The 72,089-nt window shown below is 39.5% G+C and overlaps 3 long non-coding RNA genes across 3 annotated transcripts in view; all 3 read left to right on the top strand.

Annotated features, from left to right (window-relative positions):
* The window catches only part of LOC147758948 (uncharacterized), a 3,752-nt gene extending 2,814 nt beyond the window's left edge, over nt 1-938 (top strand). The window contains exon 3 of the long non-coding RNA XR_015319081.1: nt 46-938. This is a non-coding gene — a long non-coding RNA (uncharacterized LOC147758948). The remainder of the gene's footprint in view (nt 1-45) is intronic.
* Nucleotides 939-46,722: 45,784 nt separating this feature from the next.
* On the top strand, nt 46,723-62,733 carry LOC147758947 (uncharacterized). The gene is made up of 3 exons (XR_015318496.1): nt 46,723-47,841; nt 56,877-56,951; nt 58,482-62,733. It is a non-coding gene; the product is annotated as an uncharacterized LOC147758947 (long non-coding RNA).
* Nucleotides 62,734-63,619: 886 nt separating this feature from the next.
* LOC147758946 (uncharacterized) lies at nt 63,620-70,974 on the top strand. Its single transcript, XR_015318497.1, has 3 exons — nt 63,620-63,842; nt 63,976-64,013; nt 69,769-70,974. It is a non-coding gene; the product is annotated as an uncharacterized LOC147758946 (long non-coding RNA).
* Nucleotides 70,975-72,089: the final 1,115 nt, after the last annotated feature.

Below are 72,089 nucleotides of genomic sequence, written 5' to 3'. Positions count from 1 at the left end.
GATATCCTTGTCTTGTTTTACCTTTTTCCTACAAATCTTCGACAGCATGGAAACCAAGGGCACGCAGTTATTGCGAAGACTAAATGATGCGTTGGCTAACTAAACTAGACGGATTAGGGCAAAAAGCTGCTGTGAGAAAGAAGACAGACTAATAAGGCAAAGGCAGGAAAGAGGATGTGGTACCTAGTTGAACGGGAAAATGCTATAAACACTGAACTACAAATGCGACCACTTGGAACATTTCATCTCGAAACAGAATAGGCAGATAAACTGGGCGCGCACAGCCAGGCTTTGTAGAAGAAAACGGGAGAAAGATGAAGGAGCGAAGGGAACACCGATCCAACTGCAAAACCTGCGCCAACAAAACGTGGCCAGGAGCACATTTCGAAGGACGGCCAACAGGCTCCCGCTTGCTCCTTTGGGAAATCACCGCACAACAACCTCATAACACGAATAGGGGCGCTGGGGTATCAGCAGCTACATCGACCAGCTGCCGGACGACATGCATGATCTACACATGCAGTAGAACAAGACGTTCCACGAGGCCAGTTGAGACGTGCACTAACGCTGCAACAACTAGCGACTGAAGAGAATAGTCAGTGAAGATAGACAGATAAAGAAGACTCCAAATTCGACAGCGATATCAAACAAAACTGACCTTATAGTTGTGGAATCGACGAAAGTATTTGCCAAGATACCGGTGGTTAAATAATTACGGTAGCTTTTGCACAGATTCCATCATGACGCAGGCCGATCAAGCCATTTTTATCATGCATATATTCTGAGCGGACGTAACCGCCGTTTCAGCTCCTAGAACCGCCCTTTAAAAATTTTGTTTTAATAACATTTTGAACGTAATTTGTACGTAAAAGCGTCTGGTGTACTCGCGTCATTGACCCACGAAGGTGGAAGACAACTTTTCGGAAAGATTCAGTAAAATGGAACGCAAATTCTGTTCATTATTTGGCCGTCTTCTTAAGTGTCTCACATTTAATTTTTATTTTATGTATTCAGTTACAATCAATCCATGCAGATTTATCGATGAAACACAAAATCTGCTAATTTGTAGCATTGATATCTACAGATATTTAGACACATATGAGCATATACTAAGCTAACTTATAATTAACATTATTATACTTACTGAGCTGGGAATACTTACATTAATAGTCGACAGACTATTAATGTAAGAAGTGAGGTTAAACGACTTAAAACTCAGGGATCGCAAAGATGGGAGATGTTCGCCTAACGCTATTTGCGGCAGTACGTGGCTGATTAGCACCGATATTGCGTACGTAGAGATCTCAAACGAAATCCATGTGCTATTACCTCAAAGCAAGTTTGTACACTTTTGCTTTAATGTATGGATGTTCTATGACATAATTTTTACAAAGGGTAAGCAATAATTGTTGCCCGATTGAAGCGCTCCTTGTTTATCTGCTTTCGAAACGGTCTCTGACTTTTTTTTTATAGAGTTGATAGGGAATGGACATTTAGAATCGAATGTGTAGTAGAATGAGACTGAAAAATTGCTACCTTAATGGGATTTTAATACTAGCTTTTAAAAAAATAACATAGCTACGCACAGTGTTGATGTGTTCCCCAGGTTTCATGGACAGCTACAACAGCTCCCCACAGACACCACACATAAAGATGCAGATCTGTCTAGGCTCGAAAAAACCTATCAAACCCCTGTTAGTGTTCAAATACGGTTTACGTATATTTTCGTATTTCGTTTCTGATGCATACCCTTGAACTTAAATCACAACTAACCTTACCAGTTATAAGCGCAAAAACTGTTCCCACTGACTAGCCTATTTTGTTGAGGTCCTCAAGATGTTATTTATGTCTCGATTTGGGTAGTTGTCGTAAGATTCGAACAATTCCAAATATAAAATTGAAAGGATGGTGTTACACAAATTTTAAAATTTGGTAGCTAACTCGTCGCAACGGTCACCCTTCGCTATAGACAAGGCAAAGCCAAATTTCCGTGTCAACTGGCCATAAAACAAGTTAAATGTTATCAATTATATAAGGAACTAAGTTCCGAGTAGTAACTGTTGTTTTTGCTTTATAGCTTTCACCTGATCTCATTTAAACGATCAATTTTCTTTGATCGTCTCGACAGAATCCTATTGAATATATTCTGCCATTAAAAATACATTACGTTATCGTATATTTTTCATTGCTCGTGATGTATGATGCAACTCTCCGGTTGCGAAGTGGGTTTCAAACAAAAATTAGCAGCGCAATTTTCAGCTGTCAATTCAAGTCAAAAAGATAGAAACTACGGTAATTTCATGTACGTTGATCTTTTTTGTTTCAATAGTATATACTTCGGTGCAAGTATTTGGTATAGGTTCTATTTGATATCATGTACCATTTATTATTACGTTCACAACGTTTCTTTCGAAATTATTTTATCAAGGCGTTATTTTAGGACACCACATTAAAAAATACCAATGTATAAGGTATTTCTAAAAATACTCACATTGGACATAACACCTTGGATAGCCCTGCACATAGTTGGCACGACCTTTTGCTAGAAAATTGGGAGATCGCATGCGTACTCAGAAACGCATGTTATTTAGATGTAAATCCCTAACTAGTTACAAATTCTGAAATGTTCTGTCGCTGACGCGAAAAGTGAAGGCACGTTCACAAAGATGAAGAGTGCTTTTTGAAAGAGTTGAGCATGGTACGGTACGTAAATTGTGACCTAGGTTATGGAACGGGAAAAGGACGAAGGACAGGATCAGGTCAAACCACTGCTTTCGACCCGACGGGCTGACATTGTGGCCTAGTTTAGTGTTGAGGAAAACTCTCGATGGCCGCTTTTTTAGATCGCACTACCTGCGTATGATATTATCCTCTCTACTGGCTCAATGTTTTGCTTTCGGTCGGAATATACAGTGCTTCTCGCCTTCCTATACGCACTCGAGTTCCTGCCTCTCAAACTAGGGTTGGGATTGCAGGTCCTGCTACCAGGAAGCAACGTCTCTGACGAACGATTCCTGCCATTGAGATTTAAATGGGTGGGATGCCCCTGATCATCGTCCTCTTTTTCGAACCCCTTTTTTTTTGAGGAATCCTTTCTTCTGATTCACCTCTCTTGCTCCCAGCCCTGTCCGCCATCCCGTATGAGCGAGTGGCACTACGTAGGACGCGAGTTGTCTGTCCGTACAACGTGATGCACACTGTTGAGTCACGCCTTCTTTATCCCACGCTACCACCGCTGTAACCTTACACGTAGATAGAAGGATATCGAAAAAAAGAACGCGAAGGATAAAAGATTTCTGCATTTTCGTGTTTCGTTTCCATATACAGTGAGCAGCCGCACACCGTGATACCATGTGTGCCTTCGTCTGTTCGCAATAAGGCTATGGCTAACCTTGCTTTCGACTTTACGCTCTGCTTATTTATGCTCATCCAATTGCATTGACGGTGTCACTCACGCCGAATTCAGCACCCCGTTCTGGTTCGATGAATCCTGCATTGGGTCCATCGAACGAACCAGACCATTCTTCCAACCCTGATACCAGTACGACTGCCTTTTCTGTTCGAACTCACAAAATCATAGCCAAGCCGCTGCTTCTACACAGAGAACCATTAACAGTATTTCTTGTCCGATAGAGAGCAGAAAACTGCAGTATTCTGCTAGTTGTTGGCTGCAGGCCACTCAGCGCATAACAGCAGAAGCTAAAGTAGGGTCTACATTCTGAGCTTTCTTGCCATATTCTAAGTAGACCGCCAAACACTGAGGTGCGACATATGATTCAGCTGTATAAATGCAACAACGAAATTACATATTGGACCTAAGTTGACTAAAGGCCACTGCTGGCCTCAGTACGGCCGTTGACTACAGTTTCGCGTATCGCGCCTCTTCGCCGCCTACTTAAAAAAAAAATTGACTGCCTAATAGCATGTCCTAAACTGACATAGATGCTTCATTGTTACTCAGGCGACTATACGTATTTTACTCGAAAAGATATCCTCAAGTATAGTCATATATAGAGGCTCAACAGATCTAATGAGCATAATATGACAAAAAGTTACTACCCGATGCGGACGAAGAGATAGATCTTAAGTTAAGAAATGTACTTATATTTCGCATTTATGAAACTATGACTAATGTTGTTGGCTGTTTGGCTTCGTTGCTGGGCATCAATAAAACGTAGTATCATCAATGACAATTATTTAAATAAGGTCTTGCCTATCGAAAAAAACCGCAAAGAGCTTAAGTTTCTCACATTAACAATGGAGACCTATGACAAGTTAGCAGTGTCGCGTTGTATTGCAATACTTCACATGCTATCCTAAATCACTCTTCAGATTAAACTGAAAATCCTATTTTGGAAAGAGTAGAATTTAACCTAAAAACGTTACTAGAATAGAATTTCCCATTTTTGTCGAAGGTACTGTGGCGTAATGCTTGCTCTAACGACTAGTAAAAGGAAGGCAATGACCAGACCAAATGGGCACCACAGTATTCCATTATATTTCCGCTACGCTTCCATCGGCTTGCTTGAGTACGTTTTTTTCCATTTTTTTAGAATGCCAATCAAATGTCAGATTGTTTCTGTTGTTCAATCAATATCAGACGCCTACGGCTGTTTATACAGCACAGCTAAATAGTTAGCTACTCTAATTAATTGAAACATTTTCCAATTTTCCCAATAAGGAATGTATTAACTTTTCACCTTAAGATACAAAATAAGTCAAGAGGGAAGCTGCTCAAAGAATGATATTGTAACATAGAATTACATAGCCGCCTACTGATGCAAATCGATTCAACCTTCCTCATTTCGTGCTTGCATCCTTGGATCCGAAGAGTGTATTCGTGGGCCGTCCGCGGATCTGTGAGCCTGTGTAGATGTACGCCTAACATTTCCTTGGTGCAGGGCGACTGGCTGTTGACACCGCCGTTTGTTGGTTGGTCCGACAAATTCTAGCCCTGAACCGAGCTACGTACCTTGATCTTGAAGGATTGATTCGCCTCAATCTGGTCGAGAGCTCACAGGTGAAAAAGAAACAAACTCACATAGGAAATCTGACAGCGAGAAGCAAGCTCTTATTTTGATGGCGCTAGCTATCCTCTCTCAAAGCCAATGTTTCAAGATGTCAGTGGCTTCCAGATCTACGAAGTTTCTTTTGTGTTTCTTAATTCGAGTCTGATTCGAAGATGAATAATCTTATATTTTCCCAAACACAGCCATGAGAGGACAACCGTCGATTACTTAGTAGGCAGTCGAATATACTGAAATATCGTAGATTGCTGTGCGCCACAGGTTGCGGACCTATAGATGTCGTATAGTTCCATATCTCGATTAGCTTGCTTTGATTGATTTCTAAACGAAATATACGAGACCCTCGCAACCCTTCAATGTAAGCAAAATACCCTGTTACCAAATCCACAGAGGGGTTGTGAGGAAGCGAGTATGCTAGGTAGAGCCGTCGGATACGGATTATAGCCATGAATCGACTCACTGCCGCCAAGACTGATCGAATTGGACTGTGGGATGTGTAGGAGACAGGGCAATTTCCGAGGGTTTTCATAACATTAGAGTCTTTAACGCAATCGCACATATTGCTTAAATTGAAGTTGTAGCGTCCCCGGCCAGCCAGCGCTAACTAAATATAGATCGCCTACTCTCTAAGCTCCTCTGCGGTATAGCTTTTTCCACGTGATTGGATAAATACACACCAGAACTACTCAGTACGACACTGACATCATACTTGACATGACGGGTTGAAGCCAGAAGCGTGTTCTCGCTGGAACGAAGTGTATTTGTGGTCTAAGATATGAGGTTGACGCCATTCATTTATAGCGTCGCTACCATGACGTGATCAAACATGCAAGTAGCTCAAGCAATTCTTTGACCAGAACAGAAGTACTGATAAGACAAAATCGAACGCTTCCCAAACGTATGTATTATACGCGAACAACCGAGGAAACGCTCCTCTTAATCACTGCATCAATACTGCAATGTGCTCAATAGTTACTTACATAAGCAGACGTGCGTTACGGCCGTAAAAATCTGCATCCCATCAGCCCCTATGGCGGAATCTGCTGGATTTACTAGTGGCAGTTGGAAGTTTGCGTCGCGGAGTAAACTGGTTTGCTTATAATCGAAATAGTATCGGTTAGTAGTAAAACAGCAAGGGACTGCTGTGTGCTTTTGGATCAGAAAAAAACGTAATAGCTGTGGGGGTACTCATTTGTAAGCACGAGAGATATTACTTAACAATTACATCTGGATGCCATTCACGTAGACTCTCGGCCCTTACGAATCGTGATCAACTATGCCCTATAACGGAATAATTCGGCGAAATGTGAGATCATCAGTATAAGAATGATATCGGACAGTATCAGAGGCCTATACACAGAGAAAATACGCTTACTTATACTTTCTAATTTATCTAGTTTTGTAATTTACAGTATATTTTTTTGGCTGTCTATTGCACAACGGTTTTCGATTCTCTTTTTATATAATGGTACGTAATATCTCATCGAAAGTTCACTTCATAAGTTGTAACACCTTATGATATTTGCAATAAAATCTTATGCAGATCCGCTTTTGGTAGCATCGTAAACAGTGAGGACGCATGAAGCGCCTATCTGAGGCTCAGCACGTGTAACGCACTTGAGCGAATCTCACACTGTTTTCATACAGTTCGAGTATTTTTGTAAAATGGGATCCGAGGACTGGGTTTAAAGACCTAATCGGCGAGCATGTTGAGAAATATCAGTGGACTTAATTGGCTCGATCCGCGATCAGAGTTCTTTGAACTTAGAGTACATGAGGTGGATGCTAACTGAAGAATATTTTATTAGATCATCGAAATGGAGATGCGGTAAATCATAAATGCTTTTGCTTAAATCACCGTAGCTGATTTCGTCTTTCTTCTAATTTCATCTTTTTTCATCCAGTATCTTTAGGCTCGTTCAAGGAATAACTAATGCTTTATCACCATCTAGGACCAATCCAGGATATATATGCGCACGGCATTTTCGTGTTTGTTTATGGACTGCACATTCTTCGAGAGTAACTTCATTTCATGCTGTCCTGGATTGCCTTCAAGTTGGTAACTCTATTCCGCTTAGGTAGTTTCAAAACTTGGCTTTATCCGTATTAAAAGCCGTGATGCGATTCCGGTACCAATGCACATCGAATAACTGCAGTAGTTCCTCAAATAGGATTCGAATGAATTTGTGTACTTCAACAAGCGGGAACTGGTAACTGCGAAAAAGCCATTATAGCGTACGGGAAATTACTCTATTTCCGTATAAACAATTATCGCTTTTCTTTTAGCTCTAGTTTTGATAAAGGAGGTATCGATTAAGCCAAACACCTTTTTCAATCGTATTCTAGAAGGACCAGGTGAAATTAAAGGAAGCGTTGCAATAAACGGTAAACTCTACCAAGCGAGTTTATTTCAAGAAAGTGCTAAGCAGAGTTAATTATTCTTCTTTTCCTATATATTTCAAGACTAGTAACTCTTCGAACTCATAGACGTCACATATGCATCTAAAGCTGCCAAACTGTTCCACCAGTTTCAAATGTTACCTTCCCTCATACTAAGGACTCCGAAGTGATCGATCAACAGCAACTGGTAAGAAGTATTTCTGTGACGAGAGCTTTGCTTGATGTCGAAAGCAATAGCTGAACTTGCTAGCGTTGGCTCGCACTTGCAGTCAGATAAAGCGGAATAATATGGCCTAAGTACACAGGCCCATGGGCTACTACAGAGCTGCCCTTCCGACAGCTCAAGGACTGCGCCTTGTATCAGTCGATCGGTAGTCTTGCAAAACGCACGTGGCTTTATTGGTAACCGGAAATTGGAGAACAAGTTGGCTATTGTTGAAACTATCCCCTCAAGTATTCTAGGCGATATACTAGTCATTCAGAGTTAATTTTGTAATTGTATCTGCTCAGGCCACAAGTATTTATCCTGTGTATATTCCGTTAGCGATGGCCATTGCTTCAAACACAGCTTAATGTTGAATTTCTTTAGTACGCTAGATTGATGACATCAAAAAATCACATACATTATATTGTAGTTCCACCTGACGCGTCTTAAACTTCGTACGAAAGGAAACATGTGTGCTTTGTTCAGTTAGCCACATCGTGCATCGGAAGTATATGTGTCACTCGGCATTTTCAGAATGAAAAATACTGATTGTAAACTTAGAAAATGCAACTTCCATTCAAGTTTGTACTTGAAACGAAAGCTGTCGCTATGTTCTGTACAGTCGCTCCAAATAACGCCTCGACGGGTGTTATTGCCCTATCAGGACTAACGACTTGTATTATAGTTAATTGAAACCTTTTCCACCTTTCTTTGAAGCGAACTTTTGAGACAATGCGTCTTTTTTTATGGCGAACCTAGGAACGAACACGACCATAGGCCAGACTGCATAATGCTTGAGATCGCCTATATATGTCTTCCGAGAAAGACGATACAAATCATTAGTTCAGATATTATTTCTGCTCTCATATTTAGATAATTAAATTTTCTGATATTGTAGTTCCTATTGACATTGTGGGATGTTTCACTGTAAGTAATTAGCCAACTTAAATGCTCAATAATATAAAACACTACATTGCATTCCACATATGAACGTTACTGCCTATAAACCTATAAATCACCATTTCGATAAAGCTTTTTGAAAAGAACTCAAGCTAAATATGTCAAACATTTATTTTTTTCGATCCTTACCTTTCTTAGTTCTCTATGTCTATGAGGGAAACCCTGTAATGTTTACGAAATTCTAAAGGTCACTCGATCTATAAAGAAGTTCATAGTGCCTTGCTAACTTCACCATGTTGGTTTTAATTTTATATGAAGTAGAACTATCCACCAGTTTCCTCGGTGGCGGTAGATAAGTGCTTCGTTTGTAGAGGCTGAAACATCATGGGAGCGCTATACTTGCAATGGGTAATGTAGTTGATAAACGTTTTTTCCAATCGTAATTTTCTTTATTTGAACATCAACTAACGGTAAATTATTGTGAAGTACCGTAACTCTGGACAGTCACCAATTATTAAACATTTTGAACCGCAGGTAGTTAAGGTCATGTGGGAAGGCCGTAGCTACAACCTTAGAGAGACAATATTAATTCTATATAACCCCTATCGGTGATACTGTGGTGCCAATACTGTAAAAGAACGTATCAGTTCTGATATCATTACTTGACTTGATTACACAGGTAACTAACGTTAGGTATTTATCGGAGTAAGACTATTGCAGAAAAAAGGATCGGAACTGCCTTCCACTTACCTCAGTCCTAGTTTAGATTGCACTTCTTTTAGCACGATGAACCTTGCGGCTATACTTCGGCGTTTATAATTCATACTCCGTGTAGTTTTCGATCGATACGGAGAAAGTTTAGATTCAAAGTCTGGGTGCATTGTAATCAGGACTGATATTTTTCCCAGCTTTGAAAAAACAGTAGACTGCTGCCCCCTCCACTAATTTATCGAATAGTGCTTCTCAGCGTTACCCACCGATCGTGCTCAGTTTCGGAATAGAGCTCTTAGTTATTTATTGCATATAGTTACTATTATTACATTAATATAAACAAATTATTATATTATATTATACATTATAGAACAGCGAGAAAAGGCGACTAGGACAGGCAGTGCAGAAGGAAACAAGTATTCTCTTAACTCGAAACGAAATAGCTCACTTCAAGACGAATCAGGCGTTAAAAATGTAGAACGAAAATGCTAGCGTACTCTAGGCAGCTTATCTGAATATGTGGTTCTAGCTTGCCAACGAGGTATGAGTTTGCGAAAATATAACAAAATTAGAATTATAGTTCTTGGACTGGCGTTCAAGTGAACGTTTCCGTGTTTAACCTTAGTTCTAAAAAATCTTCAGTTTTTTTAAAAACCAGGAAACGTTTCCATGTTGATTTCGTTTCTACCCGTTTGACCAGAATTTTCATTGGCCTTTGATTTGTGTCCTATTTCTTCTATGCAGTTGAAATCTCTACAAGAAGGTCTAATATTTTAACAGAATTTATTTAGACGATGCTAGTAATTAGACATCGAAGGCCTTAGCTTACAAACAGCTCGAGGCGAGTCTTGGGGTTCCAAGATTTCAGCACTCGCCTGCTAAGGTCGATTCATATTCAAATTGTATGTACTGCCTCGAAACAGCACCTACGGAGTTTTGTCGTACACTTCAAAGAGAGTAACCCTCTAACTTCTAGGACAAGCAGATATAGACCAAATATCAATGCGCATTGACAGGAGATCTTTAGTACAAATAATACGTTTGCGGTGGTTTACCTAATTCAAACGTTCACATATAGCATTGGCTCCAAGTACACGTATTTGTCCGCGCTGGTCGTGTGCCACGCATAGCTCGTGTTGTTCGTTAGAAAGTTAATCGACAGGTCACTTGATCTCAAGCGACTCGTGGGAAATCTGTCCTTAGATATGAATAGGCGAAGGTCACGCAAAGCGACCACCTGTATCACCGTTGTTTCAATGCATTATTTAGTTAAGAACCTTTGAATAGCGCTAACGATCATGGTACATAATATATAAAGGAATAAAGATTGTAGCTTGTCAGTCTATAATTTTTATTTACTTTTAGCTTGATAATCATCGTTGACTATCATTTTGACATCATAATCAATGACTACTTTTCTACTATTGCAGTTTCCTATCGAGTCCTTATATTGTCGGCTCAAGCGTCTATTGCCAACTTACGCTATTTCCTATAGCCATGCAACGATTTTATGTGTAACGTTAAGACGTAGGCGGAACACCGGTATCTCTTTGCCTCCGTTCCTAGCGATCACACATATGCTTAAACAACACTTCATCATTCCATTGATTTATAGGCCGCAATTGCTCGCGCGGACTAAACAGGACACACTATTAACCGTACAACAAAATATAGAGATTTTCAATGTAGTTAGTACATGCCGTAGTAAGATTAGAGCCTCGACCTATACATATAGTTTTTTTTTGCTTCGCTCAGAAAAAGTACTATAATTTGAATAACGAAATTATCAGCAGACATTTATTTGGTTGGAACTCTTCTTGTTTATAATGCAGTAACGTTACATTGAACATTAATATTATACTGAAGACGGTGCTATCCTTCAGACGAAGTGCTGTTTTTTTTTTCTGCTGCCTCCCTAATCCTCATTGATATTGAAATCCAGCATCTAGACGTGTTCAAGCCTGTCTAACTACAGTGAAGTTAATATACCGCCTCGAGCGTAAGGCATCTAGTGCTTTCCTATATCTCGGAAGTTCACCTTTGACAGTCTCTTTCGAAAAATTACTTTGTATATATATAGTTCAGCTTTTACTTTGAATTGTAAAAAAATGTTCCTTTTTTTCAAAAAAACCTTTTTTTCACACTGCAGATGTTTAAAATGATTTCTGTTCTGGTCTATACTTCGCTGATAATGGTAGTAATGGGGTAGTAATTCACAGACTTCAACATTAGTTATATGGCGTGCTCTTGCTCTCTTGCGATTTCCGGTGGTCGGTTTCCTAATGCAAATTCTATCTTTAAGTTAACCCTATATTGGGGAAGTAGAAGGATATTCTATAGGAACTTTTCGTCTGATCCATCTATTTAAGAACTTCCTATTAACACGGGCGCTTACATCACGATGGTAGTGTTCAAGTGCTCCGTCCTGTTGAAAATAAAGTTTGTTACCTTCACTGAGGTCATTCCGAATATGTAGTAAAACAGATTCTGGCATTAAATTCGGTAAACATCAGTATATTTGTTTTATAAACATTTATATACGTGTGTGTCTTATTATTGTGTGTTCCCACTTAAACTTCGGAATAGTCGGATGTTAGCCATTTTTCTTATTTTATTATACTACACCTAAGTATTATTTGTAGTGACTACTATGAGGGACGGCGAAGGAAATCGTTTGATTGTCTGCTGAAACAACTTGAAGTCATTTTGTACCCAGTAGAAACCTTAAAGTCGATCTTATTCTGTCCAACTTTATGCATTTTCTAATTTTCTTCATATCTTTTTGTCACATGTGTATATATTTTTATCGCGTCTCGCTATATCTATCCCAACGCGGGAATGTTTTGAATAGCGGTCAGCTTTATGCGTGCTTTTTGGCGAGCTTATTCTATCAATGCAGCCTTTTCAGTGCTTTATAGAATTAGTTATGACAAGATGACCCTTAACTAACGTTCCCTACACATGGAGTTCCATTTCACCTAGAATTTACTTGTCCATTGAATCGTATTAAGCTTATTAAACAAATTCGATAAACTTAAATTAGAATTAACTTTAGACTAGCACTGGCAGACTGAATTCTAGAAATTTCTGAATGAAGACCGATTAATTTACTCTAAGATAAATGACTTCAGAAAGAAAAATATCCAATTTCAAACATTTTTGTCCTACGAAAACTACAGCGCTGTGGAAATCCATCAAAGATAGGTGAGAACATCAGGCCTTAAACAAACCTTGAACAAAAGCAAAATGCATGAACAATACAAACGTTTCAAACACGAAGATTAAAGTGTTGAAGACCAACGAAAAATTTAGCAGATACCAGGACCTGGCGAACAAGAATGCATTGCCACAATCAAAGAAGCTTTTTGGGAAGGCAGGGCCTAAAGTCTCAAGACTCGATGAGTCAAAACTGGAATTTCACATGTAACGTTTCATAGATGTATAACTTAAATATTAAAAATGCGGAAACTAGGTCAATATAGGTTTCCATGAATTGATTTTAGGCTATTTGGATATTGTGGGATAGTGGAATTTGTAAAACTTCAACCAATAAAAGCCGCCTAGAGTACACGGTCGTTATAGACGAGGCAATCGACGTCAGGGGCATCTAATACAATGAGATACCATCAGAAAATTAAATGATGAGTCCAGCCCGGTGTTTTGAGTTCTTCCAGAGACTCATGGACCGTCGGCACGGCGATTGAAAGTACACAGTCTGGTCACCTGATAACAGTGGCAAACCTCATTGCCGTGTCTCAGTTACCTCTTGGATTGAGCAAAGGAATATTTTTTAACCTGCTCATTTTTGTGAATTAAGGCCGTTTGATTGCTGGCTGTTTAAAAAGGGCAACTGGTAAGCAACCATATCCCACCATCGAATTACCTCAAGAAGCCGTAGATAGAGAATTTATATATAGGAACTCGAATAGTAGGGTTATGGCTATCACGAAGCTGCCAGAGCGTTCAATCAAGCGCGTAAAAAATGGAATCTCATTCAAGAGAAAATCATCATTCTAGCTCAATATGGTCAAAAATTGTTTAATTTCAAAGTTCTCCGGTTTTGTTTGTAACATCCTAATACCTTTAAGCTTTGATTTTGCTTTCAATTTCAAACTAAGGAAACATTATTGTTTATATAATGGTATGTTTTAAAATGTTTTTTTTTTTAATAGAAATGTATTTTCTTTTTTATAAAATCACGGATCATCTTGTGGAATGTCTCGAATCACTGACACAGTTTTAACTTTCGTAGATCTGTAAAGCCTTCTTCTGGTTTATAAACCTTGCATAGGTTTGAATGAATAATTATCTGAAAGAAACCAGTTAGTGCCTCTTTAATGCCTAATGTGAAACGGTATGGCAAACGTCAATAGATTAGATATACTATTTTCACAGAATACTGCGATATTCGCATTACTTAAATATCTCACTATACGCTATAGCACATGGATACACTTTGGTCCTACACTCAAAGACTCTGATTAGTTTTTTGCTTGCTCGTCCTCGATAGATTCTAAAAGCAATTCTAAGCTGTGGACGGGAAGGTTGAGAGTGGGCTACGGAGTGTTTTTTTTTTTGTTTTTTTTTTTTATTACTCGTTAAATACAACTGCGCAGTGAGCCGATATGGAGAACTTCTTTAATTTTGAAACATCAGCGAAGTTGTAACAAAGTTGTACCTTATTGAAAGTTTGTCTTCTGCGAAGCAGTCGCTCTATTAGTAATTGATCCTGATTCTAACACAAGGCGCAATGTGTCATCTTTTCGTAAATTATCGATCAAGAGTTTGAATAAAAGAGCGCCTCCAGGCCGAACGATCCAGGCTTACCTTTATCATTCGTGAAACAATATCTTTTATAACGACCAAACGTGCAAATTCGTAGTGTGATCTGTATACGCACGTTGAATATCTTCGTTCGGCGCTCCTATTCTTGTATCGAATGGAATAAACGATGGTCCACAGCCCTCCGGACCCTTCGTCAGATGACATATATTTTATGAGGCATATATGCAAGTGTTCGGGTAGAGAGATCTTTTACAATGGACAACAATGAACTAGTTTACTCCGCGCCTTTACTGGCAGCCCGCGGAAACCTGCTATTCTTCCTTGAGGATCGTCCCTTTCTCTTAAGTCTTCTTCAGTCATGTATGTACACACGAACAAACACAGACAGAGATTCACATACGAAACCAGTCCAACGTCGACAAAACGCCACTGCCGAGAATTTCGTGACTTCTGAATCTGACAACCTATTTTCTCTTGATCCTTTTTGCGGCTGTTCCCTTTAGATTCATGGAAATGCTTCCTGCTAGTCTATTAGCAGGAGATCCGAGTCAACCGAAAAAGTGTGTGATTGTGTAAAGCACGAATGGTAACCTATTTCAATTTGTGCGTGTTGTGGGTACGAAGGCCCTAACAAGAGCAGCTTCTCTTGTTCTGGATAATATTACTTCAGTTCTAGCTTACATTTGAGTAGCGATTGGTGACGGTTACAAAAAGCTGAAAATAACTTAACCTACATCGTTGAGATAATTAGCATCTAGATAATATTTTTATCAAGGATGTGCGAAGAAAAAAGACAAGTTAAAATTTTTAACCATTTTCACACCGAGTTTATGTAAATGACTGAACACGATATGCGAGGAAGATACGCAAGAGGACGTTATCTGGAAACTACAAAACACTGCTGTATTATTTCTGGGTTTCCCTATCCGCTTTTGTAAGCTTAGCAAAGCTGGTCGCGTTTCATATTTTGTCATTATTCTACTCACAGTCCAAAAGTGTTTTTGTAACAAGGACTATTTAAAATAGATTTTCCATAATGTGTATCCACCATTACGGCAAGAATGTATCATAATTAATTGACACTGTCTCTTTGGTAATAATAATTGGTAGAAATGGAAAGTATGCTTTACGATCAAAGGCAGCATCATGTATATGACTATTATGGTACCACTGAAACATTGCTCATGGCTGCATAACCATAGTCAGTGGTTTGTGCTTGAGCTGACATAGCCTGGACTTGCTCCTACTGCCATCGTTCGATCTATAACCTGTGAGATTCAATCAACAAATCAATAAGTAAAAGGCCGTATCACAGTCAGTGCAGCAAAAAAAAAAAACGTATTTTTTCTTATTATGTCACTTCTTTTACACTAGAGTAGAGAACAGCACGTAACGAGTGTAACCTACCCCATTGACCGAAAATCATGGGTGCCTGCAGAATGCATTGCAAGGAGATCCGTCTATACTATTTCGCAGTCGAGATACAGCATGTGAAAGAAACGCTAATTCACATACCTAGTGGTCTCCCAGATATAAGCACACATTTACCACCATATAGCCTGGACGCTCGCCGTAAACTTTTATAGGCCTATTTTAAATTTACCCTATAAGCCATCTGGTCCCGTTTTTCGTTAATTTGTAGTATCATTTTTTAATCAATTTTACGTCTTGCTTGGAGATCAGAAGTGAACGGTTGAGTTCTGACATCTGGATAGAGGTTTTTGCTACCACACAAACACTAAACCTAGTCTGACCGCTTTTCATATTACTGATTCCACCTAAAGTAGTACAAATTCACAGTATGTCCACTTTTTAAAAGCAACTGGTTAAATTCTTTGGAGGCGGTTGCACCGTCCGTTTCTTAAGGATTAGCTATGCGTATTGTTCGAGTGTTTTCGAGCGACTCTGCATGGGTTGACTTGATATGCTATACTGCTTTGCCCTACATGGCACACAATGGATCCGCCTCCTTCTCTCCTACCACCTGCGTGGCCATAGTGTTCGAGCTGATTCGACTTACCGCGTTGTTTGTCCTGTCTTACCTTAATGGACGTCGCACGCAAAATATGTAGCTGTCAAAGACACAGAACTCGGGGCGTCTGGAGAAGTAGGAAGAACCAAGACTAGGGGACCGCCGTCGTCACTGCCGGAAGCCCTTAGCTTCGGCCAACACAGACCTCCATTTTCCACGATGCTTCCAAGCACGTCTCCAGCTGGGAAACAAACGTCACGATGAATAGAGAATTTCGTTTGCTAGATGTATGCACCACTGGGGGCAGCAACAGCTGCAGCACGAATCCGACCCTCGTCGTTGTAAAGGCCTTTCAGAATTATATACAAACAGGCGCATTTGTATAGGCACAAACATAATATGATGCGATAAAGTTTATTTACTATAACTACCAATAAAAACTTGCTATGTGATGATGACACATAAAGAGACGGTTACATGATTCTAGATTCGTTTGTGCTATATAAGTAGTTAAGTTGAACTTACAACAGTAGCAGTTTATAAAAAACTGGTTCATCATAAGCTTAGCTGATTGATTTTTTTTCAGATGGCATTTCTCTGCCATTTGACAGGGCTAATTCAATAGTGATTACATATGACAAGATATCCGGTTCCACTTATAAAGGTCAAGATACAAAAGGAGCCTACACAAACTATATAGGTAAGTAGGCTCTCATAGATTCATTACTACTTTTAAAATATATCTGTCATGGATAGCGTATTGATTTGGCCTGTGAAAACCATTAGCTGGTATTGATAACTGGATGTTTCATTTTACGAATGCGACTGATAATGATAATTTCATATCATTAATCAGAAATCTGGATTAATACTCCAGATTTCTGATTAATTGTCTTACTCGTTAGCAAGCTCAGAGTAGTGCGCCTTCTATGTATTCGGTTTATGTGAAATAAGTTCGACTCATGTTTTGCTCTATGAAACATCTTGTCCCTACCATTTAGAAATTCTTGTTCACTAGAAACGTTTACTAACTAACTTTAGAATCCGATGTCATTATATCAGACAATATATCACAATATTAGAGCAAATACAAAAGTTTGTTACTGTTAAAGGTTTTGAGAAGTCATCTTCTCAGAATCTGATGCTCGTAACGATGCCTGTTAATGGCATCTCAGGAACAGTAAAGTTTATCTAAAGAAATCTTTGGAATGGTTAGTGGAAGGTAACAGTTTCTAACCGAAAACAAAGAAATCCTGGGTGACCATGCGTGTTACTGGTAGGACAACTATATCATAGCTCGTCTTGGCTCTAGCTGAAGACAGCATCAGAAGGAGGTAAGCATTAGGTACATGCACTATGGTTTGCGTTCTGTTTTCAATTTTTGGCTTTGGTACGGAATAAATGATAGCTGTTATCCTGACGCGATATGGCTAGTAGGAAAAACATAATAGAGCTTTTTCGTGAACTACACACAAGCAAAAGGTAGCTAATAAAACGACTCGATTTTACACGTTTTTTATGAACAGAGAGTTGAAGTTAACTTTAACTTGAATGGACGTTTGTTCTGACGCTTCTGAACTGGATGAGAAATGATTATTTCGTTTCCGTATCACATTACTGTACATGTCATGATAGTACCATTAAGCTGTTTAGACAGGCAACATCCGTTAGTAGTTTGGGAAGTTACCAGGTTACGCTCAGTTGAGAAAATCTAGTACCAATAAGGTTTATAGTTTTTTGAGGCGTTCTAAGACAAATCGAAAGCACTGCCTGAAGGCTGAACAATCTCACATCCTGTAAAATGAATGTTTATACTCCAAACTAATTTATACTGCACAACTCAGAGCAGGTTTTGTGTCCAATTACGTTCCGCAACTACCTGTCGCCTCCGACGGCCCACTTGTTTCGCTCGTTGTGCATCGACGAGCAGCACTCCTATTCTAGCAGTATTCTAGCGAGGGCAAGGAACGAGACAGCTTACGCATCATTATAGTGATTCTATGTCGACAACAATGTTACATACATAGCCAGCTGCCAAATAAGTTTTTGTTTTTGCGTCCATTTAGTACGAGTGTAAAACTTTTCAGATTGTGGCTAACCGTCTATTATATATCGTTCTTTAAAGCATGGCAGATATAAACAATCTTACTTAGATTAGGGGAACAAGCACATTTTAGGCGAGTGTGGTAGATATTTCTGAAGAACTTCACCACAATTTCGGTAATCTATACCTTCATACGAGCTCAAGTGCGTTGTTACGGACGATATGACGTGAGGCTATTGAATCATATGCAATCTCAAAGTGTGGGTGCCGTTAAGCAAATATGTATATATATATATATATATATATATATGAGTAACGAGAATTCCATTTAACTTTATCTGCGCCCAATGCTCCATCACACTTCCGTCCAATTACAAGTTGTTTACCTTAGTTTACCATTTAACTATATTGAGTATATAATAAAGAGTGAGACGAAAAATTCATTACGTTTGAATCTAATGGTAACTTTAACTACATAATATGGCAAACGTCCAGGACTGGCGTCAATAGTTCGACCAAAGACGAAGATCTGTTTTTACTGAAAATCTTCTGTCAGTTATTCATACTTCACAAAAAACCTTAAGATGCAACGTAATTCTGCTTGTTAAATTAATATTTTACAAAAAGGCTGACTGGTTATCAGGCTGACTGGTACAACTGATTCGCAAGGAAGCGAAGTATTGGGAATTCTTCTAGATCTAGAAGCAAGAAAACGGCAATCTATAGTACATCATGGCACACAGAAGAGTGAAGTTTTTTCTTGACTGGAGTGTACCTCGAAGACCAGTTAACTACGAAGCAAACTGTCCAGTAATTAAAATTTTCGAAAGCTTGCAGGTAATAAAGGTGCAGGTATTTTAAATAAGCGACATTAGACAGAAGGGGTGAAATATGTAGGTATTCAACGAACGGGTGCATTAATGGGTTTCTTGGTGCAGGCAGGACCTGGAATATCGCCTTTTATGAATACAAACGGCAACCGAATATCTCGTATTCTGCACAAAGGCTACTTTATGCTTGCAGAGGACACATATCTGTCGAGGCTTACATCAGCTATGCGTTCGCGAGACAACGCACTGAATCCTATACATTGAGATTAAGGTTGTATGTCCATAAACGTGAGATTTTTTGTGGAGCTGAACAAATACTAGAGATAGAGGTCCAATATAAAAGTTCACATAAATCATTTGATAATAATCTGTGCCTTTTTTTTCGGCACCACTTCAAAGTATACTATTGCAATGGGAAGGGCGCATGCAGATATCGCTAGAGTGAGTCCGTTGAACAGTATTAAGAGCTAATGTTTGGCTTAGGTCATTACGGATATTAAGGTACAGCGGCCTACACCCCTAAATTGCATTTTGCATGATACTATTTCATAGTCAATACGAGCCTGGATGCAGGCTTACCTGAAAATCATAGCTTCGTGAAGATAAGTGTAACATAAAATAGCGCATAGCCTTTAAGCTGTTAAAATACAGTTCCCTTTCACTTAGAAAGGAAAACTATTCCTTTTGTGTTGGAATGTTGCTGCTTAAGGTAATAAATTCTATAAAGTTGTGAAGTCGATATAATGATAACTAAAATTGGTCCTTTTCGCCCTGATACAAAGGCTAACGTAACTGACACATGTTTCCTAGCTCATTCACATGTTTAAAGCTATGTATAATTATAGCAAATGGAAATAACGAAAAAAATTATAGTTTTTATAATAAGATTCTCAGCAGAGATTATTGACGTAGTGCTTTATAGTTTTACTAATGGGCAATTGTTACCAGTTTTGGAAAAAATTCGTTCTGGACGACCCCCAAGACGTGCAGCATTTATGATGCGTCCTGCAGTTATAATAGAACGGAAAGGGGTCAATTGGCAACGCCCTGAACAAACAGATCCTTCGGGTTAACGCCTTGAATAGGTTATCATTCGAACCAATTAGTAGGTTTAAATAGAGAGTACTTCAATTTTTCCAGAACTAAAATAGCGAAGGTATAAAATCTGTACGCGAGCGTGTCTAGCTGACATGATCTTGAAATGCTGTACTTGCAAGGGTATGCACTCGTCATAATTTTCGGAACTTACGCTAAGGTATATCATATATCGCAACCTCTGCAGTTAGTTGTATATTCATGAGAAAGGGCCAACTTAATCAACGACACTTTCCCGTTCTCAATCAAATTGAAGACGGGGCAATGTTTAAAATACGTCGGTGCTATCTCGGGCTAATCTAATTGAAAACAGTCGGCTGCATTTATTTCAGCTGAAACTTTCATTCCAATATAAATATGGCGTATTTATGTGGCCCCGCCAGCGCTTTGAGCATGTCTTAGGAAGCACATAAAGTTTAAGCATTTTCCAGCCAGCCCGCTGTTGTGACAGCGGAGGTTAAACTGCAGGACAATCTACGATCCACCTGTATATACTGGTTCAGAAAATTCACCATTAGAAGCCAGTGGACGGAAGGGATATCTATAACGTTAGATAGTTAAGGTATTTGACAAGCGACATAAGTTAAATTAGCGGAAATCCGCTGAAACAGGGTTTTGAAAAGCGTTTGAAATTGATGATTGAAAGACAAACAGGAACTATCTCTGAACACAGGCGCAGCCCAACGAGACCCAAGAACATAATATAGTCTGCAACAAACGAATCATTCTTTCGGAAGACGAAGAGCCTTTATCCAGCGTATGTGAATTAAATATACATTAAATACCATATGCAAATGTATCTCAACAATTGCATATCTTGGGCTACTCTGAGTTTAATATCTACTTGCTATTGATAACAGTGCCATCTTACCAACGCATATAATCTACTTAATAATAGTAAAAAAATAAACTCAACTTAGCTAAAAACCTAGTCGCGTACAAGTTACCTTTAGCTTTATGCTTAGTACAACAGCGTAAACGAGCGCCTTCAATCAATGATGCTCAAGTTACTGGTATCATATAATCCATTTCATTCTCTTTCGTTTATAAAATTTCACGTCATTTAATGGCATTTTCATTAGTAACTAAAACCTACCTAAAAAAAAAACTCATATACTCGAATTGGTTACCCTCAAACTTCATGACACTTTATATACACTCTATGAGCAACTATAAGAAAAACAACAAACTTATTCTCCGTCTGACATTTGTATAGGTATTCAATATTTCGACATGCAAAATAGTTATGTTCTAATAATACATATGCTAGGTATGCTTTACAAAGTCTTACGTTCGCGCGATTGATTGCCTAACCTAGGAGGTCTTCAATTCCTAACACTGCCCGCAAATCGAGTACCGGTCCGCCCACATAGTTATTATTTACCTTTTAGCAAGACTGGCGACCTATACGATACGCTAATTATTGCTTATTTCTAGGCCAAAAAGGACTAGCAGTCATGGACCAATTTCCCTTTGGTAAGCCGTTTCAACTGGTTATTGTATAGAATAGGTTGATCTTCAACTGAAACGTTTTAAATAAAATGGATCGAGTGGATTATCGTTTTAAGTATGATGCCAGGTTGTTGAAAAGTATTTACACAACATATTATTACCTGAGGATTAAATATTGCCGTTCAGTCCACGTCCAAAGATCGGAGTCTTTATCATCAATACGAACTAAACCGGTCGAACTACTACTCTGGGTAGTAGAGAGCATGCGCTGTCAGCCGTACACTCTTCATAAAAACAGGCCCAGTCCAAACCTAGCACAATGTGTACGCTAAATCCTTTCGATCTTAATGTTGGTACTTGATTTTTGCGGAGGCGGCTAAATATGCATTCCTTAGACTCACCCCTTAGGTTATATATATATATGCGCTGTTGTCCGTGAAGCGCTTACTTCTGCCTGCACATAAGACGATCTGCTTTATTTTGGTGCGACAGAATCACTAATACGTGCTATAATCGTGAACTGTCCGTATTTTAGCGTTTGAAGTCCACCGCAATATGGAACCCGTAGGTTGGATTAAAAACGAGCCGTGGGACTGGTCGAGCGAAAATAAAAAGAGGCCCAGAATTACCCAAACATTTTCGAGCAGACTTGTCAAAAACTTTAAAAAACCTGTAAGACTGATTTTTATCAAATCTCCGAGGTGACTACAGATATAAAATCCAGAATGCTTTCTCAGCATGCACAAAACTTTGACTGGCACGTTTGAAGATTTTCCGCAAAAACTTATTAGATGAGATTTAAACTGAACGTAAAGCTCACAGCCTTCGGCCCTGTTACCAGGACAGCAAGCCCGATTCCCTTCGCTAAATTTGTAAAAGTCGCCTGAACGACATACGTAAAGTTGATTAGCATAGTGTGGAACGCCAGAGATTTCCGGTACTGACGATGAAAAATGCGCGGACATTGTCTGCCATCAACAGCTAACAAAAGGCACATCCTTATACGCTTTTTACAGATTCGGCCAGGGAAGGCAAATGATGGGGTAAGCTGTATTGGTATCATCCGACCCTGAAATTAACTAAGCTGCTAATTTTAGTTATAATTTTTAATTGTAGGTGCATTCAGAAACATACAGTAGAAGGTACTAGAGGAAGTCAGCCATCTGAAGCAATATTTAACGGCAGCACCAAACGTAAAGTTTAAAATACTTATTGTTTGTAGTTTTAAACTCTCACGACGTCGCGTGAGACTCAAACCTGTTACATGAACAAAGTTATGCTATTCTTATTTACCGAATTTCTGCACTGTTTTTTCGGATCAAAGGCTCTTTTCTGAGCTGTTTTCAAGTCATTTGCATAGTAGGAGCCATGTATTTCTCATCAGACAGGTCACATCAGCTTAAGCTCAGGGAGGCATCTTTGGTTGTTATTTCTCAACGACGGTAAAAGCGGTGCCCAAGGTTACACTATTAAAATCCATATATCCATTAGCCTACTGCTCTCGTAGGGAAAGACAATTAGTTTCTTATATTACTGTCCAAATCGCATGGATTGGTCAGTGTGAGAATCTTGTTTTTTTTTAAAAAACAAGCGAATGCTGTTGAACTACGGCAGCGTGTCAGCGGGAAGCCAGGCTACAGTTAATATGAATCGCGAGGCAACAGGTCACCTAGGAGGTCATCCGATGTAGGACGTTCTTTCTCAGTAACGATTAGAAACGTTGGTCCGGCGTGCGAACGTTCCGTCAGATAGCGGAGACGAAATGGCATAGGAGAAAGTCACTGATTGTGAGCCTTTATAAATAAGTGTATCATTAGAAGTGTACGATAATAATTATCTATTTTTGATAAATAATGATTATCGAAAAATAGATAACTATTACCGTACACTTCTAATAATTAATAATAATAAAAAAAATATTATTAATAGTAAGTATCAAATTTGCATACGTGATTTCCGCCATATATGATCCTGTTCTGTTTGTATATCAAAGTGTGCGGAACAGAGCTATGATTGCTGTTTATTGCAAAGTGCCTTCATGAGTTGACGGCAAACAAATGCGTAATGAAAACCTTAGAGTAATAATTGACCCCAGTTGGCTAAGGCCATTTGACGCGCACCGTCCACATAAACTTGGTGAAACAGGAAGTACGTCTTCTCCGAATGTTGGTCGACCCAGTTGGTTGGGTCGTTCGACAGTAGACAACCTAGACACGAAACGACCGCCGAGTGTTATCCAACATTTCGTCCTGCATAGCATGTGCATAGGTCCAGGGCCCTAATCCGCATCCTTGTGCCCTCAGGCTTAGCCACACAATGAATATTAAGACTGTTTGCATGACAAAATGGTGACTTCACAGAATGCAGACAAAAATTTTCCGGTTGAAATGTTTGTTAGCGGGAAACTTGGACATTAGTACTAATACAACAATTTTAGAGTATAACGCGGCCTTGGCACACCACAGTTAACGTAGACGCATTCAGACGTAAACCACATAGATATAAATGTGAAACAGTTACGTGAATTCAGCGTTATAGTATGTATTATGATTTCGAACCCGTTCTACACTAAAATAAACACAGATGCCGCGCCCATTAGATCGCAAGTGTCAGAAAAAGACAGAAAAGAACCGCCGGAAATGATTGTGTGTATATGGCGTAGATGTTGCAGATAGAAGCAACGTGGAAGTGTGATGAGTCATGTCGACGATGCCGTTCTGTGTTCAGTGAACCGCTCCTGTGTCACAATGATTCTTCCTTTTTTCTGCTGACGCCGCCCACCATCAAAGACTCCACCAGCGGGCTGCAGACTGAATGCGTGCAACGTAAAATAATGAGCTTCTTTTACGGGGAAATGTTTGACGAAGCGGAATAAGTTGCCAGACGGGAAATAGACGCGGTTTCAGCCATATGCAACATCGTTCATTGAATAGCTTGGGCATGGACAACAAAGAAGAACAATGATTGAATTCTAAGACACGACTAATGGGCCGTTGTCGGGCAGACGTCGCGGCAGCGATAAACCGCCGAGAGAAATCAAAAAGAAAATGACGCATGTTTTGGATTTCAGCTAAATAGATATTGTCGTCGTTACGCTGAGGCGTGATTTCTACACAGAAGCGCACTGAAGTAATGGCGCGTCCAACCCAGTGCGGCGGTGTTTGCTTAAACAAAAATAGTTCATTGTTTTTCTATCAAAAGTAATTTTTTTTGCAATTTGTCACAAATAGAGAGACTCTAGAAGGGTAAGAATATGTTTGAGTTACATCGACGCAGACTTTGTCGCATCACAAGCGCCTGGAAGTGGCTGATATAAAGACATGTTTATCCTTTGACATCGAACAGCATTATTTTTATCAAACTTATTTGTTTATTTATTTTTATCAGGTAGGATTTCAAACTCTTGAAATATACACATATACGTTTATGATTTATATGCCATACATGTAGTAAGCTAGGCTAATGCCAATCCTGTAATGGTCGACTTAGAATTCATGAGGTTACTTGTTTAGAATTTATCAATGACTTCACTCTACATCATATATCATGATACCGTCATTTTTTGGTTAGTAACTGCGCCAGACTCTCCAGCGATTAAGTTTCGGGAAGCGAGAAGCTTGATACAGATCTATCTACACGTAGTACACACACAATATTAATCAGGTTTATAAAATTGTTGTACTTTACATAGGCGATGGTGAAAACCATGTATTACATAGCGCGCCATTTTGTCTGTTTGACCGGTCAAGTCCCTTTCAGCTTTCGTTTGTCATGGCTCTCGTTTCAAATTGTTAAACTCACCTACTGTGAGATTATTCCAGGTATCCAAGCTCGCTCCGTAAGCGGTGACTTGCACGGTTTTGAGGTTGAAAAGTCGCAAAGCGGTTGAGAAAGACGATCGATGATGGTTAGGTATTCAAGGTAGGAAGGTATCAAGGTCCTTCAGAATTTTTCCGTAATACGCTAAGAGAAAGCTTGAACGTTATACGAGACCAGCAACCCAAGACAGCTATATCGATTAGCATACGTCAGCGGTCGCTGCTACAGATGCAGCGTTTCACGAACCTCAATTCTACCGCTTTTTCCGAATTGTTCTGCCTGAGTTATTGATGGTCAGTCTCAATTCCGAAATAGCGGATCGTAATTTGGATAGGGCATGCTGTATATGGACGCAAATGCCTCCGTAAACAAATGAATCGTTTGCATAGCGGAAAATGTTTGCAATTTTTTTGCGCCTACGTTTCTTGTCCGGAACAAGTTTAAACAAGATTGAGAAAAAGAAAGGGGTTCAACTGTTACCCTAGATCACACTTGTAGCCTGTGAGAACGCTGACAGTACCAAGACTGTAATTCTCTTCTTCTGGAGTATCGCTGTTATTAAATTAAGCACATGTGTGGAAATTGCGACATTGGGGAGAATGCTGGGGGTCAAGAGTAAATTTCTTGCGGTGGAATCAAAAGAAATCTACAAATGCTGCGTTGATACATTGCCAAGGGCTACTTAAGATTCACTTGACATCGCAAGCAGGATCTTGCATGTTGTTTCAGTAAAATTCTCTCTCTTGAATCGGTGTTACGCTTTGCGTATCACTTGTACCCTCCAAAAACAAGTCTAGCCTTTCTGCCAGCAGGTATAAGAGAAGTTTATAACAAATGCTTTTTTTGCGCCACGACCTCGGTTGACTTAGAACACCTTTGCCTTTTGGAATAATGAGAAGCGTTACAGCCTGCCAATGAAGACAAAGCAGCCAAGAACGAAGACATTCCTTGAACAGTACGACGCCAGCCTCACAGTGTTCTTGTGGTGTTTATTCTGAATCCTGTTCGGTTTCGCTAGCTTGCTTGAGTGGAACTTCTTAAACGCATAAGTCACTTTCCGACGGCCCAGCCTTCCGTTTTCGCCCATTGTCACTTCGTTCCTTGTTACGCTGAGTGGTGAAACCCTCTGAGGTTCGGCGTCAATAGATCAAGACATTTCAAAATGATCGATGAGCACTAATAAGGCGATGCGACACGACCTAGGATTGCGAAGGCCAAGCGATTCGCATGGCTGACCCACAAGGTTATTGACACAATTGTTTTCTGCTACTTTACCGGTGACAAAAATATACGTTTTTGTTGTTTACAGTTCGTTTGCCGTTTTGTTATGTCGTCAAAAACGCGGGTTAAGATGATTACTTGTTAAAACTACTTCCAGTCGCTTATAACCTGACACATAGCCCTCCCTCTTTTTATTAGATCACAACAATTGCAAGTCAGAAACAGCTAATGAAACAGATTGCCCATCCGGTTCGCTCGTGCTTAACGTGTTCTAAGAGTGGTACTTTCGAGTTTTGCAATACACGGAAAAGGTAGCCGTAGAAAATGTCGACTGGAATAATGTCTTTTGAGAGTTTTAGAAAGAATCTCGTTTACATACCTTAATCATGTTAAGGGTATGATAACATCTACCCAGGACCTGGAGTTTTATAGAAAGCCCAAATTACTCCGAGGTACCATAACTATTTCGTACCATCTCTGTCTATGGCACTAAAGCCTCACGCAATTTTCGTTGTTTAGTTAGTTTGATGAAAACACCTGTATCCGTGCAAGATGGATCGTTCTCTTTATGCGTTTTTCAGTTACAAATATGACTTGAAGCTCTAATGAAACATAAGTATTACGTTTGTATATGCTAATCGAAGTGGATACTTTTTTTTAGTTAGTTATTGATATTTACTATTATGCAGTGATTGTTTTTAAACATAACTTTGCTTTTAAATGAATAAGTAAACTTAAGGATTTCCTTAATAGATAAATATTACCACTACGTTTGCTATTATATTTTATAGAATTTTTCTGAAGATATTATTTTGTGACCTTTTAGAAGCTTTTCAAAGATACGCGCCGTATATCTTCGGTGTCTGACAGTAAAAGAGTATCTGCGAAATAGCATCTCCTGGGAGCTGTTTCGCAGTACATTAACTCACCTGTAGTTTTTTTTTGTGGAACAGTAACATCTATCGTTGTAAATATAATAGCTCTACGGACCCTAACAGACAACATGAGTGAGTCTCTACAATTTAAGCTCACCAAAAGGGATGATATGATAGTTAATAGGCTCTGTCTCTGATCTTACTAAGCTATTGCGGTACAAAGGCGCTCTAAAAAAGCTGGCCCTATTTTTGTAAATTTCGAAATAGCATTCGAAACCTATAATTGCGCGCGCTAAATGTTGAGTTGCACCCATTATGGGTTGCCATGTATAAATAACACCTTTGAAAATCTCACTGATTGAATAATCAGTCATTTCTAGAATTTTTTATAATACAGAATCATTCCTAGCCGATCCTCTAACTCGAGCACCTCTTCACTGATGTACGCACCGAAAATTTAGCCGAAACGTGCCATGACTTGGGTTGGCCTGATCGCTTTTTACGACACGCTTGCCTTTGAGTTTCTCTATGGCCATGACTTTGAAGTTGGTCACAAGGGAATACCTGAGTAGAACTAAATGGAATAGAATTCGGGTAAAGCCTAACAAGTTTGACCATATCATGCAAGTAGGGTAAGCCCCTTTTTGGGTGGATTACTACATTAATAATTCAAGACGAAAGATACCTTTGCCCCATTGCCGGGTTTTCGAGTCTCATGGTTTTTGGAGGAAAAAATAATTAAAACCAAGCCTGTATACATGTACAATAATAAAACCATAAAATTGTTTCTTTTTTTCTGTAGAACTGTTTTCTTGTTGCTATAAATTAAGTTACTATAAAATAAAAAATTAGCATATGAGCAGTAACAAATGGGTGGCTGAGTGTCCTCGTCAACAGGCTGCAGACAAAATTATTCTGATCAAACGAGGATTGCCATATGAGTATGCGACATGATATCAGTAGGTCCGGTTGGAAATTTACAATACTTAAATGAAAGACTATTCTATAACATAATCAAAGAAAGATGTTTCGTGCTGTTTTGCGAGATCAGAAACACCTTTTCTTGAGCCCTACAAAACAGTATATATTGATCACTCTTTTTTCACATATCAAGCGGCCACAGCAAGACCCATTCAAGACCCAGTTTGCCTATAATTCAACCATAATCTATCTCTTTTTTACAACTATTTTATCCAATATCGGTTAGGCCTTTTGTTAAATAGGCGTTGTGTTGTATTGAATCGCACGATGTCCTGAAAATACAGTGTTTGCGCCTTCGCAACATCACGGTCGCGCCATTATCCGACACAAAATTGCCATTCTCTATGTCACAGTTGTTTTTCCGCTCTAGTGAGAAGAAGGAAAACAACAAATTTCCTTTCAGTGTGCCGTCCATATTTTTCCTGCATTGCTTTTCTTCTCAACAACTCTAAAGCGTTAGACTTCATCGCTTCGTTGAGCGTAGTTTGTCTGAAGTCGGCTTGAAGCAACGTTCTTTGCCAAAAAGAATAACAACTGTACTTCACCTGGATAAGAGAATGAATATTTCCGTGTAACTGCTATTTGCTTTCTATTGCCAGGATAAAGGTGTAAGGTCCTTCAAGCAACTGATTTCGCACCTTTATCAAAATGGCACAGAAAACGAAAGGCGCAGAGAAAATGGGAGAAATGAAACTCTGCCGATTAAGGTGACAGGGTGATTTAGAAACTATCAGGGGGTTAGTTACCCCATCTTTCTAATAGTTCCGAGAACCTCGGGACCAACTGTTAGATGAGTGACGGGACGACGACCATCGGGATAAGTAATAGCAGTTCGCATATATCCTCCACGACCAATGTGATGAACGTTTCATATATTTTTCCTTCCTTTGTCTGTGTTATAGCATGTGCATGCATGGCTAGCAAGCTAGATAGCGTTGCAGGCGTGCGATCTACCTGTGAGCTAATCACTTCAGAACGAAATCGGCGCTAAAGCCTTATTTACAAAAGGATCTCGTTTTGAAATAACAGATTGGGTTAGAATTTCCGTATAATGTTAGCAACTATTCCGAGCAAATGAAGAGACTACACATAGAAGCAGTAGCAGTAGAGGCCTGCGTGAAAGGTGTAAACACGTGCAGCGTTATCAAAACGGGTTTCTGCTTGACCGGAATAAACACTTCGCTACTATTGTGCATCGCGCACCCGTACTCTAGCGCTACATTAGCACCCAAAGGGATGCGATGCCAAGGAAGCTCGTCACCCCATCCCGTTCTTATTCTTAGCCGCTGCTGAGTAAACCATTGATGCATATGGATGTACCCGTCCAATGGATTGACGCATCCATCTGGCCACTGTTCCACAGTTTCTGAACCGGATGCGACACTTCCTTCAACGGTACTCAGACAGTCAACCTTCACTGGGAAGAAAACGATTAAACAAAGCTAAACAATAAATCAAACGCATTTATTCACTCGTGTTAAATACCATTGAAGCACTTATACATATTTATAACAACTTGGCACAATAAACTTCCTGATAGTATATAAACAAAGCTAAAGAATCGCTTGGATGAATGGGTGCTAAGCCCTCCAACTGCATCTTATAGCAAATAAAACACAATACTTCATACATCAAGTAGCTCAGGTAATTTTCAATAGTTTTATACAGTATTTAGCAAGTCTTAGACCAGTATCTCGTGTTTTTTTTTCTTGAAATAACCCGAGAGAGACCGTGGCCCACACCTTGGGTCTTACGGCAGTTGATAATCAAACTTGTTCAGCTTTGCGTGCGCCTGCCGTCGATACCTCACTGTTGACATCACCCGAAAAATTCAGTAAAAAAAAAAAACGCTTAACTAGGCTGAATGAAATATTGCAAACGAAAAAATATTGTATCTCCGAGAAATAAAGATCAATCGACCCATAGTATATACACATTAATTAAATACACGACAAAACGTATATACATATTTATCCGAGAAATCGAGTTTTCTGCATGTTGTATTTAATTTCTTGTTTGCTTTAATCTATTAGTCCTTTGTCAAGCCTAGCCTCGCAACTAAATTACCAGGCCATATTTTCGTAATCTTCTAAAGCTATAACCCCTGCATCTTCGCCACTATAATTCCTTTTAACTGCTCAATGTAAAATTGTTTCATTATCGTTTTCAGTTGCCCACCGTAGACTTTAGCCGTCATCGATAAATCGGGACTCTTAAAACTATACTGGATAACACCTGTACTAGATCACCAACCAGGGGTTTTAGGCTGTTCCGCTGGCTTAGTTGTATTCTCCCACACGATCCCACTGACTAACACAAAACAATCGGACATCATAATCGCTGCAAAAATAACTACTTTAGTGTTGATTTTCGCTCAGATCAAACGACACACGTTGGTCCAATTTGATTACGTTAGTAGTTTAATCGAGATAAACAAGTATGGATATCTTTGCTTTGATAGAGTGTTGGAACTGTACTTTCAAGTGGCACTAGTACTATCAGCTATTTTTTTTTTGCAAAAGGGGAGGGATCCACGAGTATACATCTTTGGAAGCTTTGATCCCACAGCTTTTATATATATATATATATATATACATATATTGATTGCCTTTCCTTCGAACTGTCGAACGCCATCCAACACAAAATAAGACGCTATATAATACTGATATATGTAACAAAAGCAAAACAGAATAAAAGTGATGACAACGAGATCACTGAGATCTTGATCAAGATCACCCTTTAATATATTCCATTAAACACTCATTCGTCAGATGATAATAACATCATTCTCTAGAAGGGTATTGTTCCTTGTTCGACCATGTGCAATTGAATAATGCACATTAACGGGCAGTAAAAGCAACCTCGTCGAACAGGTGGCTGAGGTAATGCTACTCTGCCCCGTGGGCATGCTTATGTAAAAATGCCCGATACAAATCGACATAATTAAGTATAGCGTGTATGTGTATGGAAGAATGAGGAAAACAATGTGTGTACGCATGTGGGTGTCTCTGTTGGTCTTTCTTGGCCAAGCTGTCGTTGTTGAAGACGCGACTTGTTCGCTGGACGGAAGGCTCGCAGACTATGCCGACTACATGGTCCCAATCAGAGACATGCAGACCCGATAGCAACATAATCATTTATCGCTTTACCAGCAAAGTGCGCACTATTTACTAAGAACGATTAATAGAAATATGTTGCAGATTTTATCTACCCGTAGGCAAAGATACAACTATATTTTGCATTACAAATGTTGGCTTTATTGTACAACTACTTGTTGAATGTAAAAACGACAAACCTTTAAGGCTGTCGGGGCCAATACGTATTACGATACAAAATGGTGAGCATATGCAAGCAAGTATAAAAAAAAATAACAATAATAGATGAAAATCAAACAAAATACATGGCATAGAAGAAACTGAGGGGAGATCGCACTCTATTCAAAGATGCTCAATTGTGTCTGCAGATGAATCATTAGCACTCTGAACTACTGGCAAGACTGCTACATATTGTTATTTTGAAGCGGCAGCTTGAACGCTCTGAAAGTAGCCTATAGAAATTGATTGTAAGCACGGAAAAGTTGTGCACTTAGTGAAAGTTATTTCATTGCCAGAGTTCTGGTCATTTCTCAAAGAGGTCAACCAGTTGCGCTGTGATCTCGGCCAATGTAGGAGAATCGTCCCCTTCAGATCAAGGCTGAATAATTCGATCGACAATGAACAAAAAAAAAACGATTCATTGTACTATACTTTCTCTGTGGGCGCATACTGAAGTTTCGAGAGTTCTTCAAGTTCCAAGACCAATGGGTTTTTTTAAATACTTCTATACCCATATATGCTAAAGGTTTGAGCAAGCACGTGCTAACTATAGAATAAGCGACTTCATTATAAAATGACACACTAAGAAGATTATAAAAGCAGATCAATGTATACGACAGGGTGAAGTTTGGGTGCTGAATATAAACTTAGAAAAAATTGAATAAGTAAGTACCGTTTTGGACTGAATGGTATTACTTGATGGTTTGATAAGTTTGCGATGTCCTGTACCGGCCCGGCTACCCAGTAATGAGTTTGGTAGCTACGATGCCGCCCGTTCAGCTATCAGATTATTCAAATACCTATCTATTCAAATATGTCAATATAAGGCATTAACTGCGGGTGGAAGCCCTTTAATACCGAGGCTTGTTGCAGAGTGTTGACCTTGGCAATCGTCGAACAATCAGCATAGTACTTCTTACACTGATGTAAGTTAGGCCAATATAGAGCATAGCAAGAATCTCACTGCTTAACTTGGAGCTCGTAAGAAAAGGCCCTAGCACTTTCTGAACTTCTGCTCTATGTGGCCCTAGTACTAAATGAGTGGTTGTAAGACGACGAAACTCCAGCACTTAAGAATACGATAAAGATTACTGCTAGTGGCTTTGTAGCGTTCGATGCAACCCTAAGGGCATAATTACTCAATGAGGTAAGCACATCCCACCACCGTTAAGAAAACGCCCTAACGCTTGGCTAACGATTTGCAAATACTGAAACCGTATGTGATTTTTTTTACGCGCACGTTGACAGGGTATCAATTATGTACATTTTTTTATGGGCGCATATATTTTGCATAAATTATCAATAAAATAAACGGTAAAATATCAAAAACAAATAGAGATCATGCTTATCGGCCCGTCGTTCATTGACAGTCTCTATGGAAAATATTTACAACTAACAAACAATATTATATAGAAATTCAGCTGGTATTTAACCATCGCACACGCTGAAGAGCATATGCCCGACAAAATATATAAACGAAAAAAAACTGAACGTGCCATGCTTCAAGGTACTTGCAGGTTCTCTATGAAGGGAAAACTCTTAGGTATCGAAATAGATTCAATTGCTTCTAAGGCAAATGTATAGTTACATTCGGAGGTAACCAACGTTCAAAAGTCACACATAGCATCATTCGACTTAGGTCTGCCTTAAGCTTATCCAAAGCTGAATGTTTGGCGAAAGGACAGTGGGACCTTGGGATACGGAGGTGGGTTGTCCTTCTTCCCTTTCTGAGACCAATGACAGCAGGCAGGAACGAATGGTCGGGATCTAGAAAGCAAACGAGCGAATGGCAGCAAACACTAAGAGAAGGCAACCAAGAAATGGTGTATGTAGAAAAGGCTTAGCAAAAATATCTTAGCCTTCCTGTATCAACCAAGAACCAGCGCAGTCTTCAGTGAGGCGTATCCTCTTATGACCGCGGGGAACGACCAGTTAGCTGCCCTCTACCAGATAGTGCGTCGCTGTAGGGACATTTCGTGCCATCTTTAAGTTCAAAGAAATCTTCGTCGACGCAGCCGTCAAAACTTGTGCTCTTGTGCCTTTTACGTCTTCTTTCTTTCGACGCGCATACAGAGCCTGCATATTGGTTACCGCTTTCTCCCTTCGCTTTTCCCAGTGCCATGAGCGTTACGCAACTCAAAAGGTTCGTATCAGCGCATCTTCTTATTCAATACGCTTAATAATACGAGATACAAGAAGATAACACGTACAGCGGATGATATCGCCGATCTCTTTTTTTAGGGTGTTATTGGGGAAATGTAGGACGATTTCGGTTTTGAACCTGTGTGCCCTAATTTTCAAACCCTAAATTTTCAAACCTACGTGGAGTAGGCTAATCTATGTTGCAATATTTTGAGGTAACACATATATATTTGTGGCACTATACTGTTTTTTTTCATTGTTTTCAAACATTTATTGGTAGTTTAATTAGAGTTGATAGTTTGGTGACATGTAACGTCCGATAACCCTCAATTCAATTCACATTGATCAAATGTTGGACAACACTGATATGGGTGCCGCGAGATCTATCAATTATTCTTCATTTGTTATAATGCTCTTAAAATGAACGACTAGATTTTACATATTGTAGTTTCACAACTAACACACTTTTATAGCGCTCAAAGCTTGATACTAGTTAGGAGACATAACAGGACGTGCTTGGAGGCAGGAACAAAGGTCTGCTGTCTAGACAATAGCTAGCAAATAAACTATAACTTTAATTTATTAACTTTATTTATAAGTGCCAGACCAAACAAGAAATCGATCTATATTTACGAGCATTCTCCTTTTTATTCAAACATCAGTCTGACCAGTTTCCCCACCTAACCAACAAACGATTGAATTATAAAATACAATTGCCTGCTATCCTCTCCAGTCGATAAGTAAAATGTGTTATATGTTTTGCTTTTTCATTTCAAAAATTTCTATGGCATCCAATAGCAGATCGATTATCGAACTTTGACAAACGAATGACTGAAGCTTCAAGATCACCTATTATTATTATATGTATATATATTCTGCGGATTTTTTCACATCACGTTTGTATCGTGTTCACGGTTAAAATGTTTAGTTTCTGTGAACCTGTAGACACGAACCGAATTACTTGAGCTCGAAACGAGGGTAGCAGATCTAGCTACCGAAGTCTGTTGTGTGGCCACCTTATACTACGACTACCACTGTTTCTACCTTGTTCTTGTCGATTATAGGCTCTCCTGTTTTGGGCTCCATGTGTGACAGTTGACACATGGGAACAATGGAAATAACATGAGCAGACCAGTCGCTTCAACAACCGCTCGGCGCTCCGCCGTCCGTCGCTTTCTTTTTCTTCTACACATACACATATACATACACAGACACTCTTACACAACTCTTTCGCTTTGTCATTCTATCGCCTTAAAGAGAGTCAAACACGTTCGGTGACCAGTTTAGCAATAGTCGCCCCGAGCTATCCCTTGGCAGCCTTTTACGGAACCCTCAACCCCTGTCCCCGGCTTCCACGGCAGACGGTAACGTAGCGATCGTTCACAAAGGTGAATTGTAAGCTGGCTAGCTAGATTGTCGTAAAATTGTAGCAAGTTGGCTGAATGGGGGGTCTTGCGATGACACGGAAATACAGAGCGTCAACGTGTTGATGGCAGTTGTGATGATATATTTGTTGTCGACGTCATTGGCAACGTTGTTGTCACGTAAGAGAGTTTTTTCTGTGGGCAAACAGAGCCTGTATTAAAAGTGTTCCCTCGTAACATATGTTGAAGAACAGATATCCTACCTAGTTTATCATGTGTATAGTATGCAGCTGGCTGTAACTGTCGTGTGGATGATCTAGTACTTCTCATATATATCTAAGATAAACTTATTATCGACTGAATCTAGCAGCCTTTAGACGGACTAGATTAAATAGCGCTTAGAGCTAAAATATGTTACTGAGACAGAAGTACGGCTTAGATAAACACAGAAAGTCATAGCAAGTTCAGATGCAGCTAAGTAAGAACCACTGCAATTTTTTTAATATTGTTGGTATCATCAATTACCAGAGATATTATAAACTAAAGTAAAAAGAAGGTTTATAATCTAGAAAAATGTGCGAACTATTATTGAAGGCTTTCTCATCATAGTCGTTTTCTCGTTGGCCTCAATGTACAAAATGGATTTTAAAAAACCATTTCTAACTTATGATTTGGGTTCACATAGTAGTTCAAATATTCAAGACTATGTGGCTTTTCGCCTGTAATGCGACGTCTCTGAGTACCACGTAGCTATTAAACGAGCGCAAGCTAATAAAACCTTCGGTTGATGGGCTTGATATACATGAGTTTCGACTTTTATGGTTTCGCCCATAGGAAGTATTTCAAAATCCTCAGAATAAGGACGCGTTTGGCCTACATTATAAAGGCCTAGCAGATCCTATACAAGAAGTTGCCATGCGCCAACACTAATATGTATACGTCTCCATAAAATCATACTCCAAAGCAATGTCGTGTCAATCTGGTTGATGGCGTTGGTTTCTATTATTTCCTATCTTCAGAATAAAAAAGAAGTAATTTACTTGTATTATATCAACATGTCAAGCTAGGTCAACTTACAGAATATAGACCTGGTACAAGAAAACGGACAAAGGGAAGCTTACAAGAAAATAATTTTGAATTACCTGCTATACAAATAGCACCACACATAAACATCAGAATGTTACCCGGTCAATGAACTCATATGAGATTAGGGAGTAGACATTACATTACGGCATCGGCGATCGCATTATGGATGGCGATCGTAGCGTTTAATAGTCATCATCACCCAACTGGGCGCATCAACTATAACGAACCAGAAAGATTACCACTTTTTCCTAGTCAACGCCTCGGCAGTTGTGGAAAAATTTAAATAAAAGTAAAAATCGATTTGCATGTGGCCTTTTTCTACTTTCAGTACGGCAACAGCAATGCCATACGTATGCAGGTAACGTATGCATGATGTACAGGCATCTATGCAATTGCCCCTTGAACCTAATATTATTAGGTTAGTGACTATGTGACGGACGGCATAGTACTGTAGCGTAAGAGATTAATCTTTTTCTCTAACTGACAAAGGCACATAGTGTACCCTTTTATTCCCTAGATCCAAGCCATTCGCGTCTCGGACGTCTGGAAAGTTCTACTGCGAGTGAGGGCATCCTGTTTTCTAGCAGTTGCGAATAACTTCTACTGGACCATATGGCAATGGAGGGACCAATGGTATTACGTGAACTTCGGTAGGTGACCGAATGAAAGGCAAACGTGGCGAAAGGCGCATAGATGGAAGCGCAAATAGTAGCACAAGATGGCGTTGGAGATAGGGAAATTGTGAAGAACACTACAAAAAATGAGAGAGAGCAATTAATAATAGAGGGGACATTACATTTATTTTTTCTTCCTCTTTTCAAATAGCGTTCAAGCGCCTCCATCGGCCTCATTCCAATAGAAAATACGAACTCATCGATGTGACTGTTTCTTCCCTAAACAGATAACTTCTGCAGACGTCTATGCATGCTGCCCTACCGCTGTTCTATGGGCTTTTGCTAATTAAATTGTACCCGCGGCTTTACGCTCATCTGGTGTCAGGTTTGAATTTTCTACGGGTATTAGAATACAACAATGGAATTAAACAATATTCAGTAACTTGGCCTTTTCCTACGAAAGTGGCATCTTGGAAGGTTGTCTGTGGGGTATAAGGCCAGGGATCACTCACGAAAGAAATGTAATATTAGGCTGAGAAGAAAGTACGCGTACACTGGCAGAAAATACACTGATAAGAGTCGCATTTAACTTTTATGCCAGTACAGTCTGCGATATAATTGCTACGGTCTATAGACGATAAACGGGGTAATGGATGCTTCAGCATGATATCATTTTACTCACGTTTTGAGTATATCTCTTAAAAATTTACGGACCCGCTTTCCATAACAAAGGCCTTTAAGCACCATAAAATGTGACCCTATTGGGGTCTAAATTGGGTTTTCCTTGCGCTCATTCCTATATGGTTAAAGCAATATACGTGTGCTGTACCTAACCTACGTAGACTGATCTCTAGTTAACATCATTGTCTTGGTACAGCATATAGATTGTACACTGATAATTGCGTAGCTGAGCCCTGTTAGGTTCAACGCATAGTTAGAATTGTGCATCTGTAAAGTAATGTGTGTTAATATGACATAGTTTAATCAGCACAGCATTAGGATAAATCTTTTTTTTTTTAAACCTGATTCTTCACACAGCATTGAAGTCTCTTTTTGAGGTAATTTTTCCTTCTTTCGCATCCATTGTAACACCAACCCAAGAAGTAAGGCGGCAAATCATGGTATTCGTTAGGACTTGCCAAATTACTTGATAGTTTTCGACCAAGCAACAGATTCCATAACTTTTCCTCCGTGCGAGTTCCTGCAGCGCCCATAGGCGGTTCCAAGAATTACGATAGCTTTGCAGAGATCAACATGATAAAGGATAGGATCGCGGCCTGCTGTGCTACAGACAGGTTGGGTTGTAGATACCCTTCAAGTTTACTTAGGAAAGGCCTTAAATGTTCAGTTACATGTTTGCTATTGGTTATGAGTGACAATATTTCATCATAGCCGGAGTTGGAATTGTCAAGTCAAAACCAAGCTTGTGTATGCGTTCGCATCCCACCCGGTACGGCCTAAGGGGATATATAATCTAACACACGCTACCGGCTGTGAAGGGAGCAGGGAGCACTGTATATGAACGATTGTAGGTGGGTTATAACATAGCATCGGCTCAACAAGCAGATTCTGCGTCTTTCTGTTGCCAAGCGTCAGCAGTGTTTTTATAAGCTCGTAATTTAATAATAAGCTGAAAGCTCGTAAATTGATTTACACAATTTTACCGCCGTCACTCACCAGTGGTCCTATATATATATATATATATATATATATATAGATATATATATGTGCGATGATTTTGTCAAAACAAAACTGAGAACGAGGCCATTCGAGTTTAACGTCTGAGGACCAGCGATCGTCAAATCTAATCAGCGTTATAATGATGCAACTGGTAGATGTTATGATTAGGTTAGATTAATATGTACATCGCGGTTACACATTATTCTGTTTAGTTGTTACATGCCAATGTAGAAAAACACCAGTCAATTATATCGCTAATTTCTTCTATCGAGTAAAGTCCTATGCCTATTACTATAAGGGCAGCCACCAACATTCTCGCTAACAACGACGTTCTTCAATTAGTTGTGTCAAGCTGACCGATTCGTATTTACTACGACGCAATGCCGTGCCCACCCTACTGGATATTCTTCAACTGCATAATTTTGCTGGTTAGGCAATTTTTCTTACGAGACGTCGAAAAAAAAGTTCACAGTTGTTCCAGATTAAGAATTTCCTTATCGATTACAGTCAGCGAAGCCCTTCTACGCATCACTGGGGCGCTGTAGTGTAGCGGGCAAAAACTTTGTAGACCCAAGAGTCCTATAAGAAGGAGGTCATACCTATGCATTAGCATACAGCGCGGGATATATTCTTCCGCTATCGATAAAAGTGAATAACTGATTACGCATCTATGCAAACGATATGACTTCATAAAGACATGTGATGCATAAATTTCAGATTAAATACGTGCACCCTTTCTCCGCTCTAAGTGCTAAGGCTGAACGAAAAACCATGCGATGACATGCGAAAACCATTTAAATGCTTACGTTCTTAAGGTAAAAAAAAAAAAAAAAAAAAGCTAAAAAAAACCGTGTTTTCTAGTTAGAATGGTAGATTCATCTTCACGGTCTAGCTCTGCGTCTTTACACAGATATAGTTGCCAACTGATTGAATGAACTAACTTCGTAGCCAGAATGTGAATTTTAAACGTTCTACATCTTCTCACAAAGCGGCGTAGTTGACTTCAAGACACAGTTGTACTCCTGTATCCTTAAATAATGGGTAGACATTTGAGTTGATTCGCTATATTCCTTTACAATTTAGGAGGGACCGTGAAAGGGACTGATGGTATAGTTATGATACCTTCGACTTTCTGTCTTATGAATGTGCAGATGCTAGCTGATGCCGCTCAGTCGTGAGACTTCAGATGGAGGCATCATCTTTAGCGACACTACTAGCTTTCTAAGCCCTAGCCTTTTTAGAAGCACTATACTTTCTTTGCTAGCGATCATATATTACAGGTCGTTTTCTATTCAAGCTTATGTGAACAAGGGCTATTTATAGCCGCTACTAAATAACGTGCAGTAGAAAAAATACGGAACAGCTTCGTACTAGATATTATAGGCGCATACAACAGGGTTTACTATCGATCAATTTAGCTAAATGCAGCCATGAAAAGAGCTCTTCCTCAGCGAACACTTCCACAATGTGCTCGTTCCTCCGATTTATACGTGAGGCGCATATGCGTAAATGATTTGATGTCGACCCCGTCTGTCTGCCTAATACAGTTGTGTGTGTAGCTATTATACGAACCTAAACGTGTGAACCTTTCTAGCCTTCGTACGGCAGACCTTTGCTTGGGTGCCGGTACTCAGCGGCACGATTCGCGACCCCTCAATGTAGGCATCGCAATCCGGACGACCCTGTGGGGTGATATTTAACACAAGATTTCAGCCGCCTTTTTTCATCGTTGTAAAGCAAGGCGAAGCAGCGAAACTTTTTAGTGAAGTCAAACTTTGAGGTAGTGCTGATGGCGAAAAGATCGTTATGAAACTTTCAGCCAACAGAGATCTCCGAATCATTCATATGTGGCGCAGTGGCGCGAAGTATTGAATTATATGGAGACTATAGCGATATATGTTAGGTACCGTACAAATATCGATAATATCACTAATAAAGTCTGTATATGTATATTGTCTGTTCGGGCTCCCAAATAAGTAGATGATCGGATATAAAAGTTTATCCCTGTAATGGCCTTTACGGCCTTTCTATAACTGTCACGCGCCAGTGAGAGGTCAGAAGAAAATTTTCCTTTGAAGTGCGGTAAAGTAAAGGGCTAGAATAAGTTATCCGTGAGCGTAACATGCTTTGCTGTTTTCTAATACATTGTGGATAATTTTCTGTAAGTGACATACACCGAATACATTTACGTTTCTTTGACAGTTCATCTTCAGCGTCTTATCAAGCTATAAGACGCTCGATAAATGATAGCACTAATAATATAATAAAACTTCGCCCAGTCAACTCAAAAAGACCGTAGGGCCATTCCAAACAAAGGTGGGTGACCATTTGTCGACTTCTTATAATAAAGAATCTAAACGAAATTTACAATATTCTGATTCACATCAAATTGTTTGAAAGCCCGCTTATCAACAGCCACCAGAAATAAGTGAAGATGAAATTCAGTATTTAAAGAAGGTCAAATAGGATCATAGCTAATGACCTGCTCGCAGGCCTAAGGGTAGACGCTGTCATTTTTTCTGCTGTCGCGGTTAACCTGTCGTTTGTTAAAGCTGATATTAGAAACGGTACGATCCCATCTGAGGTCAAAAGACACAAAATTCAAATTAGATTATGAAGAATAGTTGTATGTGATCATTCGGCTTGGATATGCCTAGAAAATTGTTCTGCGTTCGTATAGTTTGCACGATTTAATCTAAACCAGAAATCCTTAACCTAACAAACAAACCCTGTTTAGGTAAGTACCGAGTTTATCAAGATGAAAGTCACCTTATTCTAAAAATTTCTTAATTTTCCTTCTAGTGAATTTATCCATATCATGATCGTGACCACTTATGATACTTCGTGTATCTTGGACGAATTCAGCATCGTCAACTTCACCTGCCATGGATAGCGTACACATTTTCTAATAAATGAGAGTTTCAATACGCGACGCCAGTTTGGAATAACCATCAAGAAGTGTCTTCAGCTCGCGACCCGAGAACCAAAGGGAATTCACATTAGCAATCATCCGTCCATTTGTCGAGCTTTTACAGATAATACAGATACTTTACTTCTATGAGTTTTACCCAATACATGGTGCAATCTGTTTTAACTGCTATCTAGACAGCAACTCTACTACAACATAGCACGACCTCTATGTTTCATGTTCTATGTCCGGTATCGCCTTTAAGCATTCCGTCAAGCGACCGGCTCCTAGTACGAAACGAAGTTTGTCTATACCCGGGTTCGAACCTAGTGTCCCTAAGATTAGCATGCAAATACGTTACCCACTAAGTTAACGTGGGGGCACTACCGGATATGCCATACGATATGGATCCTTCGACTGATACCGCCTACAAATAAGTGTATTTAATTCATTAAGGATGTACTTTATGAGCCTGAAATAAGAACCAAAATGCATCCGTCCTGTCTTAACCGGCACTGATCAACCGTAGATAACCGAAAGCACAGGGCAAAGGGTCAGAGTGCTGTACACAAATGGCGTTTGTGCTAACCACAATGATATATAGAAGGAGGTATTTTGAAATTGAAAAAAAAGAGTTGGTCTCCTTGCATTATTTTCATTATTATTACTAAAACTTCTAATGGCGACGATCAGCGTTGGTGTCACCGAGACATTGGCGCGACTCTGAAACAGAGTTTAGAATGTTTCAAAGTTATCACGGTATTTTGATTTTATTAACATCAACTAGATCTACTAGACCTGTCATTTTCAAGACAATGTTTTCGCCCATTTCAAGGCCTTTACAGAACAAAAAACAGAAATATCGTTACTGCAATTGTCCAGATGGGCTGCATACATTCCTATATGCAGACTCTTATTGGTTTTATATGGTGGGGTTTTATTATAATTATTAATTTCTCATTCCCAACAAGGTTCTTCGTTAGAAAAATACTCGATATTAGTAATTTCATTGTTCTGTGTTTAAGTATCGGTTTTTCTACTTACGTAAATTACAATTACGCTAAGACGCTAAATTACATTAAAAAAATTAAATTACATTAAAAAATTAAAAATTAAAAAAGCACGAAATTTTCTCTAAGTAATTTAACTGGCTGATTGCAGGTTAAGACAGATATCCGGGAAACGATGATCTCTAACAGCAACGCAATGAAACAGCGGGTTTTTTAAACAACAGATTCCATTCCGTGCTCCGAGTTGATTTCGTTTAAAGAGTCCCTGTGATAGCTTAATGGGCACAGTGGTTGCGGGCAAAAATCAAAAGCACGTTATAGTCTGAATTTCAACCCGGCCATAATCACACTCCGTTCCGTAGTGGGGGCCCAGCCGTACGATAAAATGCCTTACGGCTATACCGGACGTAGAACTCAAAACACAGAGTAATTTTAAACAACTGGAGTTCTATGTACGATGAGGGTATACCAGTATACTTTTCGGTAAGGCTGTAACATAAATTTATCCATAACAGAACAATATAATCATATATGAAAGCATAATCATTACTAGATTATACTTTACAGACAGATTTACTTTAGATTTTAAGTTTGGCCTTCTTTTATTTTCCTTCTTCAGTACCGCTTCGTCGTATTACAGCAACGTAATTAAAGTAAATAAATAAAAGTAAGTAAAGAAAAATTTAAATATCTTACAAATACATACATATATATTGCTTAGGGTGAGGTAATGGCCCCGTAGCCACATGATTTGAAAGCTACCATTCAACTAACATATTTGAATGGTAGCTTTTCCATTGTTTAGTATCAACTTCAGGTACGGTTACTGTGAACGATTAAATCTAAATCATCTATCGATACATATGGCAGCCTCTAAAGAGGACAATCTCGACTTTTGAATACCAACGTAATAGCGCGAGATAGTTTCGTCGACGAAAATTGGTAACCTGTGTAGGTATATGAGTTTTTCTCCGAACCTAATGGATTTGCACAGAATTTACCCGTGTTGGCATTATAATACGTAGAAATGGTGTTAAATTTGGTCGCAGTGACCTTTCGTGAAAAAGCTTTCTCACATTAAGAGGCAATTCGTTTAATAACTTTGTTAATAACGCCCAAATGGCACAATGCTAATCATCTTAAATGCAGCACTATGAATCAAATAGGTAAGTTTTGCCCGTTGGGCAAATAAATATGTTGTTAGGTGCGTTGTTACTTAGATCAGCCACGATTCGTTGTACGCGTGCGTTGGGTTTAATCTATCGCCACGTGTGTTTCTTCTGTATCGTCTATAGAGGCATACTGTGACCCGTTTTTTCGGAACTGTGCCAACTTTTATTGGACCCTTTGCGGCATCTTATTAGAACGTTGATAGCAACCACCAATGGTGTCTTATTATTATTATCTATGGGACATATTGGAGGCGTCGCTCTTTGTAAAGTCATCGTGTTTCTCACGACCATAGAGATCGTTACGTGTGTTTAGAAGAAAAATGAGCCAGGTCAGTTATGCCCGATTTCCAAACTTGTATAGTTCTGAGAATTCCACAATCTCAGCTTTCAAGTCTTGTATTACAACCGGCTGAGATATGATATGGGATGTACGTTTGCTTTTACTCTTATTATGTTTCATATCGTACTGAAGCACCCTTTTTGCGTACGCGATTTTCGTGAAGACCCAGGTAGAGGTGGTTATATGAAGACACCTCAACACGACAAACAGTTTTCATGTTTATCTTTTTCACAGTGGTTTCCCTCGGGACAGAAATTGTGCGCGGATTAACGGTGCCTCAACTTGTTCAAAATCATCGTCATTAAATATGATGGTTCATAAGTTCCATGGCCGATGTGCTCTATAGGCCATGTCTCATAGTGCATGTATAGGATACGAAGCTAGCCGCAACTACAAAAAACATGCGCGAATTTCAATCAGATTTCATCTTCGACATTTTTGAGTTGAAGTAGCTTAAGCGGATACTGTCTACAGAGCTACATGTCGCCAACGTACATGCGTAATTACACTACAAGGATAATCGATATAAATTAATATATTAGTTACAACACACTTTTTGGACAAGTCAGTCAGTTTGATCTTCGTGGAAGAACATGGATGTGAGAGTATGAAGAACGAAAAAGGACAGCTTAACCCAAATGTTGCATCCTGGGCTCGGCTCCTTTACCTTAATTGCTGATAGGTTAAAAACCTACATTCAAGATTCCGCTGTCAGGATTTCCATTATTGATGACGTTATCGTCAAACAAGTCTTGGGATAGATACGAAAAGTTCTGCCTGTATCCCTATATGACTCTGCGAACTGTCAATAAAGAACTTCGCATTGGTCACTTTGGCGTTTCCAATATGCTAGAACTATTTGGTTAGGCGCCATCTTTCGACACTGGCCAACTTTAAACGACAATATTAGAAAAATAGCGATTAGCTACGTTGCTCTAATATGTTTCAGGTATACTGAGCTTCAGTTTATATTTGAAGAGGAAAGGAACGACGATTTCATAGATTGTATAGAGGCCACAATTGAACACCAGTTTATCGACAATAGAGAAATCGGCTATTTCTAGTTGAGTTGGCTAGCATCAACGAGATTATAAGGTGCCTTGATAAACACCTTCTGCAATGTATCCCTAAAAGCCTAGTTTTTAGTACCACACATTGAAGCATTCCTCTCAACGAACAAACAGATATAGCGAATGCGGTTATTTGAAAGATCTGCGTGAATATGTTCTGACAGATATTACAGACACCGGTCATCTGACTTGAGACAACGGCACGATGTTTTCTTCATCAGCAAACGGCGAACGAAATCGTCTTCTTCAACTCGGGAGGGCTATAATTATGCTTGCTAGCTCTTCATTGCTTCAACCACTCACTACAAATAGAATTTATCTTCTATTTGTTCGACGCAGTATCGATTTGTCTCTTAATTCCATTGTTGTAACCTACAAATAGACCACCGCAAAATGAAAAATAGCTTTAAATGGAATAATGGTTAAAACACGTTATACAATTCTGACAGTTACATTACATTGTCCTGTGCAATTGGAGTGGAAAAAGCAGAAGTCGTGCCTCCGGCGTGTAGGAGGTGAACGGAAGCATTTATCGAACGCCTGCATTATGGACTACGAGCGTACAAGGCTGTAATTACTCTCGGCAGTAGAGCTCAATCCCTTGAGCGGAGGCTGACTGGCACAAGCCACGGTACTCGGCAAGGTCCGGAAACAGTCGATAGAATTTTGCATGTATTTCTAATCGCATACATCTCTCTGCAGGGAAATATCGTTTTGTGTCACTTTTGTTTTCGTTGTCGGTTCCATCATTGTTATTCTTTAGTAGAAAGTACGATTGACATTGGGTGCACGTTTACCTATTTCAGTTGAGCTTGTGCCAGCGGCACGTGACTTAAGCATTCAGTCGGCACTAAACCTAGTTATCTATACTGTTGCCATTCTCAGGCATAAGCTTCTCGCTCGATTTTACGTTCTATTATATTAATACGGTTCAGCTTGTTTCAGTTCTAAAATTAGAACTCAGAAGCTGCTGTTGAGACAACATATAACTTCGTGCCTCACTCCTACTGCTGCAGGTGGTTTTACATTCACCTAAAAACGGCAACAAAGTCATCGTACGATAAGTCTTTCTTGAACGTAGTAATTCAGATGGGCTCTTCGGCGCTTTCAATGCATATTGCCCGTACGGACGCTCACACCCATTAGCGTAAGCGCGGCCACTCTCTGATGTGATTAAATATGTCGCGACCGTTAGCGGGAAGCTTTTGGCGGGTAGTTTTTTAGCCTCAGTCACTTTGCACCTAGCAGCCCAATGGAGAGCTTAACAACACTATCTGAAAGAAAAGCAGCTTATAAGTGGAAACTTCCAGCCATCTCTGTACGGAAGGAAAGTTATAGGAGTGGCTTGGCCAGCCCCGATGTACGTGAAGGAGAAGTCTGCTACCATACCAGCTAATACGTATCGTTATTTCTCCTGGTGTCACGATCGGTTGCGGTCTAGCCTATGCAAAACTAAATACAGAACGACCCATGATAAATAATATTCAATAAAAACATGTTTAGGTTTTATAATTCTTAATGTCGAAAGCAGGAGCTAAGCTTTTCCCCACGAAATATAACGTGCATTAGTGTGACAAGTACATTATAAGTAAATGAACGTCTGCATAGCGGGGAATGTCACGTGCTGTGCTCGTGCACTTTTCGCATAGATCAGTCATATGGTAAATATGACGCATATATTGGCGCACTACTGTGCATACTAATGTCAACGCAGCAATTCAGTAACCGCAGATCTAATGAGTGCGTAATTATAGACAATGATAAACTTCGTGAACTCTTCCGTCGCCTTTTATAGCCTTTTCTTCTTTCCACACCCATCCAAACGTATAAACACGCATCAACAGCCACAGAAACGTGAAACCCTCTGCAGTACGCTCGTATAGTGAACAGCCTTACATCCTTGTTCGACGTGTGTTGTACGTGAATTCAGTAGAGAGGGCCTGGTTGTCTCACATCGCACCGTGCGAGTAAGACTGTAGAAGGGCATAATAACGTTTTTGCTACCGCACCATTATATTATGGTACTACACCAACAGCAGCACGCCGACCACTAGCTTTGCCGTAGCAACCGTACCGCTGCCATCCCCTTCGCCTGTATTTGCTGACACGACGGCTGGGGCAACCGATGCGGCGGTTGAAGGAGCCGATGTGGCTGGGGGAGCCAACGCAGTGGCTGCTACATAACCACAACAGCAGCAGCAGCAGCAGAAATGCTCGCCCAGCATCAACTACCGCTAGACAGCATCAGAAAGCCACAGCACCGACAGCATTGGCAAAACCTCCAGTGGCATTTGTGTGAACAGTAGCAAGAGAAAGAAAAAATCGTGTGACGGAAACGAGGTAAAAATGGACGCCTATGGATATTTTCCTGTCAACTAGGTCATATGACAAATGAGCTTATTATAGATTTTTTTGGCATTTCTTATTTGTCCAGCGAGTCACTCTGCTGACGTGCCAGTCTGCCCGCCAGTCAGTTGCCCCCGACGACCGTCGAGTCATAAGCATGAGTTAAAGCCACATGGCTATCGAAGTTGAGGGTGCTGACTGGCCGCGCGACTATGGCGCGCTAACTTGTTCCACGCTTTTCCTGTTCCTGCCGCCGCATGAGCTGCTACTGCTGAATCGAAAGTGATATATCGGCGCTTCTCGGCATGCATCACGCAAGAATCACAATTACCAGTCGTAGAGCGAGAAGTTGTGGAAGCTGAGCAAAACCAATATGAAAACGAATAAAAATTACAGATAAACACAGAAGCACACGAAAACAGACAAGAACGAATAAGGCAACGACACTTCTTCCGTCGATCCCCTGTCATTGTAAATGGTAAGCTTCTGTTTTTCCAAACCGTAAAGCCTCACCTTTATTGGCGTCATCTATGCACACGGTCCTCTGATGCTGCGAGACAACGCTACTGAGCGTGGGAGTATCATTTAGTGATACTGACGTGGTCTAAACAGATGCCATGTAAAAAGGCTAATGATGATTTTTGTTTTGGAAAATAAATGAAAAAGAAGCAAATGGAAAATTTGTTTCTTTTCTCAGTGCTTATTCTGTATGGCCATATTCTGCTGTCAGAAAGAAAGAAATAAAGACTCTAAATGCTAGTAATAATAGAAACATGGCAAAAGTCAAACAGCAGCTTATTTTGGCACTTAGATGACCTACATAAAGACATTGTTACATTCGAGTTTGGTCAAAAAAATATCCCTAGGATGTTCGAGAATCTTTATTCTGAAATATTTTGTTTGATAACTAACCTTTTTTACTCATACTAATGTGTAGTGTCATAGTGCCGTTGGCAGGCCTTGAAGCAGCGACCCCTGGTCTCTTTTAGCCAGAGGTCCTTTTTAAGAGGATTTGAGTAATGCTTTTTACATACGACCACTATTTAACGTGGCTACATAACCGCTATTTCATACGGCCTACTTCGTGTGGGCTGAGGGTAAGACTTAGCTTTGACTATTGGACTCAGTCCCGCCGAAACCACTCCCCACTAATTCTCAATTCCTCTTTAATATTTCAGTCTAAACCGACCAGGATACTCAAACTAAAATATTTCTGAGTGCTTTCATTTATGGTATAACGTTTTTTATTACTTAAGGAACCCCATTCCTTAAAAAACTTCTCCTGCAGAGGTGTCGCATCTGTCAAAGCCAGGAGACAGCTGTAAAAACGTCAAAAGCCTTCGTCGATCTGCGCAAGATCCATACTGAGATTGAGCCAGTTTATTGTCACGAGTAATATAATTGACCGTTGTTGCCTGGTCACTTAGATAATGTCTTTCTTTCTGAACAACATACGGGCCATAACTAGTTTCGTCTAATTAACAGACTCTTGTTCTATCTAAACCGACTTGTTTCTGAGTGAAAGTTAAAAGTTGTAACATTCTTTGCAAAGACGATCAAGCTAAAGGAAAACTTCACAGGAAACAGTATCAGGCATGCGTTCGTCGATCCTGCGCAGAGCCTTCTAAGAACGTCTAAACCTGAGAACAATGGATTGAGTTTAGAATCATGGGAAAGCTATGTGGAAATCTGTTGGATTTTTGTCGGTAATCTACCAACTGACGCAAGCAACTCGAAACATAAAAGACGAAAAGCAAAAGATACGGATGCAACTGACGCTGTGATTTCAAATATTTTGCAAATAGTACGATGTTTTGATAATACTTGACAATCTGAGATGACCCAAGTTATGCGGTTTAGAATAAAGCTTAAGAAAAGAACTGAGAATTGGTCAGGAATTGCCTCGGCGGACTTAGGTCCTTTTGTCGGAGCAACACTTAGCCCGCAAGAAATAAGTTGTGTTCAGACGGAGTCTGATCGTATCTGGATAATAATAGTATTACTCGTAACTTCCACAAACAGCCACGCGGTGTGGTCGCGCTACCTTTTATTTTGCTGAAATACTTTTATAACATCAATACTTATTAGGCAGCGTCGGTTCAGCGGGGTGTATCCCTCATGGACATTAGACCTTCAATAGCCTTCCGTGCACAAATGCAAGCTAGCCAAGCGGTTTAAGTGTTGCAATGCGAACAACGTATGCTTCTCATTATAATGTTTCTGTCAACCCGGTTTATTTTTGGGTTGGGTTTCTGGAAGATAAAACAAACAGGCATATCTTAAATGGTGTGTTCTTAACAATTTGCTGTTATTCAGGTTACCATATAGGCGTTTTATGTGAAATTACACAATTCATATAAGCTGCTGTTTTGCCAAAATACATGAAGACAGTTAACCTAGTTTATATATATAATAACAATTACTAGAGACGATTCATTTTTTTTCCAATGCTTGCCAACAATAAGTTTTTACCCATGTGATGGCCAAGCACCGGCGTTGTTTGGATGGTCTTGGGTTAGGAAGTATAGGACAAGTGTGCAGAACATAAATTTCGATTTGCTCGATCTGTTTTCGAGAGATAAAAGGAGAAGATGTGTCCAGGTGAAAAAGGTGGTAAAAAATTATTTATAATTCATTTATAGTTAATGCCCGATTATTAACCGGTTGTATGTAGCGTTTTCAATGGTGTACGCATCGTTTATAGACGGAGCCATCTCAAATGTTAAGAAATGTAGCTGGGTTTTTTTTACTGCCGAAGGGGCGGAGTCTGTAAGGGTCGTACTAACCCTAATCAGGTTCCCAATGCATTTATCATCAAGCACCCAACAAGCTATTTTTTAACTATTTATTAATCTAATTATTAAGCCACTGTTGAGTAACACCTGATATAAGTGAAAGTCTTATTGGTCCTATTTAAAATGATTTTGCCACCCTCTAGGCAGCGTTTACGTTGCGAAGGTACTGCGAAATTTCAGCCTTCACTGATTACCACCGCTCAAAATTAACTTAATTCTACCACTGAGATAGAAAACGCTGTTCTTTGGCAAACGGACGACTTAGCATGTTTTTTTAACTGTAATGACCGTGTACGTGAGTCAAATGAAGCCGCTGTAGTGAAGTCTATTCTAGGCAAATTTGCTATGACGATAATTGTTGAGAACTGTGAGCTTCACTGTAATAATTCTGCTTAGGGAAGCATTAAAACATATGTAAAAGCTCATCTTTAGCTATATCGTACCTGAAAACCTACAATTTTTTTTACTATTTAAGCTAAAATCAAATATACTAAATTATACAAAGTGCTCAAATAAAAGCATATATGCATAGAAGGATGAAAGATTGAGTATCGGCGCAGACGTTTTCTTTAACGACTTTTGATACGTGTGGCCTAGTATCGTGGTGAACGGAATGCGTTTACCGTGTCTGTCCGATACCTTCTGTTGAATTTTCTCGTTCACTTTATGCCGCTGGACTACATACAGGTCATTGGTGATAATCCGGTTTTTCTCATGCATTTTTCAGTGTATAGGACCGCTTTGGCTCCACCAAACGCAAAACGTCATTTTTTGCATGGATATCTGGATTAGTTTGCATTTAGCCGTATCTCCCGAAGCTTTCCCTTCTTTTTTAGGCCTTATAAGGGCATAAGGACGCTACTTCTCACTATGACCTTTCGTAACCATGCTGTGGAGGACCCTGTTGGCCGGCGCTGCTGCGAGCTGTTGAAAGATAATGACAAACCGTGTTTCTCCGCACTCTCTGTTGAACAGGCACCCAGAACTCTAATTTTTGAGTCAAGCCCATAAACTCAAAACGTCTAAACGTATTCAAATGACAACAGTTTATGTTCTCGGTGAATCCACACAGTGTTTATCAACCATCTTCCTTCAAAAGTGTGAATCTCATATGGCAGACTGAGATGAGGTTCATTTATCAGTCTTAAACGCCATTATCGAACTTCATAAATCATCATTGAGCAGTCCTCTCAGCCCACACCGTACACAGCACAAATGTTGCTGACTGCCTCGGCAGCTATTTGGCCTTGACGTAAATGGTGAAATAGCGTAGGTGACAAAAATACACCCATCTTTGCCGTCCGAAGTCAAATTTCCATCTCTCCATAATGAAACTAGGAGCTTACAGACAAGAGAAAGCATCTTTAAATGACATGAAAAGTCCAGCTTGGTGTGAACTCTGGCTCGTGATAATCGTTATATAATTCTCTTGGGTCGTCACCGTTATCCCGTTGCAGCTATCCTTGCTCTCCAATGAGAGTGTTCTCATTGAAGCCATCCCGTCTTCATTACAGTAAACCTACGGCGTTTTGCGACTTATTTTTCTGCATAATTCAGTTCCATTTATTTAAGCAATTCGACCAGAGTGTTCTGGTATTGCTTGTTTTCCAGATTTTCCACCATCTTGTCCTAGCCATTCTATAACTGTGTAACAACTGTTCCATATTCCTATAGTAATCATTCCGTATATTTGGTACATGTCAAGATTGATTTGTTACCGTTAGAGGTAACTGCCTACCTCAAAATGGCCTTAATCGTTCTTTGAAACGAGCCACATATAGCAGCGCCATGTTCGCCTCGATAATAAAAAAAAAATGTTTTGTTGTAAGTTCATCGTACTGTCCATTGTGCGTGTACGCGCTCTTTTTGTTTAGATATTGGACTAACTTTTAACTGTTATAACTGCCGGAAGATATCAGCTTTAACTCGGTTTGCATTAAAGCTTAAATGAAAGTTTTTCCTGTATCCTTAGTGTTAAAGTTAGCTTTCGCAGACGTGTGAGCGACGTTTTCACTATAAAAATGTATGCTAGATAAATCAAGCCTACGTGGGAAAAATCACAAAAACCGCTGAAGTCACTCTTGAAATCGCCGACACGTACAAACTGTTACTCGTTTAAAAGTATAATAGTTTAATTCATATACACTTTGTAGTCCTGCTATACACATAGTGATATGTGAGGAGGTCTGGGTTTCGAATCCGGTATAGATTCATTTTGTGTCGCGAACCAACGTTTAGCAACAGCCATACCAAATATAAACTTTTCGAAAATATATAGTACGTTTTGTCTTTGAGAAAAAGTGCCATTTGGTCAATTGAAATTGCTTTTTCTGCTTTAAGCTACAAAAATATAGCTACGAACCAGCTCGTAATTTCTGTGTTAGAGGAGATTTTGTTTGGTGTAGCCAACGAACTTTGTTTGTTGTAAAAAAGGGATTCGACAAAACAAGAGGCCTTAACCAATTTTCGACAGATTCAACGGGGCCTGCCCGAAACTAATCGCCCGAAAAAACCAACCAGTAACACACAAAACAGATCAACCTTTTAGAGCGCTGTTTGTTACTGCTGCCGTTGCGCGATCCGTTAAAGATTTCGGTGTGGACTAACGTGGGTCATGTCACGTTTCCACGTACAAGAAGGGTACTGCAGTATGAGGCCATAGAGCGATGCAGGTGTACAATAATCATGACAAAAGGATGATAGGCTATGCGTTCCCTAGAATCATTAACGGACACAGGGCGTAGGGCGCTACCGTGTTTCCACACACGAGTCAGTTACAACTGTTAGAATGAATTATTTTATTGAACTTGGACAACGTTCACTTTATAAACAGCCTACATACACGTATATATATATATATATATATATATATATATATATATTGTTAGGTAAATATAATAGCAGCGTAACCGGGTTGCTATTAAGGGGATGATTCTGTGACGACCAAGACCGCTGCCTTTTTTGACGACATCAACCGTTTCCACTAATAGCGCTAGAAACATGCTGTGTTCGAAAGTAAATCGCATTGGAAATACTGTATGGGAAACGCTTACATTTATTCACGCGAGGATAACGTCGAAGAAAGCATCGTTCTAGTAATCTCGGCCGGTAATTCCTTCTTGGCGTTTCTCTGCCTCGAACCGTTGTTAATCATCATGAAGTTACTGTTACTAGCTAGTAGGTACCCAAGAAAAGTATGCTCTTTGTAGTTGTGATAACACGGCATAATAATCTTTTTCACACGAATGAGCAGGAGGTAAACAGTGGCTAAATCAAGCGAAAAGTTTGTCAGAAAGTTGGTTTGGGTCCGCGGCGGTACGAAATGACATGCTATATTTTGCCAAGGGGCGAAGGATCGACTAGTCTTGATAGGACCAACTTCTGCTATTCGCTGTTAGGAATAAGTTTCACAAATGCTTTCTAACTATGAACTGTCTCATGATTATCAAAATCATCATGCGTTCACTCGTGTACAGCCATATACAGTCCTCTCATTGTTGCTAGAGAATATATGCACAGAACTCCCGAAAACGAAGTAGTGATGATAGAGATGAGATGCTTTGCTTAAATTTGGTATTTACCTTATGATTCCCTTGCTCCTACGGCTGTATCTACAAGAAAAAAGCTATTTCAACAAAATTATTTGCATGTACTAAATCTTCCGTTCATGTGGGATCCGGACCAGCGGCTAGTGATCTTTCTAATACTTCTTTAATCCACAAATAGCGTTATATTGGTGAGCGTAGCTTCACTAAAGTGTCCCTCAAGGGCGTTCCGTGTAAGAAAAATGGCGAAATTAAACTTTAAACCAATGTCAGGGCAAAGGTTCATAACTAACAAAAGGGCAGAAAAGTGTAAAAAGTTTTACTAAATCTAAATATTAGAACTTATTTGTATGATTCAACTGGCAATAAATGCTCTCATTTTGAGAACAACCCCTAATTTCTGTATTAGAACTTCGGAACTATTTTAAATGTTTTTTTTGCGTCATTATAAATGATTAATTTTCGAATCCTTTAAATCTAAGGCTGTCGAGTGGCCTTTGTTCTTCTCGCTAGAAGTTTTGCTCAGATTTTTCGAGACCTGCTTAGAAACGGGCGATACCCAGGACCATCAGTTCAGGAAAAAAATTGTGTTTTGTGTTTTTTTTTTTTTTTTTTATTGGTTTTGTGAGCGGCATTGGAAAATCTCTTACCTTCACTTGTATTTAGGAAATATTCCTATCTCAACGGATGGTGATCCTGTGGCTTTGTTCTAATACTAAGTATAGCGGAGGAAGATGAGTGCACAGGGGCTGTATCGGTAAAAAAGATTGAAACCATATTCTAGAGCATCAAAAACACTCACCATTAATAGAAAATACGCCCGCAGTTAACAGTCTTTACATGTAGGGGAATAAAGGCTAGTGAAATTAGGGTGACTTCGACGGTTATCAGAAACGTAGCAATTTCGATTTCGTATGAACATGCACCCATGAACAAGTTGAAAGGAAAGTAGATGGAGGATTTTTCCTATTATTAAGTTGTACTTCAAGAAAATCAAGCAGGCATTTAGATCCGTCAAAAACTGTCAACACAAGCTGAATTTCTTGTTATTTATATTTATTCAAAAATTTGACACCTGTCATAATTATAAGCAATAATAGGAAAGATTATAACAAGATCCTGAATTTTGCATGCTGCTCTTACAATGCAATGCAGGAATCGTCTGTCAGAACCGACTCGCATGCATGTCGTCATATCAATAACTTGAGTTATTAGTAATAAAGAACTTGTTGCCGCTGGGAAATCGCAGCAAACCGGTATTAAGGCCTATGTGATTTTCTATAGAGTACGATACTCTGACACTGAGGGGTGCTGCTGGTACCCTTGTCGGTCAACTCTACACATCATGTATTGTTATTGTTTCGATGGCCCAAAATACCTAATCTGCGACATTGGCATGAATTTTTACATATAAAAGTGCCTTGGCAAAGTTCTAACTTTGTTTGTCGTAGTTAAACAATAGTAACGATACAATGTCAAAGAACTGAATTTTTAAATAGCTAATTTTAATAACCTATGATTAAGTTGGAGTTGTGTGGGGGGCAAATAAGGAACGATAATACTAAATGAAAAAACAATACAATGCCTCAAAGTAAGTACTGAATTGAATTGAAAACGAACTTTGGTCAAATAAAAGCATGAATATACGCTATAGATTAAAGAATTCATTGTAACATGGGCCCTCTTTTTACGTAGTTACCACTAGATATATCAATGAGCAGGCACCCGATATTCATGACAATTCGATGGTGAAAATCAGAAATCCTGTTCGGCAAAACTACTTGTGTCAATTTAAGGAGAGAAGCATCAGACACCTGGGTTCCTCCGGTAAGAAACAGCAGCAGCAGCATTTAACAATTCTGACCAAAGGCCTCTGTTATCGGCTGGTGGTTACTTTGTGTCCATTGTAGAAAAAAGATCCACAGATTTTGCTTGCATGGAGAAATAAATCAAACGGATGTTTCGATCACCAGCAAACTCAAATTGTTGATTAAGCTCTGTCCGTTTGTTGACCTGAAAATCAAGCCACGGACCCATATAACCGACAATTGCTGTCGAAGACACTACCCTTAGAAGGTTTTAAGCAATCAGAACTGAAGTCAACTATATGCGGTGTGAATACATTGAAAACAGCGATGGACTGAAGCCATGGCTTACGATATATAGGCAATGCTCTTTTAAATATGCACACGATGTTTGAAAGGTTTATGCGCTTGTACAAAACAAATACTTGTAAGGCATTCTAGTTCGAACGGAGGCCTTTTTAATTCAGCGTCTGCATCGCAAACGCATGTTATTACAGTCTAACGTCACACTACAGCGAGTTCGGAAGTTATACGTACTGTAAAAGGCAAAACGGGTTAAGTTTACTGCTTTCGTATATACTGTGAATATTGCTTATGAATATCTAAGCAGCTAAAAATAGAAGCGAGGAACGTTACAAAAAAGGCTGCTTTAAAAAGAAATTTTCTATGTACGACTGTGTTTCGTAAAGCGTTTTTAGAATTACTGCCAGTAAAGTAGTCAAACAGGAGAGCTCGCAATGAAAAGAACGAAACCAACCGTCCGTCCGAAATGATCAGGCTTGTCGTAGAGCTCAAGTGCACAAATCTTACGACGGATTTTATGTTACTGCGCATCTCTTGCTGTGACTATGGCTTAAAATATTCAACACTTTACGAGCTTCAAAAGGACGTTAAGTTGTAAAACTAACTAAAGTCAAGGACACCTGTAAAACTGTTCTCCTTCCCCGCCTCCCGGGCTCGAAGGCATCACAGATTAATTAACCAACCTAGGTTAATGGAATAAAAACGACTATTTAGTTTAATGGAAACCGCATTTTTCCATGAACCACCTTCCATGAACAACGCTTCGTGCCATAAGGCAAAAAATTCAAACAGCACACAGCTAAAAACCCTTTCTGAACTCAATGTCAATCCAAGTCCTAACGTACGTATAAGGTTCATACACTGGTAAATTCAGTGTGATACGTTATGACAATACATCTTACCTTACATTTTTCTAACGATCACATAAGATTGCGGTCGCAAAATACGCCGATATAAACGTTTCTATGCTAGGTTATGTCGAGAAATTAAAGACCCTTACGCGAATCGGTTGGAGTGTACGGAAGTGCATTTCGCAAATCAGTTGTTTTATCTGTCGGCTTCCAGGTGTGAAAGGTACAGCGTATGTCGTGGACGCCAAGCATAAACAGCCAAGGTCTATTTTCTTCTGCGTTCTCAAATGTGAGTCGCGTCTGGTAAATCGTGTCTATCGATATAGTATGGGTTCCTGTAGTATCAACTATCCACTATAGCAACGTTCTTTTCTACGAGGCCACGCTTCACCCGAAGTAAAATGGCGATTACCTAAGTGGATGTTTTAGGTATTAGACGTCAAGTCCGAAGCGTCCTGTTTGTCCCCTAGCAGCCGCAAGAATGCTCGCTTACTAGGCTGTTCTCTTTTCTTTTTTTTGCTTTTTATGGTAAGACATATTCCACATTATGCGGCTGTACACCGGCCTCGAAGTGTTGGCGGCGAAGTTGCTTGGTCATATGTAGAATTTCTACACGTATCGGTCTGCTTTCTAAGTCGTCACTGCTGTCTAAAACGCATGATGTTTTTTTATCGACAACAGTATATAGTTGTCGATATACCCTGCAAAGCTTTCCGGCTACTTTTTAACTGGCGGTTTGTTTCTTAATAATAAATTTGTTTAATAAATGCATGTAAGCCTATATATTCCGAGCTATAAATATAGCTTTTATTTTACTGCTAAGTGAACCAATATTCATTCCGATATAATAGTTTCGTTAGTTCTGTTTTTTATGTTATGTTGATTTGATAACGTACCTTACTTTTGACTTCCTGCTTGTTAAAGATGCTCTGTTGTAGATTTTTGCCCACGGGATTACTCGGCATTCTCAGTGATCGTCTTTTTGATGTCTTTCGTACACATTTTAATCACCGCTTTGCACATATATTCAGCTGGATATTTATATATATTTAGCAATATACATAGTATCTTCTGGTGTTCCATATGGCCAGTCTAACATAAGTCCAACATAAGGACGAAATAGTTATATATGAGTACACATACAAATATATATATACATACATCCGAGGTGAGAATCCCTCCAACAGGGACGAAGCTAGAGTTGAATATATATAAGCCTAGAGCCAACTATATATCTTTTCAAGTATTATACTCGCAACGAGTAGTGACAAAACATTCCTTTCATACTCCTGAGTAAGGCACCCACAATGACAGAAAAATTGACAGTCTAAGAAGCAACTCATTATCCATGCGGCAGCTTAGCCGCAGTTCAAAGTACGCTACAAACTGATTTAGCGAACACGTCGTCCTTTTTTTTGCCAAATCTATTCTGTTTGAATATTTATAACTACTGCATGTATTTTTGTTACATACATAAACCGGTATTGAAATAATAAACATTAACGATCTTTGCCTACATTACAGCTGCATTTAAGTTCGTGCAGTTCTGTGTGTTTGTTAGTGTCTATTATATACATGTGTGTGTATCGAAAGTATAGCTTCCCGAACGATACATTAATGATATGCTCCACTAAGGTATGATCGTATCGTAACTTGGAGTACCTACTTGTTTGGTTTTGTAAGCAATTTTACGTTCAGTATTGCCTTAGGATACTGCCTTTATTGAGTACTTGTATCGTTTCATACAGAGTGTAGATGCTATGTATGACGTTTTTTATTGTCTCGTCCTTCATCTCATATTCGTGACCGTGAATTTCAGCCACTCAGCATTCTCAAGCGCCTGCGCAGTTGGACTATTTGAACAGCCAACAATATCATCCAAGGTCTATCGCGTGCCTACTTCGCTAGATCTCCAATGATCCCGGCGCCCTTGCCGTCGTACCCGGTGCCTTCTCTTCGTGAGCTTTTGCGGTCCGAAGCAAGCGACTTCCTACGATATGTGGTCGCTTGCCCCCATACGACACACGCCTTTTTACTCTATCGGTCACGTAGTTCAATCGTGAACACTACTCGTTTGCGGCAAAGTCCTTCCTTTCCCTCGCTTCAGCGTCGACAACGACGAGGACCACAACCTCGCGCCGTTACCGGTACTAATGGCAGTTCCGGGGCCTGCCCCTTGTGGTAATCTGGTACTAAACCAGCCCGCCTCTCGCGGCGATCTGAGCCGTATCTCATGCGTCTCTCAGCGATCGGTCTTTACGTTTCGTGACTTAATCGCTTCCACATTTAGTCACATGCGAACTTTCTCGTTGTCACCAAGTTGTAGAGAATTAGGCCATTGGAACGACACCGACAATATCACGGGTGACAATTAGGGCTTTTATATCCTTACGGCGCCCCCGCTGACAGCTGTTCATTACTTTATTCTTGACCACAACAGTATATATATATATATATATATTGCGATACATCGATTATCGTTTCATTTTCGGTGGTTCAAGATTGTTTCTATAGAACTCCTAAAGAGTATTTGAAATAACAAACCCATACCAATTCGTTTTGCTTGGCCAGCGGAACTTGGCGAGTGCACTTATCCGGCAGCCATGGTCTTGCCACGTCTCGCGCTGCTGCTGCCATACTTCACTGCTTTCTCAGTTAGGAAGCTACTTTGGACCACACCCTGCTTACTACTAGCTCGACATGAGTCGAATCAATGATCCAAGCCGCCGTAAACAACGCGGTTTAACTAAATTTCCCTAAAAAACTACCCCTCCAAGACTCCTAAGTGGACGACGATGTCTTTCTGAAGCAAACTGACCTCAGGCATTACCTGGCTAGGCAACTTCTCACGCGTTTCTCGGAGCTCGTGTTTAGCAGAATTCTGGCTCATCCAAGTTATGATTGGTCGCAGGTTCCAAAGGTGTTCGCGGAACGGCCTAATATCGTTGTTGCGAAAAGTTACCTACCTTGAGGCTATATTTCTCTTGGATGAGCTTACTAAACACTAACGGTTTGATCTGCCACAGGCGTACCGGACGCAGCCTCTGCGTTCTTAAATATCAAAACGCACACTTCACAAGCATGACATGGTCAGTTCTTCGAACTACTGTGAGTGCAGTTATTCCTAACAATTACCAAGAACCCGCTTTTTTGGCGTGCTGTCATCGTACCAACGACGATTCCGTCGGACAGAGCCGACGCAACGCAAAATTAGGTTAGCGGTAGCAAATCAGCTAAAGTTCGTTATCGGAGAGTGCAACATTTTTCGAGATGTTAATACTCCAATACCTACCGCATATTATCAGGCCGAAAGTCGCACCTTTATAGGAAGTGAATTTTCCCGGCAAATAGTCCAGAACAAATTATTTCCGCATAGTTAGCCTTACTGCTATCACCAAGTTAGGAAGTGTGGCAGATTTAGCCATCCATCGGCTGCAAAGGGAAGTCGAGCTTAAGCCCCCGTCGAGATGCTCGCTTGGCCAGCACAAAGTTTATGATATTACCTCCTTTGGTCTTCACGAGGCTGAAGAACTGCTCGGGCGACTTCAGATCTCCTTTTGAAAAGCGATCTGCAAGCTTGTCCTTAATATGCTGTTACGTACCAGTTTCTATCAGCTTGCGGTCGCACCATACTAGCCTGACCTAAAATACTTCGTGCTTCTCTGCATTCTTTGGCGCTCTATATCCTTGATATTTTTTGTTAGTTTGGTGCCGTCAAAGCCAAGGCACCCGGTTCCGTTCAAGCGTTGAATGGACTCCCCCTAAGTACTTACGATTTGTCCATCCCACAACCGGCTGCCAGGTCATAGTACACCGGTTGTAGTTTCGTCTGTTGTCGAGTAGGACTGGTTCGATAGAGTTTTGTCTGCTCTAAATATCCAAAAACCATAATAACAAAGATATATATATATATAAATGATGTCATGCTTTGGCATCGTCCTCAGCATACAGCTGATCTGGAACATGTGCTTCTCTTCAGTGTACATAATCACTAAGAGCAACATTACGAAACACTTATCAAAGCACATTATCCATGAATATTAATCGCAATTATACGCGATACATTTATTAGTAATTTACTTTGCATCCGTCGGCAGCGCTCTTGACATATTCGTACCATGCGTACTTTTACACCATACGGCCGCAAAGGAATTACTTAGCTTACTGAAGAAAGCTAAGGCGGCGACTAGGACATTGGAGTGCGCGCCGTGTTCATATAGCAATAAAAAAAGGTAAATAATGAGCTACGAGGACGACAAAAAGCTTTTTTTGCGTAACAAGTAACCGCTCGAGACAAAGGGACAGCCGCCCATCAACTTACGTTAAGCGTCGATCATTGCCACGGGGAACTATACACAGATAATCATAATAGCGAAATAGCCAACTCACAATAACATTTTGACCCATGCCGGAGAACGATGGTGAATAGTAAGCGTTGAGCTTTCAAACTAACATGTCTGGACCTCGCCTGTTGAAGGATGTAGATGCTGCGGGAGAGCTAATGGATGCTCCCATATATATATACATGACTCATATGTGGAACTATTCCATTTAAGTCGTGTAGATAACGTGTACTAACGAAGGCTATATCCTTTCTAAATACCTGTATTTTTATAATCAAAAGTGTTTAATTTATATTCATAGGACACATTAGATTGCCATGCCAGTTTTTTTTTCGATTTCGAAGTGTGTTGGGAAAAAGGTGTCTCAATCGAAGTTCCGTTAACTTTACGATGCACTACTTAACGGCGCTGAAGACGCTAAGTCATATTATAACAGGCTGACCTGAGCTGATCAAGAGCCGGTTGACATTGGTTGTTGCATTAAGTCCTAATACAGAAATTGCGTTTCTGTGTTCTGCGATAAACAATATCATATCTGATTGTAGGAAACCTAGGAATTCCACGTAGGAAAACAAAAAACAAAGATATGCAAGACAACACAAGTGATTTAAGAAGCTTTTACTTAGATATAAAAGTTACTCAGTATTTTTTAATTATACTTTTATTATAAGCAACATAGGAGTAATTTGTGTTTTGTAAGGTATTTATAGTAAAAAGCAACGAAGAGCTAAACAGGCCATCTGAGTACGAAAAACTTCTATTGCCGATCTCTTTCAAAGATTAGTGCCGTTGACCAGTGGAAGAAGTTCTAAATATTCTTTTACATGATATCAATTATGTGTGAAGTTTACATGTAAACTCCATACGTTACCTCGATATCCCAAATCCAAACAGATAGCCACTATATATAAGCGTAATATTCAAGTTTGGACAGCCAAGTCCCTGGTTGAACGACAGAAATCGCTACCTCAAAGTTAGGTAACATCATATAAATATATGTAAAAATGTATTTATAATACAGCTCGTACTTACATTTAGGCCTACTGAGACTTATTTAATGATACCTCGATTCCCTCATATCACAATTTTTGCCCGTAATTAGTAATTCGCCATAAAAAAAAAGGTGTAATTTTGCCCTAGTTACTATGATTCGGCGGAGTATGGTTCTTTCCCCTCTATGCTACCTACGGTCAAGGTTTGCCCCATGGTTTACAATCCTCATACAGCCCCCGATCTGTAACTCTGCAAAGTCCTCAAAAGTGTACTGTGTTATCAATGGAACCTAGAAATATCACAAATAGGGCTCGCTTAGCTGACCACTTTTTAATAAAGAAAAAAAAAACATTAGAATGTCTGTCTTGCGCCCAGACCTATCATGCGGCCGGCTTGAGAAACTAACATGTTTATTTGATGGATAAGATCTGTGAACTATCTCACTAATCATACGCCTACGATCATTTTTCGTATTGTTTTGGATACGCAGTATTGTTATTTGTACTATGACTTTAGCAGATGTTGACAAACGCATAGGGTCGCTGGCATCTTGCAACGCTCAATGGCCATGTAGGTTGAGTCTTGCCGTGCCTAGTTCTAATCCACCCCGCTACGTTAATTACTGTCTCTTTCAGTGTCTACATACGATGTCTATATAATAACATAGTGTATAATGAACAAGGACATATGTCACAGCATGAGAGATAATGCACAATAGGGAAGGTGAGGTATAAATAGAGGTTTACCTGTCATGTCCTCAACCATCTTCAACGGCAGATCTGCGAAAAAGATAACAACATCTAACAAAGGAAAATCTGCGTTTGAATAGAGTTACGGGTTACGTTGTTTCCCATTGATAGCATTATATGATCTTTATATGCGAGGTTTAGCTGGCTTTAGGAGTCCTTTATTTTACCAAATGAAACTATATACAAAAGTATGGTATCGAATAGCAGCATCTTCACATGTTGGATACAAAAGATGCCGTTCGAGAATTGCGAGATGTGAGCAAAAAAAATAACATCGCTGAACCAGACTCAATGCAGTTTCACAGTAATAACTATTAATTAGACGCACAAGGCATTGCATAAAGTTGTTTTCCCAATATGTCTAAGTTATATTTTGGTTTTCGAAAGCTTCTGTTTATGTTATGTGTTGTTAAGACCCTTGTACCACTAAAGTCATTTTGGCCTCTGAAAAATGCAAAGAAGGGGGCTCTTTTTGTGGTAATTAGACTCAGCACACGTGGTATGATACAAAATATCTGAGTGAAACACTTCACGAAAAACTGCAAAATTAATAAAAAATGAAGTGCTAAAAAGGAAATCGTCAGCTCTTTACAGATAGAAGGTCAGATGCCTAATGTCCTACTAAATGATTTTTTCTGCATTAAAGATTTTTTAGGCTTTGTTAAATATATAGCTATTCGTGTAAGAAACGCAACGTGGCATCAAAAGAATAAAATTCAAGGTGCACTGTTATTTTTTTTAAATATAAAGGAAAACATGATTGGATTAGTCCATTAAGTGATTCAATGCTTCTATGGGATTGACTTTTACCTTTTTTGGATCTGTCTATATTCTGCCAAACGCGTTTTAACCTTTGATATATCAGACACGTGACATCCTTCCCTGGAGTGGCGTAATTCCAGCATATGTCTCATTAAGGTGGGAAGTAAATGCTACATAAGACTACTTATACGCAGATATCCAGACAGAGCAAGTTGGAAAGCACAGATTTCAGCGGCCTACAAAATCTAGAATGTTGTTAAGCACTCCCGAGGGCTTAAGATGCGTGTATCGAAGAACATCTGTGCTAAACTTCTAAACCGGTAAACCATAACTGTAAGTATATTGTATTGTGATTACTCAGCATTTTGAAGCATCCTTTACGTTCAATTTAGTTCTTAGCTTATAGGAAAAGGCAAATCTGTCTGCTCTTACAATAAGCATGACCTGTAACGTCGTACTGTTACAGGCATTCAAGACATCGTCACCGCCAGCGTCCGAATTGAGGTTAGTGTCATCGAAAAAGCTCTGCTCATCAGAAATGGCTATTTTTACTGAAGTTATTTTTATAGAAACGTACTTATAGTATCTGAAAAACCTGACGAAGCTGCTTAACGTAATGTAGATGCTGCTCGCGGTCTGAGTCCTATGCAAAATGGGAAAGAATAATAGCAACGACCTTCAACCTAGCCTCATAAGTAAGATCATAGTTTAAAGGGACATTCTTTTAATTAGACTCTGAGAAGCCTCTTTGCAACGGTTTATTCTTGGCAAGTCGGGCCAAGATCCTGACAGCCACTTCGTGTTGAAAGCCGTACAGAAAGCCTATGGAAAAATATTTCAGCGGGCTGTGACATTTTTCGAGTAAAGCAGGTTAAAGTAAAGCATATTTCATGAAAAAATAGCTTTTAATGCAAAATTGCCAGCGTACGCATGTTTGTCGTGAGCCTACGCACGCTCTGAGATTGCTCTAGACCAAATAGAAAACTTATATTATAACACTAAATAATATAACTACTATTTATAGAACTCCTGGTAATAATAGATCGTGACTTACTAATTTCTAGTCTTTTTTGAGTGTTTTAGCAGCTTATCTAAATAGTACATGGTATATATATTTGCTATATTTCCATAGTAATTTCCCACCTATTAGTTGTCTACGGAGCATGCGCCATTGGGTTGTAACAGTTAGATCGTATTGTAAAAATATAGGGTTTAGTTTTGGCTGCAGAATCGTCTCGGTTGCTTGAATGTTCACCTCGACAGATGATCCTAAAGGTGCTTATGACGCTCGATTCTGTCGAGAGGATTTACTATGCACGAAAGGACTTAAAAAATCTACTATTAATCCTTTTATTAAAATTAATATTAAAATTATATATATATATATATATATATATAATTAAAAATCAATAGTGGAATTAATTAATTACTATTATTAAGTTATTATTACTAAGTCATCCTGCTCTGTGTGGCATAAACGTTTCGAAGGTTTTCTTGAGCCTATAGAACGTCAAGTGTCATGGGCGGATAGCTGAACGGTAATAAAAGTCCAAATAGTTTTCATTCAAACGCGCTGTCTCAATTTACTTTATTCGATTAAATTCAACTTAAAAGGTATCGAATCTTATTCCGATCGAATAATTCTAAGAATAATAATAATAGTTTTATAATTCCGATTGCAAGGAGGTCCGATGCAACTTATCAAAACTCCTTGATTGCACTCGTTATAAAACTTCGTTTTAATAGGAGCACCAATGAATAGTTATACTACGAGTCCCTGTAAGGACTCAAGTAACAGAACGCTTGAAACTATCCCGCATGGTTAGTTCAACGCATACGAAAAAAGGTCGCTCGGCGTTCCCTATCGCTCTAGGCAATAACGAAAGATGGACAGCGAAAATGGCGCAATACGGTGAAAATTAATTTAGTGCCAATTTACGTTATCAACTTACGCTGATTTCGATGAACTTATACGCTCCTAACGAACAAGCGAAGCTATCATCGAGCAAACATTGCAGGTGATTTCAAACCTATTTCGTCTCGTGGATGACCTTCAATCCGTCTAAATTATCTGCATGAGCTTTTTTCTTTTGGCAGATTCCTCTACCCTCCAAAGCTCTCAGACGCAGAGAGCATTCACAAAAACCTGTCAGCCGACGCTCTTGCCTGCAAACAGGAAACATAATTTACATAAATTAATTAAATACACAGATATTAAAAGCCATGTATACGTTGTGTATTTTTTGTGGTTTACGGAAGTAGTACGTCGTTTTCTGCTTCTTTTCCTTTTAAGGGTCACTGTAATAACACTTTTGCAGCAATGCTCGGCCGACATCTATTTTTAGTTCTGCGTCAGCAGATTCTGTATGGACACAAATTTGTCTATTTTGAAGTCTTCACCGTTTTTTCAAGCTTTACCTGCGGGACGTATTTATACAAAGTTCACGAGGAACTATTTCTACGGGATTTATACAGCTGCAAAAGATTCGTTAGAACAACAAATTCAAAGTAGCTTGACATTTTCCCGGTTCATCAACCGCTTCCATGCCTATGTTATTATTATTGCTATCTCTTCGCAAAGTTATACTCCATTCCCTAAAAAGCCCGTCCTCTACCATGTCTGAACCGCTAATAACTCAGTGCTGGTAAGACCCTCATGGCGAATCTGGTCTGCAGCTTCGGGGATCGCGCCAACGCGTGCATATCCTGTGCTTCACGGGTGAATGAGCCGATTTAGCTGCTTCGTTGTCTCGATTCGGTTAGACGTAGGCTTTGTCCTTCGTACCTGCCATGGGAAAATCGGTTGATAGCCAAAGGCCTTGAATGTAGATATACACTGTTCTAGTAGGTAATATGTACCCAAAGGTAGGCAGATTACTTACTAGCTCATTCACTACATCGCTATATAGATGCCGAAAAGAAGACAAAACGTATAATAATAAAATATAGAGGGGACAGTGCGTTCGTATTAAGAAATCGAGGCCTACTGTAAAACAAATACCAATAAATAACTATAATTGTTGTTAAAAATTATTTGCCGTTCTCTGATCGAAAAGCTATCTTGTTATTGTTGGCTTGACTCAGCAAGCATGAATGCGGATGAAAGCTTCGTATCGACTAGCAGGTCAGTTAAAACATGTGGAAACAGCAACGGATGCGATCAGGCAAGTAGTAACAGGTATCTTTCTTAAATCGTACTGAAGCACCCTAAAAGCACTAGGTGTATGATAACTTGTTTATTGTTTTTTCTTAAGTATGGTTCTGTAACTATCCAGATAATTATCCACAGATATATCTCCGTCTTATTATCCTCAAAGGATCATATGGTCTTAAAAAGTAGCATAAACCTTCATTGGCCGATCAATCGATTCAATCCTTTTATGTAAATTTTAAACGTGACTGGTTTCAAAATAACAACGTAGAAGCATTGGCTATTTAATATATTTGACGGTTCATCAAAGGACAAAAAATTCGTCACGAATAAATTTAAGGTACCCAACTACTCCCTGGATTTGCTGTACGTGGGCCTTTGCTATGTTTGATTTAGCTTTTTCCTCATCGTCGTCACGCAAGCGTGAACGAAGGGTGCAATGTTACAAAATTACGCCTGTCTTCTAGCCTCTTAATTCGCCGTCTTCCAAGTGAACGGCACTCGTTCGGCATGCTTTGCTATAACCTAAACAGAAATAAAAATAACGATACCATAGAAAGAACCGTAAGAACGATACTAAAGAAAGAAGAATAGAAGGCCGAATGCACCCTGGCCTAGGCAATAACGGAAAAAAGCTACCCGGTTCTGGTCACCGCTGCAGGGGTCGTACAAATAGAAATTTGTTATGTAGAACAAAAATATAGTTCTTATGAATAACCAACGCGGAAATGCTTACGGGTACAGAGAAACATATATTGATTTCCGCTAGCAAATCGATTTTAAATGAATTGTACACATATCCAACACTGTTATACAAACTTTCTGCATTTCGATTAATCTTTAAATGTATGTAACCGAATTATTTAATACTAGGCGTTCATAATTGTTTCTACATTGAATAAAAATCAAGGTTTTTCATTCGTCCAAATCCAATGAATGTAATCATGTATTTTTTGCTGTACACGTTGATGGTCTATTTAGTAAATGGGTCCTAAATAAACCACAAGCACATTTTGTCGAAATCAGACATAAAAGTTACTGAGTATTTGGAACTCTAAACTAAGTTTAATATACCTAATTTTTTCAAGTTTTATGTCGGACGACACTGTTGAACATCGTTTTGGACAGCCTCAATATACCGATTAGGTTTGCATAGTTTCTTTATTTTAAATATCTTTATCTTCTATTTTGTAGCTTGTTTTTTTTTTGTTAATTCTTATTGAATAGATTCCCTTTCATATTGCTACTGTAATATTTTCGGCATTATTTTTGTGCATTTCTCATGTTTACAATATGACCCTATTTGAGGTTCAACAGTTAGCGGTTATCTAACCACTGTATATTTCATGCCACAACGGGCGAGGTTCAGCAATTTTTCAGCTGTCCACTATTATGCAGATATTATGGCTGGGTCACTCTGAGTGAAGCCAACGGTAGCAATTTTATAAAACGATGGTGGAGTAGGGACAAGCTCTGCGTTCTAAATGAGGTCATGCCCTCGGCAGAGTCCGAACGAAAGTGAGTTGAGGGTCATCGGCAGTGCAGCATAGGCTCTTTCTTAACTAGCAGTCACTTCCGTCAGGTCTAAGAGTAACACAGGTATTACCCCGCTTTGCCTCTGTTGAGGATCCTTTGAAGGGTACAATTTATTTGGTCGTCTCAAAATAGCGTCTTGTGGTGCTTACGTTTCTCAATAACCAAACTATGGCCATCTTGAAAGGCTCTCCTGTTTCTTTTTGTGTACGCAACAACAGTCGCCAGCGACCTTCTAACAGAATAAAAACCAAATCTGTATCTAAAATATAGCTGATTGTATCTAGCAATGCATTAAAGGGATCCGACGAATATTGACTCATGTTTGACTGTTCAAACTACACTGACATTGTTAGCTTCGTTTACGTAAGAGTACTTCCGACAGTTTAAAGTTCACAGAATATTGCCAAGAAGGTACGACGATAGGACATTAACTAAATGGACCAACGGCTAGATTCATCCTGAAGCTTTCATTTATGGCCCTTGAGACATTTAGGCCATGATTCAAATGACACGACTCGCTACCGGTCGAAGAAAAATACCTCCGTTACACAAAGCTATAACTCATTATAATAGAATAAATACGTCGTCTGACTGTTCTTCATATATATATATATATATATATATATATATACAAAGTGTTCAAAGAAATGTATTTACTGATGCTAGTCATTTGAGTTCGCTGAAGAACTGTTTTATCAGGAGCTCGGGAAAAAATCGTTGAGATTTTCAAGAGGACCGAGCGTTTCCTTACTGCCATCGTGCCGTAGGAGCATATTATTATGAGAGGTCCCTGGCTATTTACTGGACTTGATGCTTTTCGTGTGGAATTGGCCTAGAGACAAAATTTACGCCAAAAAAACGATAATACTGGAAGATTGAAAGGCCGCGACTAAGCAAGCATTCGTTTGTGAATCATTTGTCCACAGTTACTAGTAGTTCATTGATCAGAATGGCAGTACTTTTGAATACGTGCAATGGAAGGGTAAAGTTTCACGTTTTATGTAGATTATTTTACAATTCAATTATTAAGCATATGTAAATAAAAAGTCTAGTTCTAATTACGCACGGTTCAGTACATCCTATGCATATTGATGCCGTGGTCCTATTTGACGATTTACCATAGAGGCGATAAATCATATAGGTATAATCTTAAATTTGGTTAAAGTATATTTATCTAGAACCCCTGTTGGGCCGCTTTCACCTGCCTCACCATTATTTTTTCGTACCTTACAGCTTAGCTCGTCCAATTTTGAGACGTTTCACGTGGCAGCCGGGTAGCGCCGTTATCGCTTTGTTTGGTCAAGGAGTAATTAATTTTATACGTTAATAATTAACCTAGAAACAAACCAGATTTGGACTTCACTTTTCTAACTCATTCCAATGGTTTATGGCAGGTCATGGTAAGGGATGGCAATGGTCATCATCACATATTTCAACGTTTGTAGTCCATAAAAAGAATGTAACGTGATTTTTTTTTTGCTAAAACGAAAAAAAAAATGTAGCGAATATAATATGATAGGCAATATTAACTTCGAAATAAAAAAGTATTACTTTATTTCAAGTTATTTTCAGAATGACCCGTGTGGCAAAGCTGAAGGCAAAATAACACAGAGGTGAATTTGTAATCGAACGCATGATTGAACGTAATTCAGGACCAGCTATAGGAACGATCAGTGTACTGCCTACCTGAAGTCGATGAACCATCGATTACCACACGTCAACGGGATTACTCAGAATCTGACTTTTCTTTAGTGTTTGATAAAACTCATGAAATAATACGAAGTCATTATAAGTGCCACACTTTGCAGAATGCCACATACGAATATAATACGCATTATAATATGCCCCAGTGCCACTCTTAATACCGCGCGATACGGTAGTCGACGACAAATTGGTGAAGCCTCATATAAGATGTATGTATTAATAGTATATCGCAGCAATAAAGTCAACACTTTTCGACCGACCATGCCGGCCAACAACCCCTATTGTCACGCTTCTCCTATACCCGCACCGTCCGACTCGTTATGCTTCGCTGCTCGCTCACCTCTTCAGAGCCCAGGTACCCTCTAGCCCGGCACTCTTCAGGAGGCTGTCTTGCTTCAGCTCCTGAGTGCTTCCTTTTTGGTTCGATATATACAGTTGTGTTTCATATGAATCCTTAAGCTTTCGATGAAACACAACCCCAGTGGGTATATTGAGATCTAGTTTCTCCGTAGGCAATATTTGTCATTAGGCAGCCAATAGTTAGCTGTCTCTTTGCAGACAACGGCAGCATAACTTAGAGCCTTACAAAGACTCCTAGCCCAGGTCGCGTACACACACAGTCCTCCGAGTGGACTATGACGCCTGCTGAATAGTGGTGATAGTACTTGCAATAGTGGTAGGCTTACTAGAAAGAGCAGTAATAGAAAAAGTATGTCGCACTCTTCATCCGAACGGTTCAGCGCAATTAGCTCGTCGAGTGGACCTCCCCTACAGAAGTCCCGCTACAATGAGCCTACTGTGTCCTAGCTTCTAGCTTAAATGCTGCGTGTAGGCCAGAACTGCACTTTCTTAGGTTTTTAACGCCTGAGCTCGATACACACAACGGTAACGTAAATCTAAGGGGTTCTCCCCTTTGATGCTTCATATGCTCAAGTATACTGTGAGATATACTTACGTGATTTCGATCAGGTTTGTTTCGCTTCGCCCTGCGTTTGCTGATTTCAGACCGTCCGTTAAACGCAAAAAAAGACGTACGGATAAAGCCAATTTAGAAAACAGATGAACTTAAATGATTAAGGACGGTAGATCAAATTAGACCAAAAAACAAACATTGTTAATACCTTAATAAATTATCCTTTGAGATACCTCGAATTTTATATATGTAATTAACGCAAATTCTCATGTTATACTTATGTGCGACTGCCAATTTCTTGTCAAGGAAAACAAACGGCGTTTAATAACGGGTATTTAAAAAAAAAAAACTCAACTTTTAGACAGCTGTTTATCACAAAAAGCACCGCTTCTATAGTTCTAGTTTATGTTGTAATTGAGCACTACTGTACAAGGGAATTTTAAGTGTGGATAGCGTTTATTATGCTCGGTTGTTTATGCAGCTAGAAAAATACTGCTAATTTTGTTACCGTTTACGTTACGCGTCAACACGTTTGGGTTCATAATAATTATGTAGGCCAATATATTATATAGACCACTCAGTTTGACTAACAGGTCAAAGGCCCCGCAATCCAATGGTTCAGGCTAAACAAACACGCACACACTTGGGGTCAGTAAGCTGAAACAGAACTGGGTCAGAAGTTATGATGGATCGATAAACTTATTTATCCTTGCCAATGATGTGTTGCACATTAGTGCTGTTGGCAGAGGACAACCTGATGATTTGACATAATTGGAACAAATAACGACACCGTTAGCAACTCAATTGGTAAATGCGCATGCATTCGAGAATGGAAACCAGGCGTTTTTAGCCCCATTATTGCTTGTTTATTTCTAATTTTCCCGTTCAAGGATTCATAAACCTCGAGTTGCATTTGTCCGATGGTAAAGTGGCCGCGAGTAGTACGATATACGAACTAGACTGTTTGTCAAGGTCGTATCGTCTAATAAATGTATAATAATAATAAATAAAGCAGAACGGTTTACTACAGCAGTACTAGATATTAAAAGATATTAATGTAATACTTTTCTTTCAAAGACGATCGTTCTTCGATATGCCCTGACAACTACGGTCCATCGCTTGTGTCTACACTCAATTGTCCGATTTTTTTAAAAACAGCATTTGTCACCGCTGTTAAAATAGTTTCATTGACTTGCTGTCCAGGACGAACTGGGAAGCGTTTCGGCTTTTATTCGATTGACATATCTGCACTTGCAAAACAAGAGCAAATTCACTG

Source organism: Varroa destructor, unplaced genomic scaffold (genome assembly GCF_002443255.2).
Source record: "Varroa destructor unplaced genomic scaffold, Vdes_3.0 BEIS01000001.1, whole genome shotgun sequence".
In the NCBI taxonomy this organism is placed as follows: Eukaryota; Metazoa; Arthropoda; class Arachnida; order Mesostigmata; family Varroidae; genus Varroa; species Varroa destructor.
The sequence above is the reverse complement of the archived record's forward strand: the minus strand, read 5'-3'. Positions and strand labels throughout refer to the sequence as shown.